At 43.6% G+C, this 56123-nt stretch overlaps 1 protein-coding gene across 1 annotated transcript; it reads left to right on the plus strand.

The window, feature by feature from the left end:
• Positions 1 to 18826: 18826 nt before the first annotated feature.
• On the plus strand, positions 18827 to 29847 carry abhd15a (abhydrolase domain containing 15a). Its single transcript, XM_088907137.1, has 3 exons — positions 18827 to 20075; positions 26727 to 27079; positions 27798 to 29847. The coding sequence occupies exons 1-3, from the start codon at positions 19545 to 19547 to the stop codon at positions 28339 to 28341; spliced, it is 1428 nt and encodes a 475-aa protein (XP_088763263.1). The 5' UTR covers positions 18827 to 19544; the 3' UTR covers positions 28342 to 29847.
• The last annotated feature ends 26276 nt before the right edge of the window (positions 29848 to 56123 follow it).

The following is a 56123-nucleotide window of genomic DNA, read 5'->3' on the forward strand; positions in this document are numbered from 1 at the left end:
ATCTAAAACCGCAGGAAACATTCTTTGCTGCTGAAATATTTCTGTTGTATTTCCTGTTCTTCTGTCTACACCCTGGGCTCTGTGGCATGCCTGTGAGAGGGTCGTAGTCTATTTATATGTTGTCTGCACTGCTTGCCTGCGGTTTGGCTCAGTGCAAGACAAACGCAAGCTCACAGATCCGAGTCATCCTCCTCTCAGCAGAAACCCAACCCAAACCTGGGATTTTGATAAGATGAAAAAGAAAATCAAGAGCTTTTTCTCTCCAGTTTTACATTTTTTGGCGCGAGCATTGTGAGCTGAATGGGTGTTTTTTTTAAATCAGTAGTGTTAGAAACTGAAAAAGTTCTTGGAATGATTTTGGTTCATGACTTTATCGTCACATTTATTAGAATCCTTCAAATAATCACAAAGTCGTCCAAGGGCAATCTGACTGATAGCATTTACAAAAAGAAGCACAAACAGCATGTGCTGTACATAGCAGAGCAGAAATAGAAAGTGTTCCACTGTATAAGGAAAATTATTATCAAAGGAACCTTAAATGAGCTGTTCACTTTCAAACATCAGTTGAAACATGGCTCAGGTGAGAAAAGAACTAGTCAGACTTTCAGGATTGGGTGTCAGTTGAAGTGAGATGACTCGAATCCGAGAGGAAGATTCCTAATCTTGTGTAAAGAGGAATGTTTATAGGAAAGTAGAGGAAATGGTTGGACACTGGATGCAAGTGTAATGCACCCTGCAACTCAGCAGGGGTGAGCCTGGCCTGTACCTGGACGGGAGACGTCCTGAGAAGGTTAAGGTTGTTGCTGGAAGAGGTGTTAGTGGGGCCAGCAGGGGGCGCTCACCCTGCTGTCTGTGTGGGTCCTAATGCCCAGTACAGTGACGGGGACACTATACTGTAAAATGGTGCCATCCTTTGGATGAAAGTATAACCAAGATCCTGACTCTCTGTGGGCATTAAAAAGCCCAGGGCATTTCTACGAAAAGAGTAGGGGTGTTACCCTGGCATCCTGGCCAGATTTCCCCCTGGCCTTTATCAGTCACAGCCTCCTAATAATCTCCATCTCTGAACTGGCTTCATCACTCTGCTCTCCTCCCCACTGAGAGCTGGTGTTTGGGGAGCTTACTAGTGCATCATCCAAGTGGGGCTGCACACTGGTGGTAGTGGAGGGGACCTACCTGTAAAGTGCTTTGAGTGGAGTGTCCAGAAAAGTGCTGTATAAGTGTAAGCAATTATTATTATTAAACATCTGGAAGCTCCATTCACAAATTTTGGTAACAGTGCACAAAAAAACATTCTTCCTCTTTGGCCATCTTTCTATTTCTTTGTCTTATAGACCTGTAGAGTTTTATGCGAGCTTGTTTCAGGGGCTAAAACCCTGGAGTCAAGTGTCAAGTCAGTTAAGCAGAGCTGAAAAGAGACTGATAATAAACCCTTGTCCTCTCTCCTTCAGTCTTGCACTTTTATTCCTGCTGATTACTGGCACCCCATTTCCTTCTGCCTCAGTGAAATCCTAGGAGGCTTCATTAACTGGAAAAGCAGTGTTGCACAACAGCCAGACTCTGGACTGTGAGACTCTTTCCAGTCTCAAAAGGAGCCGTGACAGTCCGACAAACACGAGATTTTATTGCTGTGATAAGTCAAGGTTATTTAATGCATATTTAAGAGACCCAGCAGAGCTCTGTGGAAAAATGGCCTTCTCTTTTCTCTCAAGAAAATGTTATTTACAGTGGCCCGCAGCCAGAAAGGGTGGCCTGGAGCTGTAAGGAAACACTGACCGTTCCATTCGTGAAATCGGTCCAGTCTCTGAGCATATCTGTACTAAAGAGTGATCTCCCTTCGATGCACTTTGTTGATTAGAACTTATATGCGCAGAAGAACCCTGAAAAAGGCTACAGAGAGGGTCTGGACAGCAATATATAGGTAGTGCCCCCTGCCAGCCCACACACACACCTCCCTCAGAGCTGTCAGGAATAAGCCAGCACTGGGTGAGGGACAGTAGTGGGTTTAGTTAGTTCAATGAAACTGTCGCTATAAGGTAGATGCCACTTACTCTCCAGGGTGCAGCCAGCAACGCTAATCCCATTTTGGAGTTTCAGCACTAACCCCAGTTACCTAACCTAGCCATTGTAAATATGTTTCACAAGGACAGCCTGGTCTCAGCACAGGCTTTCACCTTGTATCCCGATCTCTGAGGCTAAGCTAGGCTGGGCCGGGTCAGGGCAGGGTTAGGACTCTCAGGAAAACCAGGTGGCTGCTGTAAATGGTGTTGGCGGGCCAGTGCTTTGTGCTCTTCCATCCCGACCAGCATCTGCAGACCAGCGCCCCAGAATCATGACAGGGACATGGGCCACTGGGCTGTAGAAGGTGCTGTCCTTCAGATGAGAAGTAAACATGATCCAGACTACTGCCGGCTGTTGAGAGGGTCTCTGTGAACTTTGTACACACTTTTTCTGCTGAAGCTGCAGTATTTCATAAGGTGGACATACAGAACTGGTTTGAACTGGATTGGAAGAATGCTGGACATAAGGGCTAATATGTAATTCTATACTGTGTCATATAGGAACACGTTCTATGAAACTAAATAAGTGATTGCGTTAAAAGAAGTTATCTTTGGCAAATAGAGTAGAGGAAGATGTGCTTGATTCTGGAACGCTGCCAATCCGATAAGCATAGGGAAGCATGATAGATAACAGGAAGCACTGTTCAAATTAAATCACTTTGAGAAAAATACACCGAGCATCTCTGTGTGTTTTGCTCCCATACGCATGAAATACAAAACTTCTTTTAACTTCTGAGACAGACTCCTGACTGTGTTTTAAGGGGAACCAGGAAAAATTTCTACAGCATGGTCATTAGAGATCCCATGGTCCTGTTGGCCCTGGCTAGATTCCACCCTAGGCTTTCTGGCATCACTGTTGATATGCACATAATAAGAAAACATTGCCAAGACTGGCATTTGGAGAAGGCTTAAAAAAAGCTTATGTGGGTGTACACTCACAGAGTAAGAATGGATAGGAAAGCAGTGACTAAGTGACTCAGCCTGTCTTCTCTGTAGCTGATGTAGCTGAAGGACAGGCACCTTTTCTCTTTTAGCCTCAGAACACCTGGTTACTTACCCCCCTTCTGCACTCCCCCAGACACACGTGCGCACACCGCATGTCCCCTTCCAATCGATCCTGCTTCTGCCAGCGTGAGTGCGTGCTAATTTCTCCTGAAGAAAACACAGCATCAAAGGCTCTAATGAGAAGCAGAGAGTTTCTTTCTGCCTCCATGCCCTGCTCCCTATTTTCTTTCCAGTGCCTCTATCGATCCCTTCCTGGGGTGCTCTGTGATGCCAGATGGGACCCCGAATTGAGCAGACCGCAGGCCCCCTACACTATGGCCAGGGACCAGGAACCATGCTGTTTCATACTGCAGGAGCAATCTGAAACAGCAGCACAGCATCCTTGGAGTCCAATCCATCCGGTTCTTGTCAGAGTAAGGCTGTGTTAAACTAGTCATTTTATTAAGGGCCAGCATTATCTTAGCAAAAAGGGTCTGAAAATGCTGTTTGGATACCCCCCAGAGAACTGACTGCAACCTCATAGTAAAGTAACTGCTACTGCCTATACTACATTATTCATATAATACTGTATGTGCTGCTAAAGTGTATAAACAATGAAGAGGTATTCATCAAAAGGAACAGGTAAAGCTTCATTGAATGCTGAAAGCTAGAGAAAAGAAACAACGTTTCAGCTGTGGAGCCTTCTTCAGGTGTGAGGGAGAGAGGGAAAGCAAAATGTTTGCTAGATGTTCCTCTGTTGGCTACTTTCTCTCTCGCTCACACCTGAAGAAGGCTCCACAGATGAAACGTTGTGTTTCTTTTCTTTAGCTTTCAGCATTCAATGAAGCTTTATAGCTTGGCAGCCTATGCAAGCTGGCTCATCTCCCTACTTGAATGTCTTCTAATGCTAATATTACAATGCCATCTAACTCAAGAGAGAGAATCTGGCTTTCCCTGTAATGTAGGTAAAGGAAAATCCGTACTGTTTTTTTCTAGGAGTCCCAACTGTGATTTCTGAATAACATTTGGCCCTACAATCAGATGACTCACTCCTTACTCGCTTTGAGTGTCTGCTTCCGCAGGATTGAACGAGTAGTTCTGTCTTCTGTCTTCCTCTGTCCTTTTTCAGCTCTACTCCTTTAACCCCCACCAGCTGACTGCCAGCAGCCATATCACTCTGCAACTCCCAGCTGGCAGCCCACTGTAGCTCAGCAGGAGTGTGCCTGGCCAGTACCTGGAGGGGAGACTCCTGGGAAAGCTAAGGCTGCTGCTGGAAGAGGTGTTAGTGGGGCCAGCAGGGGGCGCTCACCCTGCTGTCTGTGTGGGTCCTAATGCCCAGTACAGTGACGGGGACACTATACCGTAAAACTATACCATATCCACCCTGCAGTTCACAGCTGGCAGCCCACAAAACCAAGGTACTGACTCTCCGTGGTCATTAAACTTCCAAGGGTGTCTCTTGAAAACAGTAGGGGTGTAACCCCTGTGTCCTGGCCAAATTTCCCATTGGCCCTTACCAATCATGGCCTCCTAATAATCCCCCTCTATGAACTGGCTTCATCACTCTGCTCTCCTCCCCACTGATAGCTGGTGTGTTCTGAGCTGTCAGCGTTCTGGCGCACTATGGCTGCCGTCGCATCATCCAGGTGGATGCTGACATTGGTGGTGGTGGAGGGGAGTCCCCATGACCTGTAAAGCGCTTTGAGTGGAGTGTCCAGAAAAGCCCTATATAAATGTAAGCAATTATTAATTATTCCAGAAAAGCACGGATTTCATATAGGTGGTACACAACTGTTGCACCCTGAGCTCGCGCAAACAGGAACAGCGGTCAGACGTCATAGAAGAAGCAGTCAGCTGTGTAACAAATGTTACAATAAAAAATCCAGCTGCAGCCCCTATCAAGCTCAAACTCTCCAACTGCACAATAAGGAAAAGCCTTTCATCAAGTGCGTTTCTGACTGAACAGTACTCTGGCAGGGGCTTTCAATGAGCTACACAAAGGGAACTAAGTATTTTTATTAAAAAATGGTAACGAATATAGGACTCCATTAATACAACTCTGCCACTCTCTCTCAGCGGAGCCTTGACAGCCCTCTGATAAAAGCCCCTATCTGGATGTTGCTTAGTCCATCTCCTGCAATTGATTTTCTTCCTTTTACTGAGCCGCTTTTCTACGAAATGGGGAAAAAAAAGAAGAATTCAATTATAAAAAAACAGCCTGGCCCTGCTCTGTGCTGTGCCATGGAAGTAAAGGGCCTTCATTCAGATGCAAACCGAAAGACAAGAGAGGAGCAAAAACGACACGATTTAAAGAATGGGTCGGCATAGACCGAGCAAACGAGAAAACTCATTCAAAACATGCAGATTAGGAAGGCAGGCTCCAACATTCTAATAAACTTGGCGTTTCTTAGAAAGGATTCAGAGAGTGCACTCTTAGAGAGCTTTCAGTGTTAACAACATTGACATCTTGATAGCTGAAAGAAACCATATGTCTTTAGGGTTCCCTCGTTGAGAGCTGTATTGTCCGTGACAGTGCACCCAGGCTTTTTGAACTGTGTAAGATGTGTCTCAGAGTGGCACTCGCTGTCAGATCACTGAGCAGTTTATCTCTGGAGGAATATTTAAATGATGAAGGCCTGGATTGTCTCAAATCTCCAACCCATGGTTTTGTGCCGGTGTTTGCAGTGGGTGACAGGTGTATGCACTGTATGGAAAAGTTCTATTGTATATAATGCCTTGCTGGCCAGGTCTCGTTGAAAAGCATGCTGTATACGTCCCGTTTTTCAAACAGTGCATAAATTGTTTGCAGAAGAACCTACTTGTGCAGGCCGTTCAATTGCTAAAGAAGGAAAAAGAGCTGGATTTTGTGTTTTCAGCACACAGGCTGACGTGCTTTGCTTATGAGCTCAGCGCACTTTGGCAGAATTCTAGTGGCCTGGGGAATTGCACAGAGTTGTCAGAACACTTAGGGTTTAGTGTTCAGCAGTCTGGGCTGCAAACCATTGCTCTTCTGCTTGTCCCTTGTAGTCAAAGCAATAGACTTCAAAACTTCAAGTTCTCATATCCATCCATCTCTGAAAAGAACAATTTGATCTTTTTCAAGCAAGAAGATGTAAAGAAATAATTTAGTTCTGCTGGTGTCTCTTTTTGTCATATAGCCCATGAAGGAATAAGAAAGGCAAAGGTTCTAGTGGCCCTAAAGACTGGATCTAAATTTTTTCTCTTCCTCCAGACATCAATTCTGGTAGCCTTTTAAATGCAGGCCTTTTCTGTTGACCAATAAGCACTGTGAATAATGTTATTTAATTATTATTCTTATTAGTACTAGTAGTATGTTACAGGATTAGGGTTGTTCAGACACAGAGGTATTTCTAAAGATAAGGAGCCTGTTTTGTGTATCCTTTGTGGATAAGTGCATAACAAATCTGTTTCAGATGAGGATCTCTGCTGGTTCTGCAAGGATCCCAGGGTATCACCGCCAAAAGCCTGGGTAGGCAGCTTGCATTTAATTATAACATTTCCTTTACATTTTTAACATTTAATACTGAAATCCAAAAAAATTGTTCAAATGGATTTGTTCTCCTTTAGCACAAAGAGGTGTACAGGTTTCTGGGCATGCGTGGGTACTCTACGTCATATGGAGATTACAGGTACACTGTACATGAGAGAATTTAAATTCCCAGTCATCTTGCATAAAGGATGTAAATCCTTTCAAGTCGTCTCTCTCACAGTGTGATTACTGTCAGCCCACTGGCTCATAACAAAACGCGAAGGTTCTTCCCTGGGTGTGTCCTTTGAACATGAAAGGCAAGTGAAATAAAAAAGATACTCAAGTTTTCAAACAGAGAATTTCAAACTGACATTTTTAATTGCGGCTTTCTGGTACAGTACTAAATACAGTATACAGTCAGCTCTTCCCACTGCACTGTAGCTCAGCAATTAGATGTGCCCTGGTATCTAAACTGGGAGGAAGGCATGTGTGCTATAAACATCATCATCCTGTACGCAAACAGGAACAGAAAGACCAGCTGGCAGGGCCTGAGATCCTCCGAGGACAGCGCAGGGTATCGTGGGAATGTGGAGATCAGGGTGCTGCCTGCTCTTTCTCTCTACTGACAGTTCTTCTGAAAAAATGATGTGATAGCGCCTGTATTCCCAGAGCTCGGATTGTCCCTCTCCGCTTGTTGACAGCTGCTGAGAGCGTGTGCCCAGTAATTTCCAGGGATGCTGTATATTGGCTCCACTCACCATGGGGAAAACTTCACCTTTCACACTTGACCTTTCACCCTTCACCCCTGGCTTTCACAAAGTTGTTTTCTCTGGTGTTTCACTTTAAATAAAATACTGTTTCACCCGACATAAAAATAATATCCTGGAGTTCAGTCCCCTGTAAGGCACTCTATCTGAGACTTTCTCCTCAGGATCAGGGAGATTTGTTTTGGACACTTTCTTTTTGACATCCTTCTGTATGACAGTGTATTGACGATAAACAATCCTACTAAAGCAAGTTCACACTCAAGACCAGTGGTCATAGGAGGCTCTCTTTGGAGCACATACAAGAACACATCCAGATGCAAGTAAGAAACACAGACCTTTACCTCATGGATTACAAAAGGGAAATGAAATATATCCACAAATATGAAATATACAGCACCTCTACCTAAATGTGATCGGAGTCCCTTCAGTGCATTACAGCCAAAAGGTTTTCATTCCTCGATGAGAAATCTAAGTGGTGAAGATCGTCAGTAATGTTCTGACCTAGGGGCATGAGAGAGGTTGCAAATGAGAGGAAGCCATTTTGTTTGTTTGGTTGCTAGTAGCTGAGGATCTCAACCAGCCATAGCTTTGAAGAAGATGGGGTGCTGACCTTTAAATCTACTCTGTAGTGCAGTGGTGGTCACATGAGCTGACTGCATGATTCCCAAACATTGGAGCTTTGAATGTTGCCAAACATCCATTGGTCTCTAATCAAACAGGGGTCAGATAATCCTGTTCTTTGCAAACCCTACGAACGATCTCTAACAATTCCAAATTCCACCGGTGTCGGAGCAGTTGAGGGGCACTGAAACAATCAATACAGACCTCCAGGATATACCTGATGCTTAAGCATATCTCATGTTTTCAATACGGAGGTGAAACTCACTTGCTTATCTTCTGAAGCTCCTGTTCGTGTGAGAGTTAAAGCCAAATGATGCCAGAAACCAGGTCAGTGTGGGGTTAGTGGGTAATGAAACAGATGGAAATATCTGCAGAAGAAGTGATGTGTAACCCTGTGCTGATATACCTTTAAGGTTGGTGGTATAATATCTATAGAATGTTGGGTTCCATGGCAACTAGCACCTCTTACATCTACTCCTCGTTCCAACCTGGGAGCACAGCAGTTCTGCTAAATGAATATTAAATTGGTCTTGGACATGGTTGCTTTTCACGTTTTAGAAGGAGTCTATCCAATGCTGTATTTATGCTGCAACCGATCCCTTAATCCCCTGTGGAAGTACCTTAATACAGTATGTGTCATTGCTATCCACTGCAAGTAAAGGATAGCAGGTTTGCATAAGGCTGCACTGAGCTGCAACAACTCAACCCTCGTTCCTCTGTAGTGCCATTTTACTGCTTGAACCACAGGTTAGCAGACGTTTGTCTTTGCCTGCTGGGGGATTTCACATGACCCAGTCTTTCTTGCTCTGCCTTGCCGAAAGCTCAGGAGGAAGAAAGCGATTGTGACACTTTAGTTAAAGAATTGAGCCTTGATTATTTCCAATACCATGCCAATGCATATATTGGGAATGAAGCAAATCAGTGAAAAAGCACAACCAAAAAATCGCAGAGAAACGGTGCTGTTAGTTCTGTGCATGGGTCTTTCCCCCCATCATGTATTCCATTACATCCAGACAACCAGTACAGCACCTGAATACTGGGCTAGCCTCCTCCACTTGAGCACCTGCTTCTGTAAAGGGGGAAGCTGTGCAGGCCATTGAAGATACGGCAGGTTCAAATCCAGGCTGCACCGGCCCTGGGGCTCCTGCTCTCTTTGGGCCGCAGAAGAAAAGGGTTGCTGGGTTGGCTGCACTCTCCCGTTAGTGCTGAAGTCAGGGGGAAGCGACGGAACCGGGCTCACGTCTCCAGGAGTCAGAGCAGATCAGCGGAGAGGGGGAGTGCACCTGCGTGGATGGGTTTCAGCAGTGAAGTGATGTCAACAGTGAGTCAGATTAGACACTAACAAGGCAGAGGAGAGGGAAGGAGGGGGAAACTGGACATGCTCAGTTGAAATCAAAAACACGTTCACTCGTACGCACTGACGAGCAGGGAACATTAATAACCCCAGTGCTATTAGAGAGCAATTGCACAGCTCCTTCAGCTGGCTCCCTGATTATTGTTTGGTGCGGAACGAATCCGAAATGGAAGTGGTCTTTAAACAATTGAGGGGGTAGTTTGGTGTAATTAGGCTGCTGCTGTCAGAGGTAATGCAGCCCTCGAAAGGCTCTGTGTGGGGGAGAAAAGAGACTAAAGCCGCCTTCATAATAACTGATAGGGACGTCATTATAAAACAGAAAAGAAGGGAAATGGTGGGAACATTAACTAGTATTGTGTGGATAATCTCACTAAGGTTGAGATGTGGTGTATAGTATAATTTTTTTACTCTGTCCAGTGATTTATTCATGCATTAATCTGTTCGTACCTGGTACAGTAGCTCCTATTTTCAATTCGATTTTTTTAAAAGTGGGTGGTTTTTGTGCATCCCGTCCAGTGTGTACCCCACCATGCGCCCGTTGCTCGCCAGGATAGACTCTCTTGCGACCCTGAATTGAATGAAGCGGTGAGATCATTTGTGATTTGTTATTTAATATAGTCGGTATGACACAGGGTAGGTGATAAGAGATTTCTTTAAAATGTCGTGGTGGCATTAAATGATGCTCTAGAAGCTTTAGAATCTATTTCTGAAGCTGCCTCTAGGAAAGATGGCTTGAATCGTGGGTTGGAGGGTTCCCGATATAATGCACATGACAAATCAACGATAGGCAGCACCGTGTTTTACAGTGCAAGACTGTGCCTTATCGCTGTCTGTCCCAGGTATTCTTTTCAGTAATCTTAGTAACTTTACGGTGGGCTTTTTAAAAAAATACTTTCCTGCCTGTAACAAATCCTATAAGGCTTAAGTGCTTAAGCACTGATAGCAACAAACCACGTTTCTGTTCACGGAAGAAAATGATGGCTGTCTCGGTGACAAATAGTGATAGACTGTAATCTGTTGCATTACAGGTAGAACCCTACTTTATAGGACAAGGAGCTGGAAAGCATGACCCTATTGTTTACTGCTCTGCTAGTCTGCACTGAAATATGACCTGGCTTGGTAGAATGTGCTGTACTCTGCTGCTTCTTGTTTGCACTGCTGCTGTATCCAGTCACATCCCACATTCAACAGAGAGGAGAGGCTATTCGTGCCATCCAATTAATTATACATTTCTCCATCACCTCCAGCTGCCCGATCTCACAGCTGGGCTTCAAAAACACTGGAACAGTGTACACATGTACCTTTTTAGACTGCGCCTGCGTTCACTATAATTCATTGCTGTGTTTGCTATCATTTTTGTACATTATATTGTTTCACTAAGTGTATTCAATTCCTTTTTAATACCATTCTGATTTCTTTGCACTGTTACTATTTTACAATTCAGTAATTGTTTTGAATATAAATCACTTAGGGTAGAGATCAGTAAAACTTGTATCAGTTGCATAACTGTGCCATGTTCCACTGTCTTGTATATACATATGAGCTCAGTGTGTTTTACACATTCAGAGAGATGGAGATCCTTGCCATCAAATGCTGGCGCTGTTATAGATTTGGATCATGTACAGATTTTTTTTATGAAAGCAGTAAGACAGATGTAGAACAGCAGATATTGAAGCTCGGCAAATTTTGGTCTGCTTTTCAGATTTATGCATTAGTAGAGACCAGAGACCTCAGTGAGATTTCCTCCTCAGAGAACTGTATGCAGAATGGAACCGCGGGCTCTGATATATTTATTTCAGATTGACCTTAGGCGATGCATCTTTCTGGCATCTTCTCTGAGTCTCTGGGGTCCTGATAGACTGAGCTCAGCACAGGGCTGCCAAACGCAGCACTATGAGAAGGTTTTCTTATCTCCAGAGCGAAGACGGCGCTTTTCTAAAGCGGAGAACAATTCCTTGCAGAACTAGGTTTTCTGGGTGTGTTTCTTCGACGTGACAAATAGAAACGTTTTCGGCAGACATGCAGGGTGTGTGCCAGCAAGAGGTCCTTTGAAATTATACGAGCAGCAGGATGTGGGTGGAATGTCACATTTCCTATTAAAAAATATCCATTTAAAATTGACTTAACTTAGTGGTAATGAAACAATCTCTACATTGGTTTAAAAATAATGGAATATAAAGCATGAGAAAAGCAACCCAAATTAAGACCCCCGGAATCAGAGTTTTCCTCACAAAAAATGGCTGCTTGACATTTGGCTTTAATTTGGACTTAAATTAGTAATTTTTGTGTAGTTTTTTCTGAGTATTCACTGGATATAATCCCAGGTTTCCATGTTTTTTATTCTGAGAGGGATCTGCTATGACCCAGTTCAGAAGAATGGAACTTCATAAACAATCAGTGATAAGGTAGGACTCTTTTCTGTTAGACAGGTTCTTTGTGCTCTGTACGCACGTGTTAAAAGGAGAACGTGCATCTAGTCCTACTGAACACTGAAATTGCTGACTCTGTATGTGTAAAGGAGGATAAATGATAAATGAGCTGAAATGTCCTTTTCTTCACTTTTGCAAGTAATTTACTGGTGTACTGAAGTGATTAAATCACCCCCTTGTTTAATTGAGGAGTGAGACAGAAGCCAGTTTGCTTTGAAATGACAAATGCCCCTTCAAATATCTCTAAACTGTACTGCTGTTGAATTTACCAGAGACTGTGTGCTTTGGTGTGGCTACACTCACTTTCTGAAGGGTTGAGTGAAAATCAGAGACATGGCATGCCATTCAGCCTATCAGTGCTCACCATTTTCTAATAAATGAAATGATTGCATAAGGTCACTTCTTATACGTATCAGAAAAAGAAACCCCCTACTATTCAAGAGACTTTATCTGTACTTGTTAATTAGAAAGTGACGTCAGTACATTCCTATCTCACTTCCTTCTTAGAGCCTGACAATGGTCTGAAATGGTTCCTGTTGTTCGGATTGGAGATCTCCCCCTATTCACTTATCATCGCGCTCGTGTTGCCTGGGCATATCCTGTGCAAGGAGTCCCAATTGTCAGTAGGACATTGTATTGTGGAGACACCCCGCCTATAAGCTTTGCTATTGGGAATCCACTACGTTCATTTTGGAGAGAAAGGGCCTCCTTTCTGTGTCAAGGTTAGAGCTCTTCAGCGGTCTTTCCTTGAATTTTTTCTTGTTTATTCTCAGCTGTCCAAGGTCCCCTCTGGCAAAGCTGCCTGTCAAGAGCAATTTTTCTGCAGTTCCGGTGCAGGGGAGTGACGCCTTGAACTGGGTGGGAGGAGAAGGAGATGGGAGAACAGCAGGGCTGTTCTGTGCTCCAGCTTTGTCTTTATCCTGCCTGGAATTAACCTTCTCTCCTCCCTACCTCTGGGCTGGGGGAGAGGGGTAGGAGTTTTCAGAATGTTACTGTAATTCTGAAGAAAACAAGACATTTCTTACAGATATGCTGCTCCTTTGCTGAAATATACTGTATATACTGAATCTTGGCAGTGGCCAGGAACGGCCTTTCAGGATTTATGCAGACCACAGTGCATTAGAAATTAGCATTCCCCACATGGGAATTGGCAGAATCCAACTGGAACAGCTGCATTGGGTGCAAAGACCCCCAAATGTGGGATACCCATGCCGGCACCGGCATGCCTTCTGAGCTGTGGCATGCTCTCTTAATCAAGTGGAGCGAGAGTTACTTCTGACAGCAGCCCCTCTGGGCTGAGGCATTGCAACATTTCCACTTTTTCTTGGCTCTGGCCTGTCCTGCGTCCGATTGCTTCCTTTTTTCTACCAATTGTGCTGCTCTGTCTTTGCAAAAAACTGGAGTAAAAAGCTAACTCCACCCCAGGGCCCAGCGCAACAGCACATCAGAAACAAACAAAACAAGAACGTGGCTCTTGTTTAGACATCTATGTAATTTCCACTGTGGGCGTCCACACTGTTTCTCAGTCTTAACTCCACCTTCCCCGAGTGTCCAGCTGTGTCCTCAGCTCCGTGCCTCACTGCTGATCCTGAAGAAGTCCTGTGTGCTGACCGTGTCTGTCTTCAATACCCAAATCAAGTCCCCTTGTTGTTTTCTTGGTAAAAGATGCAGTTCTCTGAGCCTGTAGGTGGACGACATTCCTGTGAGCTCAGGACATAACCTGCTGCCCATCTGTGGCACAGTCCCAGAGAGCAACATTTATTATTTTGTAACGTGGTGCTGGAAAAGGATGACTGTCTTTAACCAGTGTGCGGTTTAGATGCCAAACTCAAGTGGAGTTTGTGTCAGAGAGAGAGAGATTTTTGGATGGAAAAAGAAAGGTAGCAGAACAGCCCATTAGCTCTTTTCTAGTCCCTGACACAGCTCGGGATTTCTCTCTCCAGGCTTGACTACCCATGACCTGGATTCATCTGTCAAAGGTACTTGCTGACGAAAGTAAGCTTCTCCCAAGAGCTCAGACGTTCAGCATTTTTTTTTTCTGTAATGAAAAAAAGATTGAAGTGAACTCCTGAGCATGAACAGAGACGTGTGTTCGGCAGTGCTATGACATCACAGAAAGCTGTCTCGTGACAGACCGGTCAGGTTAGAACCTCTTCAGGTGGCACCGCACGCAGCTCCTAAATTACCTAGGCTGCTCTCCAAAGAGATTTTTTTTCCTCTTTTAGACATGAAAACAGAACTTTATTAACTGACTGTGACCTTCCAAGTGAAGCATAAATCCAACCACACATTTTCTAAATCCCCATTTTATTTGCTATGAAAGTGTTTTTTCTTCCGTCCAGGTATACTTTCACACATGTGTGTTTTATTGTAATTCTCATAAGGCTTTTTAAAATGTACAAACCTGAACTCAACACCCTGACATTTTTCGCTATTTCTATTTGTTCGGCAGTGATTAGTTTCATTCTAGTTTGCAGAGAATGTTTTATGTCTTCTTAGGCACATTGCTCCATTCTATTTTTCAGCAAGTACATGCAAGTTTTTAATCTCTCCCTTGAGTATTTTATTAATCCCACAGTTGAATTCTTGAAAATCAAAGGTATATGCTCCTGTCAGTATTTTTCCACATGGAGGTTTACAGGGATGCCAGTTATAATGGGGTGATCATAAAGGATGTTTGTCGGGATTCATATGAATATAATACCCACTCTGTAACACAGCCAGGATTAATGATCCGTATGTCTTCCCAAGGCAGCATGGTGACTTGGCAGATGGTCCTTCTGCCTCACAGCTCCTGGGTTCTGGGGTGGGAGCCCTCTGTCTGGAGTTTGAGGACTTTGCTTGTCTCCCACCTCCTGGACACATTCTGATTGGGTTAATTGGTGTTTCTTCATTAGCTTTGCATGCTTGTGTGCGTACACTTTAATGGACTAGCACCCCCACCAGAGTGCAGTCCCCACTCTGACTTGTGCCTCCAGAGTGTCTTAACTCGCACTTGGACTGAGTGCCTTTCTCATAACGGATGGATGTCTTAGTCACTTGTTGGTGATTCCTGTTGTACTTCAAATTCCCTTTAGTTACTTTGCCTTCACAGTCTGTTGTGGCTGGACAGTTTATTTAGAACTGTTTACATGAATGCTAATTCAACACTGGGGTCATTTTGGCATATTAACAGCTGTAAGGAGAATTGCTTCATCTCCTGGTTTCTGCCCCAATTTTTAGATCGTCATCCTTCACGGATCACATTTCATCCTACAGATGGATGTGATTATTTTATTATCCCTGTCCCCTTGGTTTCCCTCCAACTCCTGTGAAAAATGTGCCCAGGTTCCTATCTTTAGAATGCATGCATGATGTTTGGCAACCATTCGTGAGGATTTTCTGTAATTACACTATACAGCCTTGTACAGTTGCTACGTAGCATCAAACCACATACATTTAAAACACAGCACAGTAGTTGGTTAGAGTTTGCTTTCCAAAACCTTTGGCATTTGCTTGTTGAGCTCAGCATTTCGGGTTGTTAAAAAATAGCGAAGAGAGAGTTCAGAGATCCTAGTAGCTTTGGTCAGTAATCCTTGTACTTTCCATGTCAAAAAATGAAGTGTGGATAACATTTTCAAGACCACGTTCTGCAAACAAGATCCTGCTGTAGCAAGCACTAGTTCTTCAGATTGAAGAATACACAGAAAGAAAATCCAACGTAGCTGTTTTATTCTTATATTTGTGGCTTATAACCAGATTAACTCTATATTCCTGTAGTTGGAAGGTGATCAAAGCCTGAGGCCAGGTCAAACTCGAACAAACAAGCACATAAATGAATACACACAAGCATCTGGATTCCTCCTTAATGACATACAGTGTGTGCTCTCTCCCAGCAGACCTGTATGTAAAATCTGTACCCCCAGATTAGAGTTCCTGCACTGCTGCCCTGCCTGTTTATTACAAACAGCCTTTACCACAAGCCACTTAAACACACCCTTTCTCAGAGCAGTCTGAACCTCACAGCACTTAACCATAAAGCCCAGACCGGACAGTCTGCAGATGCCTCAGTCTGTTCCTTTCTGCAGCATCCTTATCTTATCTTACTTTCAACCAGGAGTGGTGCAGCAGAATACAAAAATAAAAAAAATGCAAGACTGAAAGACCATCATGCGAGAGTAACTACAGTATGTGTAAACTCTTCCTCTCGGAATAACATTGCAATTATTCTTCTCAAACTGAGTCATTGACTAGTTTCCAGTTCAGTGTGCAAACGGCTTCATTTGCTGGCGGATAGCTCATGCCCAGTGGAATGCATATCGCTGGGCTCTTCGAGTGCGCAGTTCTCCTCTCTTGCCTTCAGGGGTCCTGTAACTGCATGCTCACAGAGGCATGGCAACGTCTTAATCAAAACCAACAGATTTATTCGGGTCTTTCCAGCTCCCTGGTTCTGGTCAGGTCTGTGCTTGCCAGAGATTTGCAGCAGGATTTACAGTACTGGCATGCGAGAGGTTTTTAACCAGTATTTAAGACTGCATTTCCTCTCTTATAATAATAATTATTATTATTATTATTATTATTTGCACCAGGAAGCACAGTGGTAACAATGACATGAAGCAGCGTTTTCCCTATGAGTTTATCTGGAGTTTACTCAAGACAGAGCAGTGCAGAGTGACCACTGGATAATGAAAGCTCTCTTCTCCACTGTCTGCGCTCCAGTGCGAAAAGTGCACCAGGGGCAGGTGTGAAACCGCTGCCACACAGCAAGTGAGAGAAATCCAGCTGCAGCTCAAATTGACCAGGCCCTCCGGCCGAATATGAGCTCTTCTGGCTCTTGGGGCTTGTGGAGACAGGGATGGATCAGCTCGCGTGGATTTACAGGAATCCGAGGACAACAGGGCCGGGGCAAGCATTCATGAGGGAATCGTCACCTTCTACACAAGTCCAGAGAAGTGCTCTGAGCTCTGTATTTCTGCTAAGCTCTGTATTTCACTCACATTACAACAATAAAAAGCCCCTTTTTTGGCTCACAACAAAGCCAAATAACTATGAATAAATAATATTAAGGAGCTTTTGGAGAATAGAGGTTTACCAGTAGAAATGTGGAAGGAGAAGGTCAACTTTGCACTGTCTTCTGGTTTTCCAGACGTCTCTAGAAAGTAATTTTCACTGCACTCAATTCGGGCACAAAGGAAGGCAGAATACAGTGCTGAGTCCAATTCTCCCCAGTCCCTCAGAATAGCAAAGGACAAAAATCTCCTTGTGAAACTGCGTGTTCAAGTGTTATTTGCATATTGTGTGGAATTTGTTTTTTAAATCCGTCGCATCGTCCACTGAAGAGCTCAGAACAAGACTGGAAGGCTTCACTGAGGACAGCCAGAGAGTCCCAGCGTGATTCCTTGTGGTTTGAAAACGGAAGGTTGTTACTGGTAAATTAATCTTGAAATACTTTTTAGATAAAAGCGAAGTAAACCATTGCCTCTACCGCTAATGGCGCCTCGTTACCAATTGTATTTAATTAAGATGAGTAATTTACAATGATGCAGCATGTAGCTGTCCTCACAAACGGGTGTAATTCACTACAACTGGTTTTTACCTTAACATTCTGCGGGGCACATATCATCTTGGAAACTGAACACGTTTGATTTGGGTTAAATGGCTTCAAACTGAATTTTGTGTAGCCAGCGTATTTTGTGATACGTGTTTTCTGTGCACGACGGGCTATACGTTCTCGTACTGTACATCAGTGTACGGGTTTTGTACATAAAAGCAATGCGAACAATAGTCCAGCCCCGTAAGGCATCACATTAACACATTTTGACAACATAATTTGTCAAAATAAAAAAAAACAAAACAATGGTATGAATTTGGAGTAAAAGGCGTGTCTGCTATTTTTAAGCGTTACAAGAATAAAGGTTCGTGCTATTTTTACATCGATTGATCTCTGCATTTTAAATCCCATTGTTTTGTTTTAGAATTGCAGCAGTCAGTTCCTGACTCGTGGTCTGTTGTTTGTCCTATTATTAAGCTATTGTTTATTTGCTAATGTGGGACTCCCTTAACGCCGCACATTATTTGTCACCTGACAAGCACTGACATGTCATTTTTAAACGGTGAAAATACTTATAAATAATAGCTATAATATAGCTAGACTATATAAACCTTAACAAGATTAAGATCAGCGCTAATCCATTTGTCTTCCCTGGTCCCTGTGACTTATTTGTGACGAGAAGAAGATCAACTTGAAGATAAACTTTCATTTACGCAACAGACATTTACAAGACCTTCTTTCTTTTGCTCGATATGTAAATGTCTGCTCCAAGGGAAATAGACAACTATCGACTGGTTAAAAATGAAATTATGTTTTGGTAGACACCTGAATTATGATAATCGATGCAATTCCATTTCAGAAAAACCCTCCATCGTTGTGAGCCAATTCACTTTGCCCTTCACGAACCGTTATGAACCATTCACGCCTAATAAAGCAAGCAGATTGTCGAGCATTTCTTTCTGCGGAGATCAGTTTTCTCCCTTTTGTTGTAGCTGACTTATCAGGTGCCCCGCTTCAAATTGAATTGCACCTGTTTGAACTTCGCATAGAAGCAACACCGCATTTAGATAACTATATATAAAACTGAAAGAAAGGTTAACCATCTGCAAACGCTTTTGCACACCACGATTATGAGATGTTAGAGGAAATCACGGCGGGTTTAGAACACGAGTCATGAGACCCGTACCAGTACTGATCATGAGGAAATACACAGAAATCTATTTTACTCAAGCGGCTTAAATTCTCCGCCTTAAGGACGGACGCTGTGCCTGCTGTTCACCGGAGGTTCAAGTAAACGGAGCGGTTACTGACGCCGAGCGCTCGCAGCATCTTGGTCTGTAAAAGCAAAGTCTGAAGCGAAAGACATGTGTCCCCAACTGGATTCAAACTTGGGAGGATAGCGAGCGCGGCGGAATCACCATCGCCTTTAAAACCTCCCTGTGACAGCAGTTCTGATTGTATCGGTACCTCACGGGGAATTTAAGGCTAGTGGACGCGGAGAAAGGGGTGGTCATGATTTGTCACTCTCCTGTGAGGCAAATTTTCACGCCTTCTTCTCGAAGTTGAGCAATGAAAACTGGCTCCGCGCCTGTGTTTATAGTGCGACGGTAGCGTTCTGGGCAGGCGGAGGAAAGCTGCTCGCACCGAGAGCCGCCCTCGCCGACACGCTCTTATCAATCTTAATATTCTCAGCAATTTGCGCTATTGATACCTGCCAGATGTCAGCCTCCGCCGCCGCGACACCCTATGGGATGCAGAAGCGTAACTCTTGTGCGCGGAGGATGTTGCACGAAGTGGATCCGAGTATCAGTTTGAAGAGGCTGTCGACTTCTCAGACCCTGTCGACATCGTTCAATTAAGCAGAACCCTGTGCACCGCTGTCGGGCTCAAATCCGCTGATGTGCGCTGGAGTGACTATGTACCGACCTCGCTCATGAATGAAGTGGACAAGGAAGGGAGGCAACCGCAGTAAAAAAAAAAAAAAAAATCAGTCTCACGGATGCCTTTTGCTCCGAGTTGAGAAAACCGCTTGGCCATTTCCACCGAGCTCTACTCTGGAGTTAAACTGGAGCTCGGCGAGAAAGTAAAAGCACACCGCGAGTTTCCTTGGCAAAAACTAGATTAATGGCTTTCGTTTGTGTCTGTATAAGCGCTCGGTGAAAGAACCTACAGACGCGGTTGCACTTTTTTTTATTTATTTATTTTTCCTGCGGAAGAAATCTTCTTAGCTGGGCGAACTATTTCGGTGCACACACCGCAAGCGGCGATCGACTTGCTCAGACGCACCCGCTCGCCGTCGTCTCCGTGAGATGCTAGAGTGGTTCGCTGCCGTTTTCGTCTTGATAGCGGTGGCCTTGCTCTGGCCTGCCAAGCGGTACTTTGGATTTGAACCCCGGCCGGGCGTCCTTCTCGGCGGGCTGGGGAGGAAGACGGCGCGGCGCCCGTCCAGAGAGCTGGACAGGTGCGTTTCCGACCCCTGTCCGGCGGCGGGGGCGCCAGCTGGAGAGGAGCCGGTGTCGCTGATATGCAAGCCTTCCGCCCTCGCCAACTACCTCCTCAAGCACTGTGTCACTTTCAGCAATTTCGTGACGGCTCTGACTTGGAGCTGGAGAGCCAGCCCGTTCCTACAGACCGTCTTCAGCGCCTGCTGGCCGCTGGAGAGCTCCGTGCACTTCATGCGAGAGTACTTGCAGCTGAGTGACGACGGGCTGGTGGCGCTGGACTGGGCGGTGGCGGGCTCGGTGCACCACCGACGGCGGAGAACATCCAGCAACTCCACCAGTCCTATCCTCCTGGTCATCCCGAATTCCTTTGGCAAAATCACCAGGAATGTCTTGAAGGTAACTATATGATAATCATGTTCGTGCCGCGTTTCTAGAGCCCACGGCGCATTATCGTGGAAGAATATGCATCTTGGACGAGTTATCCCCTGGATGCGCTCTGCTGGTGATTAGCTGGTTTGAGATTATATGCCAATGGGTTGCCCACATTCTGAAAACAAAACAATGCCGTCCTTTTGGACGACAGGATGGCGAGCAGATGCTGTAGAATGGATTCATCAGGGCGTGTGTGGGAGAGAGCTGGGCAGCCAAAGATTCGCTACATCTCGAGGAAATTTAAGTCGGATACAGCGGTGCTCCTCTAGCGCGATCAGGCTGCGTGTAAAATAAAACGCCACTCTCTTCTGATATTTGCATGCATGTGAAGTAAGGGAATTTCTGCCTTGCTCGTATTTTACCGGCAAGGAACGGACGAAATAAATCGGTTCTCTCTTTATTTTGTAAAGGAGAAAATAGCTTTTACTCCTAGTCTGAAACGCCACCTGCCACGACACGACCTTTATCAGAGAGAGGCAGGGGGGAAAAAATATTTACCCACTTTTGTGTGTGTGTCCATATCCACTGTTTATTCTGTCCAGAAGAAGGCTGTTTTTATCAGCCTGCTGCGATGAAGCATTGTTCGCGGGGGACGTTGCTGAAAGCTTATATTGCACGTTCAGATAAGGTGCAAACATGATTATTTATCATAATATTCAGGACTGGCGGGTCTGGGAAAAGCACATTTACACAGCACTTTTCATCACCCTTAAGCATCTCACGCTGCTGGCTGGGCTGTCAGGCGTTGTCTTAATCACACTAGACTGTTAAACCAGATGCCATTCGTCTGTACCCGGAGCACTTGAACGTGTTTGTTCAGTCTTGTTTGTGGGGTTGTGTTTTTTCTTCAGCGTGTCCGCGTTGATGCTGTGGGTCTGTTCGAAGCGGCTAAGACGCCGTTTGCTGAAACGGATCAGCCGGGTGGGGGGGGGGAGGGGTTGTTGTCATGGTGCATGAGACCTTTGGCCCGATGGGGGTGGGATTCCTCTGGGGAAGGGGGCACGCGCGAGGAGGTGAGGGCATCACTCCCGTCGATGCCAGCCCCTTTGCAGTTGCTCGGGGGGCAGGCGTAGTCCTCATAGGATCTCGGCGAAGAGCGAGCTCCGGCATTTATTTGTCGTCAGGGATGGAACGGTCTGGACCTTTTCGGCTTTGTTAGCGCCGTAGGTGCCATCACCAACACCGATATCTTGCTATGCAACACATACATTTAATTCCTGGCATCCGTCTTTACTTTTGCTTATAATCAGGTGGCGAAATGATAATAACCAGGACCTGTACAAGAACGGGCAGCTCAGAAAACCAAAGCAAAGCCGACGCAAAGACCTTCTTATTTCCCTTGCATTCATACAATAATTCTGACTAGATTTGTTTTTTAAATACAGTGGCAACCAGTTGTTGCATTTATTTATTAGCCCACTAACTAGTAGTGATTATGGTGCTACGTTTCCTAAAGAGTTGGCACGGAAACAGAGCAGAGAGCGCAGCTCTTAATGAGCACTGTCCTAATTGCCCGTTAACTGTTTTCCCCGCTTGTGAAGCGATGGATAGGTGCAATATTGAACAGGACTGCTTTGCAAAACTGCCTGCTGCTTCCTCTCCAGCCAGACGGCAATGGGACAGGTCAGACCAGGGCATCTCTCAGCCAGATTAGAAATAAGTGACACTTCATTTGGGCCTAATTGCAGTGCTCCATTTTAAAGTTATCTATAGCACTGTTTAAAAAAGGGTAATGCTTTGTCATTTAAAAACACTATTTTAACTCAGACTAACAAAGGGAGAACAATCAGCACTGTTGATTGGAATGGTTGTGGCCAAAAAAACACTTTTTTTAGAATGGAAACGTGTCATTGTACCCTGTTTCAAGAGCTTGATGGTGATACAATGGAGAGGATTTGCTTCGATAGGAGAGGTGCTGTGGAGCAGTTCTATAGGATCTGGACTCCCTTTCCTGAATGTTTTGAAAAAGACTGAGTTTTGTTCACATCCCTGATTGTTTTACACACCCACCCATTCTGTGATTACAATAGATTTCAACAGCGAAACTGTATACAAGCACAGGCAAGCTTGAGCTGTTGTTTTTTCTTTTGATCTGACTATACTGTTTTTTGTTTCTTTTTGTTTTTTACTGTAGGTGTTTCTTACTTTGTTTGTCCCATTAAGATTGTCAAATTTCTTAAATACAATACTTAAACACTTTTGTTTATATATGAAAGGGCAATGTTGTGGTGCATTGTGCAATCTAGACACATACCCCAGTGCAAAGTGCACCACAGTGCAAATATCTTAATGCATGAAAGCTGTTATTCCTATGGTAGCTCACTGTAGGTGAACAGGCAACAAACCAAACCAAACCCTATTTCCTGAACCACAGCCAGACAACGTCTTCTGCAAAGTGTTTAGAACTCTATAGTTTCTTCCTTGCATCAGAAAAAATACTGCATCAAAGGGTTGTTCTGTCCAGTAAAATTACATTTGCCCACATAGGGATAGTATTTATCAGTTTGAGATGGCTCATTTAGCCTTCATTCAGATATCCCACTGAATTATTCTTTTCTCTGGAGCCGGTATTGTTTGTAACACAGATAATTAAAACAGAGTAAAAATCGGCTTCTTTGTTCTTTTGCTGGAGCCTTTGTGGTTAGAATTATTTAAATCAGTGAGCCACTCACTGTTTCTCTTTGGAGACTGCACGTGTCTTAATACGTGGTGTTTTGTAGGGAGTCATTTTAATTAAGAGCATAATGCATTGGCTGAAGCAGGACTCGAGAGACCCAGAACCTTCCATAACTCAGATTTCTATTTGAGCCTTTTCATTACTGTCCTATTTGTTGGTGTTCAAGCACAGACTATAAAGCACTTGTTAGCAACTAAGCACTTCAACAGCAATATTTCCTTCTTGATGATGACACACGGCACAAAAGACAGCAGCAGACACTCTTTGCCATTAAGGAAACAGCACTTTGGCATGTATTTTCCTTATCAGGTGGCATAATCATTGAGCGCAATTTGACAAACCTGGTTCAGAGCCGTCTGTACCTACTGATGATGATTTCAAGCAAGTGGGCTTACTCTTCTTTCTTATGTAAGAACAGTTACAAAAGATGAGCCCATCTGGCCTATCTTGTGATTAGTAGCTAATCAATCAAGAATCTCATCCAGCCGTTTCTTGAAAGGATTCTGGGTATCAGCTCAACCAACATGGCATGGCAGCTGGTTCCGTACTCTCATTACCCTTTGGCCAAAGAAGTGCCTTTTGTTCTCAGTTTTAAATGCACTTCCATGTGGTTTCCGCTAGCGCCCTCTTGCACTGTTGAGCCTGAAGAAAGTCTGCTGGGTTGATCTTATCAGTGTTATTGAGGATTCCATATATTGAGATAAGGTGCCGTCATAGACTTCTCTGTTCAGCACTAAAAAGGTTCAGTTCCTTCAGCCTGTCAGTGTAGGACATTGTCTTAAGCCCCAGAATGCATCTGGATGCTCTTTCCTGGATGACTTTCAGAGCAGCAGTATAATTTCTGTGAAATGGTGGCAAAAACTGTATACAATATTGTAAATGAGGCCTCACTAGTGCTTTACATAATTTTAACACAACATTCCTTAATTTAAATTCTCTCCTTTGATCTTTTCTACCATTTTGTTTGCCTTTTTGTTGCTTCCTCTTTTTGTCTGGAAGATGTAGATGATGTCAACACAAACGCCTACTGTAAGTCTTTTTCATATTTAGCCTCTTCAGTCTCAAGTGTTTCCCGTTTTGTATGTATATTTTATGGTTTTGCTGCCTGCCTTTATATCCTACATTTGTTTACATTAACTATCATCAGCCAGATGTTTGCTTAGTCCTGAATAATTACCTAAATCGTTTTTGAATTTAATTTGCTGCTGCTACAGAGTTGGCTAATCCTTCTAATTTGGTATAATTTGAAAACGTGAGTAGTTTACTAACTACACCAGAATCTACCGTGTTGATCTAAATTAGGCAGAACAACAGGAAGTCTTTGTGCAGGGCAGTGAATCTCCTCTGACCAGTGCGATAATGTTGCAAGATTAACAGACCCCTTCGGATTCGAGCTGGCTTCTTCACTGGTTCTTCTCCGTCCTGCCTGCTACCTGACATCTTTATTTAAGCCTGAACTAAAGAACTGGTGCTTCCATTCTTAATAGGAACATGGGAGGAAGATTTTCATTTTTTTTAAAAACTTGTTTTTTTGGAGAGGAGTAGTTCCACAGTGCATGTATAGCACCTTTTGCCTCATGTCTGGGTGGATTCAGCAGAGGAATGGATGAGATCTGTCTTGCTGTCATTTCATATCTTGCTTCACGACCTGCTACATTCATGAGTTTTTCTTCTTCCCTTGTTTCCAAATAGATAGTCTGTTACAGCGGTTTAAAAGTGCAGTGCACAGAGAGGGTATTCATCGGCACAGACCAGGTACGCTGGGAGGTGACAGACTGGAAAGGAGAACAAGAGGGGCAGACCTCGTCTAGTAATGGGGGGGAGTTAAGGTGATAGTGGGGTGTCCTGAATTTATGGCCTGACAGTGGTCTAGTTGGAGGTCTGAGCTGTCATTAGCTCCATACCGCCATTCCAAGCACAGTTAGTCCTATAAACCCCTCTTGCTAGGATAAAAAAGGAAAATATTATGTTACAGTATGTATTTTTTTTTAAAAATCCTACAATATTTTACTGTTTTGCAAATTCTAGAAAGTCTGCCTTCCCCTTGGCTTTTCCGTTCTTGTCCACTTGCTCTGGGAAGGCAATTTTTCGGGCTGCTCAATTATGGCCCATGAGGGAAACCAGATGTCCCAATATTTCATCCGCTGTATGGCCTCTGCATCCAGAGCAGGACAGGAATGGCTTGTGTTGACGTAATGCCTTGCAGTAGGGTGAACAGAAGGAAAGATTGAAAATCCAGGTCATTTTTAATGAACATTATTAGGAGAAACACAGAACCCATTAGAGTTTGCCTTTAGTCTTCAAAGGAAATAATTAAACCACCCCCAGCTCTCCTGATTTCAGAAGTTATATAGTGGCCTGTTAAAGTAACATTGTCTTTTGCTTGTCTTCTGTCTGTTTTGTTGTACCGTAGCTTAGCCTTTCCTAACATGTGATATAATCTAATTAGGCTGTGAGTCAGGCTGCTTCGTACATTTGTAGCATTTAGCAGAACTTTTATGATCGAAGCAACAAATAGCTGGACTTTTCACTAGTTTTCCACCTTACCTAAACTTGTTCTAAATAGTGGACATTATTTTTGCTGTTGATTTAAATGCTTTTTGGTGTAAGAGAACTGCTGATGTGAACTACCTTTCACGTGTTACTCTGGGATATTGCTACAGTTTTGCAGGGGGAAAAGAAAAGGGTTCTGCTTGTCATCTGTGTATTTTGCACTAAGCTCCCCATGATTCATACCAGAAATACATCAGTATGTCTTCTCAGAGGCGATTATGCTGGTTTGCAAATGTGGTGCAGTGTGCCGTGTGTCAGAGTTGATGCATTATTCAGAGACGTATGCTGTGAATTCTTTTCCTCCTGACTGTGCGGTATGAAACCCACAGGCTAGCCTAAGGCTTTTGCATTTATACGCTAGGTGCTCACCTCAGAATGATGTGGCCTGGAATGTACTGTGGTAGCGATATACCTTTTTGTCAGTTTAATACACTGAGAAGTATACTGAAGCCCTGTGCTGCAGTGATGGTTTGCACAGAGCAAGACCTCTAAACAAAATAGAAATGTCATGCCTGATTCAAGAAAGAGCCCAGATCAGCACATTTTCTTGCAGACCTGTGTTTGCATAGATAGATTAGGGATTTGGTATACATCTCGCAACATTTGAATACTCACCCTGTCCCTGGTCCTGTTTATCAGAGTGACAGCCGTCCCCTTTGACAAACACAACCAAGGAAAGATAGTTCAGGTGGCTAAGCCACACCTGAAGAAGGCTCCACGGCCGAAACGTTGTGTTTTCTTTCTTCTTTTTTTCAGCATGGAATAAATCTATTACTTGTTCCAAGGAAAGATAGTGTTGACAGGAATTGCGTGCTCAGGGCTGCAAATCTTCACCAGCAAATATAGAAAATATATAGGAATCTGAATCCAGCCTCTGGTGAAGGTGACAAGGTCAGCAGTGATCATCAGCTGCACCCACTGACCCAGGAACATCACGGCCTCTTTCCCTTTTCTTTATTTTTTTTATTACTACCCATATCTATTTTCCATTTAGAAAACCAAAACCACACTAATTGCATGTCTCATCTTCTTCTCAGACTCTTGTCTACTTTCTGTAAGTCTGAGTGGTGTTCACAGACTGCAGTTTAGATCCTTATTCCATAGATTTGTTTGGTAAGTTTAACTGAGCTAACAAAACAAAAGTCTAACAGAATCCTCCTTCTAAGAAGGAAGTCTGAAATGCCTTTAACATGTAGTAGTCTTCCCCTTATCTCAGCTTTTCATCTAAACATGTGCTGTTGCTGTGGGTGCAAGCCTCACCTTAAACCGAACACTTGAAAACTAGAAAACGGACTCTTTTCTGGAAGAACCTGTGGCGAGTTTGAACCGGGCCGCCCTCTCCTGGGGAATAATGTGCCGGAACGCCTCTGCTCTGTCCCGCGCAGCTCTGCCAGGTGGGCCTGGCCCATGGCTACCTCCCCGTGGTCTTCAGCCGGCGCAGCCAGAACGGGACCCCCCTCAGCACCCCCCGGCTGCAGCAGTTCGGCGACCCCGCCGACCTCCGGGAGGCCGTGCGGTACATCCGGTACCGGCAGCCCGCGGGCCGGCTGTACGCGGTGAGCGAGAGCACGGGCGCGGGCCTGCTGCTGTCCTACCTGGGGGAGTGCGGCTCGTCCAGCTACGTGACCGCCGCCGCCTGCCTGTCGCCCATCTTCCGCTGCCAGAGCTGGTTCGAGAGCGGCCCCCCCTGGCCCTTCCTCTGGGCCCTGCTGCTCTATCAGAAGGTCTGCCTCAGCAGGTGAGGGGCGCCGAGGTGCTGGGAGGATGAGGAGGAGGAGGGCATTTCTCTGATCGCTGTGTGATACTTCACCTTTTAATATTCATAATGTCCATTATCCTGCTAAACGCTACCATTAAAGTTGCATGATGATGATAAAAATAATTTAAAAATTCCTGACACCTAATAATGTGAACTGACATCATAGTATGATGTTAATAATAATCCTTGCCGTGGACACCCAGTCAAGGCACCGAGGAGAACAGAGTGATGAAGCCAGTTCACACCCCTACTCTTTTCGAGAAACACCCTGGGATTTTTAATGACCACGGAGAGTCAGGACCTTGGTTTTACGTCTCATCTGAAGGACAGCGCCTTTTTTACAGTATAGTGTCCCCGTCACTACACTGGGGCATTAAGACTCACACAGACCACAGGGTGAGTGCCCCCTACTGGTCCCACTAACTCCATTTCCAGCAGCAGCCTTAGTTTTTCCCAGGAGGTCTCCCAGCCAGGTACTGACCAGGCTCACAGACCAGTGGGCTGCCAGCTGTGAGTTACAGGGTGATATGGCTGCTATTACAGTACCTATAGAAGATACAAAAAGCCTTTAGATGTGGTCTGTGTGGAAAATGGCTGGATCCATTCTCTCCCCATTATTGCTGCAAAGGAAGGAAACTGCAACTCCAGGAGATTTTCTCTGTTTTCTTTCCGTTCATTTTGTTAAAACCTCCCGCAGGTACAAGACGGCGCTGGGCGACATGGTCCAGATGGACAAGCTCTTCTCCAGCTGCTCCCTGCGGGCCCTGGAGGAGGCGCTGTTCTGCCACCCCGCGCTGACGGGCGGGTGGGAGGCCTACTGGGAGCGGAACGACCCCCTGCGGGACGTGGACGAGGTGGCGATCCCCGTGCTCTGCCTGTGCAGCCGCGACGACCCCGTCCGGGGCGCCCCCGCCGCCACCCTCCCCTTTGAGCTCTTCGAGACCAACCCCCACTTCTTCCTGCTGCTCACGGCGCAGGGCGGGCACTGCGGTTTCTCCACGCCCGGGGAGGAGGGCGCCCTCCAGTGGAGCCACCGGGCGCTGCTGGAGTTCTTCCGTGCCACCACGGACTTCTTCGCGGCCGAGGAGCGGTCCAAGCAGGCGGCCCGCCGCAGGGGGCTGGGGGGCGGCACCAACATCAGGGCCTTCCGCCACCGGAGCGTCAGCACCTGCAAGAGGGTGCCGGCCTGCTCCCATAACATCCATGCCATCTTCAGCTGGCAGAGGTCCTATACCAGATGATGCGCTACTGAGGGCCTCCTTAGAGGGTGGCAGCGGACATTCTAGTCTTGCACGTGGGCAGAGATCCGGAATCGAAAATAGGAATGGGAGACCTGATTCCCAAAGGAATGCGCTGTGGTGCCGGCAAGCACACCTTTCCCAGCCTGCGAATCCGGGGTAGTCACGCTGCCTGTCACTCTCCTGACTGCCTTACCCGCGAATCGATAGGCCAGACCGCCACGTGGCAAATACATCATGAAGCTGAAGCCCAGGGAAACCTCTTTTCTGTTTGTTCGACATTCCTCTGCTGGATATGGCCACATCTATCTTGTCCTAAGAGGGCAGTGAGTTCAGTTCACGTTTACAAAAAATAATCACCATCATAAAGGCGAAGAATGAACGTGGCTTTTATTCTTAAGTTGTTTTGACCTCATTTCAAGGTGTTTCTGTTTCGACACCGTAGCTGAAAATGGGACACTTGTTTTTCACTTTTGGGGTGAGGGGTCCTGCAGCTTGTGCCCCTGCAGATTTTTTTATTTCTGGGCCTGATCCACAGCTCATTTTTCAAAACGGCTGGGACCCGAGACAGTCCTTTCACCCAGGACAATCCAGACACCCTGCCATCCCCCCCCAAAAATAGGGGTCTTAGACACTACTAAGACACTAAAGAACAAGCTGAGATTTGGGCTGCAGTTAGCACACTAGGGAGTACATACTGCTGTTGCTCTCTTGAGCAAGGTACTCACATTCCTCATTGCAGTACAAATGACCACAAATATACTGTAAGTTGCTTTATTGTGGAATGTGGAAGGAAAAAAACATAATTAAGATACAAGACTGAATTACAAAATGCTGGGCGATGATAGACTAAATTAAAAAATAAGTGAATTTATATCCAAATTATGCTGCAGTGATGAATTGGTTACAAGTACAGAATACTTGACAGTGCTCTGACTTTGGAGTTCTCCAGTGCTTGTTTTAATGATTAATTTGAACAGTTTTGTTGAGATAGCTGCTGTGCAGTTAGATACTGTGGCTTACATGGGTGTGGATGGTAGCCTTCAACTACGACAATGTGTACATGAGCCTGGATTTCGCAGTGGCCCGTGATCACTAGGCAGCAAACGTCCACTCTTCTTCTTTGAGAGAGCAGTCACAAAAGCATTGAAGCAATTCAGGAAAAGGAATTTCTTCTTCTTGGAAAAATTCACTTAAAAATGTAATAGTAATTTAGTAATAATTCGAACTATTCCATCTGCTTCAAATAACTGTGATAGGCTCTGCAGTATTAATGAGAGAGCAATGTATATCTTACCACAGTGGAAAGACTCTTGGGAAAATATGTGTAATACTGTTTGGTAGATATGGGTGTAGCCAGCATGTTTTATTTTTAAGTCTTGTTTCTTAACCCAGGTTTGTATGCAAACATGTATTTTTGAAAGAACTGTGTTTGTGAACAGTTTTTCCTCCCTTTGTACTGTTTTGGAGACTTTTGTGTACTTAATAAATGAAACGTATTTTAAAAAAGGCATTTTCGGTAACTGTTTACTAAAACCAGCCTTCACCTTAAGTGCAAAGGAACTAAGCAAACCTTTATTTCCATGGACATACACAATTTAGACATTGTTGTTGTAACTGATTGTTACATTTTTCCGTATTTTTCTATTTATTTTTTATCATGCATATATCTTATGTGTCTGTCTCTCACACTGATGACCTAGCTTCTTCATGTGTCTTTTTAAATTGTGAAATTGGGACAATAAATCTGGGACATAAAGGAAGTAAGTACAGGTTAATCCATCCATTTTCTAACTACTTCATCCAGTTCGGTGTCACGGTGGAGCCAGATAACCTCTGCAAGCAACAGGCGCAAGGCAGGACAGACCCTTGACAGGACACCTGTCCATCGCAGGGCGCACACAGACTCACTCACACCAGGGCCAGTTTTTCCAGAAGCCAGTTAACTTAGCAGTATGTCTCCAGAATGTTAAAGGAAATCAGAGCACGCAGAAGAAACCCATGAAAACCTGGGGGAAGCATGCAAACTCCACACGGACAGCACCGCTGGTCTGGAATTGAACTCGGCCCCTCTACTGTGAGGCAGCAATGCTAACCCCATCTGTACTATTCCCCACTGAAATGTAAAATGATGTGTTAAAATACATTCAGTCTAAGCTGGCGGGTCTTCCTGTGGTGTGAAAGGAAGTACAGGAATTCTCTGTTTTGTGTTTTTAAACCCACTGATCTCACACTACTGACCAGCAGATCTTCTGAAGGTTCTCTTCCACAGCTGCTGTCCACACCGGACCCTTTCTGCTGCAAGATTTCCAAATACACATCCAGCAGGCCCTGTATCCACGAATACTCTGGCCACTTTGGGATCACATAGGGGGCATCCCTTGCCCGGCAATTTCATTTAGTGTGCTCCTTCCAGAAAATGCCAGGACCACGTCAGACCGTGCAGGGTAAAAGACGTCCTGTGCGCAGGACAGTAGAGGCAGAAAACACAATTTGGCTTTTATTATAATGAACACAATTAATAATAGACATAATTACTTAATTGGGTACACCACCAGCCCTCAATGATCCACACTGCTACAGGCCTTGTGGGGCCTGACTTGACAATGATCCAGTGATCTCTCAAAGACATACAGGAAATTCCTCTGGCTAAAACTTCTGCTCAGCTCTCATATGCAGACTGAAATTTCATGTACTGTAGATCATTTAAGTTTTTCTTCTATAGCATAATTCTAGTTTATTACTATAAACAATTGAACTTTCAACTATTTGTTTTGCTTTATGTCAGTTTAAAAAGGACACTGAGCCTATTGGACACATTATCAAAGACACGTACAGTATATGCTGTATATATAAAGGCTTCTTGTCTGTTTACCAATTAATATCTTACGAAATGTGAAAACAACAATGAGAGATATATGATGCCCTCAGATAACTGCTGACCTGTAACTACAGCGGTATATTTTCATATTTATATATGCCTCAGGGTCATTCTGTGTATTTTATTGATCCACTCTTGATTTTTGAAAGCAAACAACTAGCAAACTACAGCTGCTGTAGGAGTTTAATGTTTACCCTGCCTGTGGAATTAGAATTGGAATTAGAATTAGTCTGAGCAGTTAGCCGGCGGCATTAATCCTCTTTAGTATGATTGGGCTTTTTGAAAGGCATTTATTTAATTTAAGCTGTGATGGGTTGTGTTGAATTGGGTCACCCTGATCTGTTTTCCTCTGCCTTAAATAATGTACTTAATAAAGACAGAGAGAGACCACAGTCAAACTGAATGACAATCATGTGGCTTCCTCAGATGCAAATCTTCACAGGGTTCCATGCTGCACTGCATTAGTCCTGAGCCTGGAGCTGTTGACGTCCTTCAGTCTGCATGAAATTCTCCTTGCCTCTATTCCTTGTGCACCCTTGTTGAATTCAGTTGAGATTGAAGTGTGTGCACAGTGAGTCTCCCGGGGGTCAGGACATTCTGCTGCTCTGCGAGGTGACCTCACCAACAGCATGGAAGTGAACCCAGCACTGTGCCATCTAAAAGCTGCAGTGCTCAGATGTCCCTGTCTCTTGCAGTGCTCACACGATTTTTTCTAAGAACTCTATATCCCCTATTCTTGCACCAAAGGGGTTAAGCAACACAGCGAGACTTCACAAACCGCACGTTTGCAGGTGCTCAGAGAGAGAGGAAGTGGCAGCTCACACACATAACCTAGTCTCACAACATCCTTTGCCCTGTTTCTGACACTCTGAGGAGTCCTGTGTTAGTGACAGGGTGTTCTGTGCCTTGAGTAAAGTCCTCTGATCTGCGCTTTCCCCAGTTAACTCACTTTAGATCTCATTTGTTACACACTGACTGGCTGAAGGGACTGAGAAAATCAATTGTTTCAGAATGAGCAACGTAACACAAATGAGAGCTAACAAAGGTGCTAAATGAGCTGATTAATAAGACTTATCAAGAAACTTCTTAATTCAATTAAGTACTGGAATTACACCCTGCAAGATTGGAAGCCTTTACTGCAAACATTTTTTTTATTGTTTAATAACATACAGTACAATACCACAGAGCAGAATGCAGTAGAAACACCTAGTCGTGATACAACAAATGGAAAGTCAAACAGAAAAATCCCAATCCCCATCCCTTCCACCCACCAGAACTCAAATCATACATTATGTTAAATCAGCTGAAACAAGAGACCGGCATAAAAGTAAACAGATAACATAGGAGAAAACAAAGAAGAAACACAAAAGTTAGCTATTGTAAAACAACGTGACTGCAGGCATCCAAGCTTCTGCGTGTTTAATCTTATCTTGCCTCAGGAGCCATGAGGATACTGCTGATTGGGTGAAAGAATTGGGCACCAGTCGTGGCTCGTTATTGAGGTAGACATGACAACAGACAAGCGACCGAGGCTCATTAAAGAGCTGATGCCATCGTTAATACTAAAACTGTGGAAATTAGTGTGAAGATCTAAGTGTTGGAGGGAGACGGTGTACCAAAACAAGGTAATATTGTTTTAGTAACGAGAAAGAAACATTCGCGTTTACTTTTCAGGGTTAAACTACTGGTTTTGTTGTGTACGTCTGTGGTTATATTGCACCACCTAGTGGGATTTTATTATATCTGCCAATAGCTTGTATTTTCTCTAGTGAAGTGTATTACGCGTCAGTCTGCGTATCATGTTTTACTTTAAAAGATATTATTTTGTGGTGTACATTATTTCTATGGCTTATGTCTTCGTAAACACAGTGTCATACTGTCTCCGTTGGTTAAATTATCACTGTGTTGTTGTTGCCATTATCTCGGAGATTTAATCTGCTTTTCCCCGTTTTAAAATTATTACGTCTAAACTGTGCTGCTTTCCAAAAGTATTGCACCACCCGAGAGCGCTACAGTATTCACCTCCTACAGATGTTGTCCCTTTTGTTGAATTAGACATTTAAATGTGAATATTTCGTATAAAATATTCATATAAAGATTTTAAACAAAACTCGAATCTCAGATTTAACACTTTGGTGAGTGAAAGAAATTTCACGTTTGCAAAAACGACAAAAAACCCCAACAATATGCTGATTGTATATTCAAAATGATTGTATATTCTCCCTGAAGAAACTATCAACACAATGCTAACATACTGTAGTGCTAGCTTTGGAAATGCAGAAATTGTTTCCTTGCATGCTGTGTTTTCTTTTTTGTATAATCATAAAACTAAAACTCTGAAATTGAATTACTCGCCACATTTCTGCGGGCACTAGACTGCTCGTGTTTTTCACTTCTAAAATGTATTAACTTACAGTGATTCAAGTTTAGAGCTAAATTCCCTGAATTCTGACGTGGTGTTTTAAAATAGACAGAAACAGCTCCAAATAACTTGATATCCTGACGTATCGGAAATTAGCAGGCCACACGAACTGTGAAACTGTTAAAGGGAACAATTATCGTCTCAGGAGGTCAGGACTGAAACGCAAGCGTGGACATTCTATTTCATTTTGGTCTACAAATTAAAAAAAAAAAGTGCAACCTTTTTAACCACTTTTCATTTTTTTGTGCACAAAGGGTGGGATTTTTCTGGGGGTCTGTTAACAATCATAAATCAACCACCTGTGTGAGCCAACCGCCCACCTGCCAACCGTAAGCCCAGAGCCGGTCCCGGTTGCCATAGAGACTGTCTCAGCTCTCAGTCAGTAGGTGGCAGTGTTAAGGGAGCGTGGGGTTGGTGTTCAGACAAGAGAGAGAAGCAAGAGTGACGCAGCAAATGTTCGTTTTGGCTCGGAAACTAGGACTATATTTAGGGAGGGCCACCGTTTTTAAGGGCGGAACATAGGACTCGACAGCTAAGATTAGCTCGCTTTATAAAGGTTATAATGTTATTTATACAGTGTAATGGCAAAGGAGTCGAGCCGACACCTATAAATGACCAGCCGTGCCTTAACATAGACATTCTAAGATTTAATTTTAATGTTGTGCCTTTGTTTTGGACAAAGTCCGAAAAGAAAACAATGAATTGGTATCATTGTTGGTATATAAAGTATGGTGTGAAAGGCACTGTGCTTCCTTTCATAATGCTGTTCTTGATTGCTGAGTTATTCAGTTCGCCTTGTGCTTTGAACTGGGATAGTTTGAAAACTATCAGAACATTAAACAAAAGATAAAACGTCACGAAATGAGCAATAAAGCAGTTCAATAGAATAACTTGCAAAAAGTTAAGAGCATCTGTTTTCGTTGAGTTAATGGCTGTTGGTTCCAAAACCTAGCTTGCAAAATGTCTGTATTGACAACTGGGATATTATCATTGTTCTTTTCTTTTCAGCTATAACAATAAGTTTGTAAGTGTGGTAGTATCGTTCCATTTATTTTCCTTTGAACAATTTTATCCTGAAACTCATTGACAATCCATCTACATCTACAGTATATTCTAGCCTTTTATCCAATAAAAGGTGGCAGGGAAGAGGGAGCCTATCCTGGCAAGTAAGGTGCACAAAGAAGGATTTAGACATGCACTGTCTGAGCAATTCGCAGGACATCCAGTGTATTGGGCACACATACCCATGTCAAGTGCTATATTAGGGTGCTATGAAAGTATGGACGGGTAGCTGAAAGACTGCCAAGGATTATTGAATGCGTCATGCTGTGCTATATTATGTGTATATAGTTATCATCCATCATATTCCAACTGCTTGTGTTAATATCCTTAAAAGGCAACCCCAAGACCTGGAGGTTGATAATGGTGACACAGCACCTCCCGATTCTCTGAAAAATGGGTTTTAATTTAAGCGCAGGGCACCAGCCATTGTTCCAAAGCCATACCTGGGTTGTTTTTTTTTTTGGTTCATTTCCGTGTATGTAGAAGCACCCACTGCCTTTCATACCCTGCTGTTTGCTTGTTCTTCCATTCAAGTTGGGTGCAGAATGAAGACGAAAGGTCAGTCCACCAACAGGAGGGTATTTTTGGACTGTGGTTAATCACAGCATGTCACCATGTCCAGAGAGACTCATCCTGGTCTCTGTGTCACTGTGTGTGACCTGCAGATGGCAATTGGGGTCTCAGTCCTCAGCTCTTGCACGTCATCAGACAGGTCTGTGCCCTTATATAGAACGCCTTTCAGTTTCAGCCCTGACAGTGTGAGTGCAACATCCTGTATGCACTGCTTAAGTTAAAAAATGCTCTTCAATTCTTATAACTCGGTAGTTCAGGGGGCTTCACAAATGCTTTGACTTCTGTCATCAGTGGTTATGATCATTACAAGCCTTGGGCACCTCTTGTCTCCACAATCTTATTTTAAAACCGCGTCTGTTTTTTTTTTTCCTGGAGTCCCAGGAAAGACTCAAGGTTTGTGCAGATCCTTAGAGCTCGAATGGATTGTTTTTCATGTAGCTGCAGAGGTTCATGTTTGAAACCTGGCATAAATTCCTGGACTTGCATAAGATAGCATGTTTTATTTTCTTTTGGACCGTTGAAGGTTTTGCTCAAAGTTTCTTCACTGAGCGTGCTTGGCCTTTCTTGTTCTATGAAGCAATTCCCTAAATCCTGTGGGATTCTCCTCATGCCCTTTGTTGGCATCACTGGATCCTATCCTATACTGTCTCATAGTGTCACAAGAGAGAAGAGTGGAGACTTGCATTTGTGGTCAGATCCATGTTGCACTGTGTTTCTGTCATTACTGTCAAACTGTCCTTACTGCAAACTACTGCACAATGTCAAACACTGAGGTTGGCTGAAGGGACTGAATCTCTTCAGTCTTGAATGGAAAACTTTACGAGGGGACCTGATACACCTATTCAAAATCCTCAAAGGCCCTGATGAGGTCTACCCAGCAGATTTCTTCAGCCTGAACAGTGAAACATGAGCCCATGGGCTGAGGAAGTCTGGAACAAGCTGCCCAGCCATGTTGTTGAAGCCAATACCTTGGCTTCTTTCAAGAAATGTCTGGACGAGATCCTGGTATAAATGATTTTTTAGATGGGCCGAAAGTTGGAAGTGTGGATGAGGGTGTACCACTGCAGGCAGAGGGTCAGATGTAGATGTTTCTAAAAGATGAGGAGAGGAAAGTTGCTCTATATTACTTTGTGCCTGTTTGGTTTTGTTTAGGAACAAAGATAAAACTAATGACTATGTGTTCACAGTAAAAAAAAAGGATAGCGTGCTTTCAGGACAGGTTCTTTCCAGCTTTACCTTAAGCGTCCCTCCCTTGGTAATTACAGGTAGCCTCCCTTCCTCTCTGTGGGAGGCTGAGCAATACAGCAGGCTGAGCTGAGGAGAAAGATGTTGCAGAGCTAATGCAAACTGACAGGTTGGGCCTGTGAGCCAAGCCTGTACTGAATCAGATTCAGCGAGAAGAGAGATAATTCGAGAACACTTGCAAAAACTCAAGGTCCCAATGGAATCCTAACTTTAATCTGTTTTTTACAGTACAAGCGTTTTGTACCTTTTTTTTCCTAACCTCCCTACTGCCCTTTTTTTACTCTTTGCTTGATCAATAGGGAGAAGAAAGAAAGAAAGTAGCAGTGCAAGGCTGGGTTGCAGGTTACACAATCATTCCTGTACAGGCTGTGTGTGCGAGTGAGCGTGCTGCTATGGAGACTTGCGTTTGGTATTTGCCTGAAGTCTTTTACTGGTTGTGCAATTCCTCTCTTGTGCAATTGTCTCTGACCTCACTGGGCTGTACTGCTGACAGTCAACACCGAGGATGAGCTGTGATCTGGGGCCGAGAGAGCAGGAGGTCTTCCACTGAAAGAATGCAGCGCGCTCTTGCCGTCTTAAAGCAGCCAGTCTGTATTTCCTGTCCAGTATGAAAGGGATCTAGACAGAAATGTACTACTTCCGTCCTATCAGAGAGAACAGTGGACACAGCACTTTTTACAGAGTGCGCTGAGGGAAGAGGCATCAGCCGAGGGGAAACCGCCTGTATTGAAAGGCTTATTGTTAAGGGTGTTTCTTTTTTCTGACAATCTTGTAATTAAAAGGTTAGCGAAACAGGGCCGCTATTAACTTCAATTTCTAAGCCACCTAGGTTCCACCCACCTTCTTAATTCTAGAACAGGCCGAGAGAGGAAAATGACTGGTTCTCACAGACGCTGACCTCTGCCTGCTCACACAATCCCGTTTATCTGTGCTCACACAATCCTGCTTATCTCCCCCCCCCCCCCCCCCCCCCTTATCTGGGCGAGATAAGAATTGCAACATTTAGTGCACTTACAATGCAAAATGCGCAGAAGACAAGGAAAAATGTCATTCTTATATTCAGGCTGGACACTTTGCAGTCTTATGGAGAGAGAAAAGCTAGCTGTAGCAGTGCTACAATTGCAACATGAAGTACTAATATTACTCTTACTAATAATAATCAGCTTTAATTCCTAAAATGCTTTTTGCACTAAACACAAATGCTCGTGCACTTACCCGCTCATAGGGACCTGCTAAAGAATTGAGGAAGTACAGGATATAAACCTTCCCTTAACCTAAAGGATATGAATGATCACTTCGGCTTTAGCCAGACCTCAAAGCTAGTCCTATGTCATTTCTGAAACAATTCACGTACAAAGCTAAAAGATGCTGAAATTCCCAGCTCCCAGTAAGAGGAAACGGTGTGAATCCAGCAGTTCCTGTAGGGTGTCTGTCTCAAACCAGAGGGGAAAATGGATGTATTTGAAAGGCGCGTTCCTCGCCGGGAGATTCATGAAGGTTTCTCCTGACAGGCCACACCCAGCAGGCAGTGGGGCTCTCCGTCTCCTTGGCCAGACACTCTGGGCCTCGAACTGGAGCAGTGGGAGAGGACAGGACGCCCTCGGCAGAGACAGACGTCTGAAGCCCTCCCTGTCTCCGCCGACGCGCCCCAAAATAAAACAAAGATGGTAAGGCTTCAGCTAGTCACACAGGAGGCACGACAAGCCGGAAACTATAGCACTTATCTCCTGACCTCAAAAAAAATGTTTTGTCTCATTATCTGTGTGAGGGCCAGCCACACTGGACGTCACGCCGTCTTGCATTCTGTCTCCAAATGATATGTTTTCTCTTCCTCGGTTTGCGACTCTTTTTCGTTCCGCTCTGATTAGATTACGCAACCCAGGATTGCTGATTAAAATAAAAGGATAAAGTAAAACATGTACAGTACAAAACGGGCCTGAGAGATGTCAACTAAATTTCACTCCACGGCTAGATACTTTGCAGTGTCCTGTGTGTGTGTGTTAAGATGGCTGTGTCGGGGAATAACAAATGAGGCTTACAACATTAAAAGTGGCTTTCGTTATATTTCATTATGCACTGCTTTAAAATGTGTTTTGCAGAGTATATCGGCTGTATAACCATGTTATAGGAAACATGTGAGACCTATATTATCGTATCTATTTGTCGTTTTTATTTTCATGGATTACCTGGGCCGATATTTCTAGGTACTGTACGAATTGTTTGTGTCTGTGCGGGAGGCGCTATCTTCCTCCTGCTCTGACTAGCCGGTCTTGCTGCAGAGGAGGAACAAGGCCTTTGAATAATGGTGTGCTGGCAGTCGTCTGCAGCTCGTGACAGGCTGGCTGGGCGTGAATCACTCGCTCCCTGGGAAATGAAGGTGGGTAAGAGGCTGTTTGTCTCGGATGGCTCCCATAGAAAAATCCACAGCTGCAGACAGGTTCAGACGTAATAGTACTCCGGGCAACAATGATCCCTCTAATTTGTAATGGCCCGTGTGCACAAAAATTTCAAGTTGTGCAAATTGTTTTCAAAAGACTTGTGCGCACTAAATTGAGTGGATGTAAAATTGTGAACCTGAAATTATTTTTTGTTAAGACAGTCATCCGCATAGAAGCAGAGAGATCCAAAAGACTGGGAACAGCGATTCAACGAGCCCAGTCATAGAGCATAGGTTATGATTATCGAGTAGCAATAGTAATGCACACAGCCAAGGTGGGCCTCTCGCAGCCAGTCTCATGTGGTCAATTTAGCATTTTTCAATTTCAATGACGACCGTGTTAATTTCATTATCGTAATATTTTGGGGGGGATTTAATTTTTTGTGCGCAGTTCAATTTCCTATATGCGCTGATTTCAGAACCTGTGTGCGTGGGCATGGAAGGCCAAAGTGGTGATTACAGGACCAGAGAGAAACCAGGAACCTGTGAGGTGCTTTTTCCTTGTGTAGCAGCTTAGTGATGTTGAATACCATAAAATAGTGAAGTGAAAGCTTTGGTTTTTTTTTTCCAACCTGGGAATCATATTCTAAGGACATCCAAATTTGGCAAAGTGTGACAGCAATGTGGCTCGATTATTACAGAGTGGTATATCTTGGAAAATAGACTCATTTTATTTCTGAAACTCCACCTGCATTCCAGCCTTCAGCGCTGTACCTTTAACCAGGCGAAACGCAGTATATTTCTGCAGTCGGTTGGCATCATGCGTGCAAAAGCAGCTATCTGTTACCCTGCAGGATCCCTGGAGATATACCTGAGGTCATTTTGTAGCAGGAGAACCTTCTAGAGGGGAGGGTGTTTGTGGTCAGCAAAACATGAGAAACGGCAAACAAAATCTTTTGCGTCGAATTAAACTTCAGATTGCCTTGAAAACAGCAGCTGGATTTCTGTATCGATGCTGCGTGTTCCAGAGAGGCTGCAGAATAGCCTTTATTCTTTGAAAACAAGTATTCAGTCCCATGGTTAGCACAGTCATGCCGCGTGCCTTATGGTTAAGGTATAGATTTCTGACCGATGCTGCGAGGAGAGCTGGGCTCTCACTGTTGGTTTAATGACAGCCTGCCTGTGAGAAAGGCAGAAAGAGAGATGTTACTCCAGGTCAGTTTGACTCTGTCCCCTCTCCTCCCTGGCTGGCTGGCTGGCGGGCGGGCAGGCAGGCAGGCGGGCACTGTGGGGGCAGGAGTACTAGTTATGTAAAGGGCTGTGTGCTGAAGAGAGCAGGCTGCTATAGATGGAAAGCCAGGTTCTATTTGCGGAGCAGAGTGGGATCAGCTGGAGAGAGCTGAGCACCCCTGTCTGACGTTGGATAGTTGAAGGGGGGAGGGAGAAAGCGGAGAGAGATGGTGGGTTACATTGGGAGGGTGTGTGCATCGGAGACCTGCCTTTTCAAGGGAAACTACTGCAGCAACAGACATAAAAGAGCATGATAAACTTTGTTTTAAAACTGGTTTCATGAAAATATCTTGAAGTGCTGTACAATGCAATCTCAACCCCGTTTAACTAATTGCCACGCTACAGTGCATTCAGTTTTTGACAAGAAAGGTAGGTTTGGTTTGCAATAGCCTGCAATTACCTGCATGATCACGAGTTTGGTCAGTTTTCAGTGCTGACAGCAGCCATTTTAATTAAAGCTAAAACGAGCTGATCGCACTTTATTTCCTTTCCTGATGCTATAAAACAGAACCCTCAACGCAGAAGTAACAATAAAGTAGATAATTTAATTTAATCTTTTTTTTTTTTTGCTCACAACAGCTGTTTTTGACTTTGGAAGACATCCTTCTTCCCAAAGTCCACACTGGTTTGCAAATTCAGGAAATGTTTGATGATGTCATAGAACCACGACCTCTCACTAAACGCACTCGGAGGGTTCCAAGATAATGCCTGTCTGGTTTCAGGACTGTGGCTCTAAATCCTTTTTTTTTCCTTTGCCTTCACTAATCCTTACTAGTGCTAAAAGTCCTGCAGGAATGACAGGGTCTGAGCTTTCCTCCCCAAAGTGGGCCACTGTAGCTAAGTTTGGAAACACGGTATTGGAGAAGTAATTCTTACGGCCCTTCTCAAAAGAAATTGAATGTAAATATTATATTGGAAAGTCCCCCAAGCATAAGTGACTGAGGTTAGTGTGGCTGTTTGTCCTTATTCTCACTTCAGACAGTGAAGAGCTCACACTGCAGAAGAGAAATAATATTCACTCCTAGGCCTGGAGGTTTTAGAGGCTGCTCCTCAGTGCCTAAAGCCCTGGACACACCATGAACAGGAATTAGAATCGGAGGACTCTGATTCTCTCTTGGATTAGGGGGAGATTGTCCCCAATATGGAGTCTTCTGAGCACATTTACGCACTGTTTGGCAATCATCTCCCCACACTGCTCTGTAGAGAAACAGTGGATCTTTACTTCTTTATTAAAATTCCCTCTAGGGACTTTAATCACGGAGGATATTCCATCCATCTATTTTATAAATACTTCTGCCAATTCAAGACTGGGTGGGTAGAGTACACCCTGGACAGGATGCCAGACCATCACAGGGCAGACAGGCACAAACGCAGACACACTTGCAAAAAAGGGACAATTTCCCAGCAGCATGTCTTTGGATTTTGAGAGGAAACCGGAGCACCCAGAGGAAAACCATGCAAACCGGGGGGAGAACATGCAAACTCCACACAGATAGCACCCCAGGTCCGGAACTGTACCCAGGGCCCAATGCTAACCAGTGCACCTGTGTGTCACCCCACAGAGGCTATCATTTAAGAAGAAATATTTTGGACATTTTACTGGTATTAGGGTAATAAGCACAGAATGTCTGATACCTGCTGCTGGCTTGTGCAGAAGAGCCTGCATCTCGTAAGGCTGAACTGGCTGAAACTGCTTTACTTATTTCCTTTGCCTGAGACATTCCCCTCCATCTGCACACCCATTTCAGGCCGCAGTCCGGCCCACCATTCCTGCTGTACTGCCTTGCGAGCCTGAAAACAAGAAGCAGTCACATGCAGCTCTACCGCAGCTAGAGCAGGCCACCATGACCCAGTGAGCACAGCCTGCTGAGAAGGGGAATGTGGGTCAACAAAAACCAGAAGCTCAGTCACATGTCCCAGAGCCTGCAATCACACCTCAAGCCAGTGAGGACGTTGTGTAACATGTTATTGATTTGGGGAACATGAATAAACTTCTGTGAGACAGCTGCTCGCTAATTAATGCTGTAGAGAGTCACTGTGACTCAGGATCTAGGCCTTAAAGGAGCCCCAGAGATGCCAATATCTCTGGATGCCTTTTCTCCTAACTAAGGGAAATGCAATGCGGTAAGATGATTTGTGCAACACATTTAAATAGAAGGGGACTTAAAGGGAATGCCAAGGAGGAAATGTAATTTATATAGCTGGCCTGTGGCCTCAACGCAAGTTTGTCACAATATACAGGACGCTTGCTCTAGCATGGATAAGTATATCTCAGAAAGTGTGCTGTGAGCTGAAGTATATTCTAATAAGTATCAGTGTACTACAGTATGTATTACAGAAAAAAATATACCCACCAACCAGCAAGACTTTATTTTCCTTGACTGGCACATACAACTGGATTTTCTCTCTGGGAGGCTAGGAGTTAAAGGATGTGGAAAAGCCATGAAATACCAGTGGAAAAATGTATTAGGCTAGTCACCAGACCCTGCTGGAGCAGCTTTACTAGTCTATCGCTTTCAAGGTATGCAAATACCATTGAAAGGAAAGGCCTGTCCCCACGAGCCCCTGAAGCCTTGCTCCTGTAATGAGGGAACCGGCCTGGCGGGGCCGAGACCGGAGCGGTCCAGCCTCCCGCTCCTCCACTGCCTGTGCTTCCTTCGCGGGGTACAGGACGTGATTCCTGAGAAGCCCTGTCGGCTCTTGGACACGATGGGACTCTTGTCACTGGTAAAATTTTCGTGCAGCGATGCGCAGCCCGTGGCCAACACTGGAAATCTGCTAGAGATCACTGATGTCTACGGGACCACCCAGCCTGTAGGAGTAAAAACCAACCAAGAATCCCTTGGAACCTGCATGCGTTTTAATTTCCTTACCCAGGCGTGCCATGGGAGTTTGAAGCCTGACCATGGTGCACTTCTGCATGTGCTAGGAGAGAGTGATCCATTACACAAATGAGTCTCATCATATCTAGCAATTAGGCCTTGGCCTTTTGTATGGAAAAGGAGATAAATGCCTTTCAAACAAGTCCCTGTTCCCGGTCCTCGCAACACCCACTCAGCACCATCACCAAACCTGCCGGAGCAAGTCCGCTAGCAGGCACAGGGGCCAGAGTCCAGGGTGATCTGGAATAGTGGCATCTGAAGTAGGGCAAAAGTGGCCATGTGGAAAATTTCTCTTGGGGAGGGAGGAGGGGTGTAAGGCAGCAACGATTTAAAGGGAATCTACAGTTCTGATGTTGTTCCTGTTTTTCAGGAAAAATGAACTGGAAATAACAAAGAACAGGAATCGTGTTTGCATTTTTTTTTCTGCTGTATCCATGCCAACCACACACACACACCATGCAGTAGTCATTATAGTAAGATGTATTAAATGGGGAACTTGGAAGTTGTTGAGGTTTTGTTTTGAGCCCCTGCTTTGCAGGGTCAGTTCAAGTTTTTCATCAGTGCAAAACATCCGTCTGGCTGGCCATGGGGCTCTATGTCAGATTAGCATTTTAACACAAATATAAGAACTACATACCTAATATCACAATTATTCATAACGTATACCTCCTGGACTCCAGAAAGTTGTTTTTTTTTCTCCAGCGAAAGGCTGGGAAACATTTATTCTTAAACTTCATTAAATCGAAACCTGTGGGCTGGAGGGAATTTTTTAGGGTGTATGTTTCACAAATTATCTCATGTACCTGCAGGCTTTTTTTCTGCTCTCATTAACCTACTCGGAGGCACCGCTCAAGAAGGGATGAGCCGTGGGCTCGGAGGGCGTTCACCGTGCACTGCGCTACCGAAAGCGTTTCATCTCAGCTGGCAAGGATGAAAAAGGACACTTAAATTCGGAATATGATGATGCTTTCTGAATATTTATACACTGGAAACGGCAAATGATTCGTTTTAGCGTAAATGCTAAATGTGATCAAGTATATAGTATCTGAACTAACGCCCCCGTTAGTGTCAGACCGAGGTAGGGGCTCAGCACAGCAGCGCATTTAAAATAAATCGACTGCGCTGCTAAAAAGTGAGCTCTGTGACTCCGTCCATGCAGGTTTTAGGGCGCTGTGAGCGCTAGATCTGGCTCTTTAAAAGCAGATACGCTTTCCCGTTCTCCTTATTTAGCGAGACGTGCGTTGGCTCTCTGTTACATCATTTCCACCGCGTGTGTGCGAAGGGTGGAGTTCTGGAGGAGGAGGAGGAGGGGGGAGTCACATGGCTGGGTTAGGGAAACAGCTGTTTTGGCCCAGGAGGTCAGTCAGTTCGGGCGATCAGCTGACGTGAGTAATTGAAGGCGGAAATGCGGCTTTGATGATGTTGTAATTTCTTAAAGTTACTGAGGGCGTACAATGAAAAGCATTCTGAAAAGCTACGTGCTGCATTCAGATCCCTGCTCGGTATTGTTAAGGCATGCGGTGACGCCTGGAATTCACGAACGTTTTGCTTGTTTGAACTTGCAATGGTAATATTACTGTCATTTTCATGCTAGAGGCAAGAACTCAGGATTTGGAGACCCTCTCAAAAGCGAACACCCATTAAAGGCCAGGAAATCCGAAAAACAGTTTCAAAAGTATTTTTGCCTGCTTTTCTCCAGTCGGTGTAAGGTATTTGCTGGATATTTCAGTATCCAGCTTTCTGTGTGTATAGTTCAGCACAGAGAGGACATTCTTATCCATAGGAGCAGAAATTATTTTTTGCCCCTCATAAACTGAAGAGTTCTTGTTAATCTCATACAATTTGCTGGAATAATCGGAGTAAAATATGTTGCTCAAGGTTACAATGTCTGACTGAGGTTTGAGCCCATGACCAAGTGGTGTGCAATCAGAAGCCCTAATCAGGACTTCACACTGCCACCTGCAACTGAACCACTTAATCTCATGACCTCCAGGACACCTTTGTAATCTGAACATTCTGTTGTTTTCCTCATAGATTACAGTTGCTGCCATATTTCATTTTGAGATACAATCATCCATCTATCCATATGGATTCTGTCCTGAGATCCTTCGACAGCAAGTAGGTGTTCAAAATTGAATTGTTCTGTGGTGAGAATATCCCCTTCAGTGACCTTAAATGCCCTCAAAAGCGCTAATCAAATTTCAAGCTGAAACGTAATACGCACAGAACAAAACCTGCAAAGATGAGGGGCTGGTTATTTCTGATTCTGTTGATTTTCATGATACACCACGCTGCAAGTAGCAGGAGCAAGGAACCTTGTCCTCTATTTCATGTCCATATTTAAACTCCTCTGAACAAAGAGGCCTTTCTTCTGTCTGAACAAAAGTGGCTAGTCTCGCTCTTTGAAGACTTTGGAAAATAAGGTGATATGTGGAGTTCTAAATGATGGGAGGGGTCATTCCTGACGTCTTTTCAGGGAAACTATAAATAACACAAGTTTCGCAGTTGTCTTTCGTATCCCTTTTTGTCCCTGTCTCCACCTTGGTCACTCCTGGCTCTGCAGGGCTGTCCCGACCTCCTCATCCTCTGGGCAGGGGGCTGGACATCAGCCAAAGCAGGTGAAGTCAAATCCCACTCCACCCGAACAAGAACCATTCTCGAGTGCCGTCTCTCGTGAGCTTGTCATATCGCCGAGGGGTGGTCCTCTGATGACCAAGGCCCCCTGTGTGATCCCACAACAGTTTTCAGGCCCGTGTTTGTGTTGCTGGAAGTTTCCACAACCTTTCCTTTTTTGGGGGGGGGGGGTATTTTTGCAGAGTTTTGAAAGAGTTTTACTGCAGTGAACGGTGGTGGTGACAATGCCTTGCTTATGTTCTGAGCTCCAACTTTGAGACATTGCTGAAAGCCAGCCACCCTGACTTCACCTTCAGCAGCCATCTCTGATTCTCAAACCCCAAGTGCAGTAAGTGTTTTCTGTAATAGTGTGAGTGGATTCCAGAAAGAACACAATATCTGCCACATCAGAAAGCTATGCGATGACTCAGGGATGCCTGAAATGCCACAGTAACATATGTTTTGTTCTTCCTATATAGTTATCTCTAATGTTCTCCTAGGAGAGCTCAGCCATGTGATTATTGGTATTATAACTGAGTAACAGACAATACTGTAAGATAATAGGTACGTCAGCCTCTAACATTACACAGTGCAGGGTGTGTCTTCAGATTTGTGTGCCCACATTTAGCTGCCATACAGTAGATGAAATATGATCATTTTAGTTCTGTTGTCTAAACAAAGGGAATCTTTTCTTCATCTGTGACCCATGTGAAGGCTCTGCTTCCCTGCCCTCATCCTTAAGCAGTCTTGTTTTGCATATTGGAAATGTCCCATCCACTTTGCAGAAGGTTAAAATGACTTTTCTGTTAGAGACAAGGATAGATTTCTAAGAGGATACTGATCAATGCTCCTGGGTTAGGAGCATGAACCTGAATGTGTTTTGGCTGCAGTCTCGTCTAATCCAGAGCTATGTTGGACTACATGGGGTTGTCCAGGTTTAGCTTGGATGCCAAACACCGTGGACACGCCTGTCATGCCTGATTTTCACCAGACAGTCACGTTAGGTGGGCACAGCTCTGCCATCACGAAATGTGCTCGAAATGTCTCATGAGCATTGTTCTCATGTCTGTGAACAAAAACAGATCTCAATCCATTAATTATGATTATTAATAATATTCATTTTATTGAGTATATATGTATTCCATAGTGATGATATTAGTCGGTTTTCACATTGCTTAATTTAATTGTTCAATGCCATTTGTGGGCAGTGTGAATTGATATGGAAACAATTGCATATTTTTAAGGTAATAATCATTTTCTTTGTTTCTCATTGTGCATGAAAACAGCTGTAGGTCATATAATTAAATTGAACTGAATTGTAGGAGCTTGACGGACACATACCTACATATTTATTTAGAGTGGTGATATAACTGAGCTCAATTGGTTTAGCAAGTCGAGACGATTCTAATTTCTTGGGAGTGTGGAGATGCTAATAGACAGTGTGGGCACTGGTCTTTTCTCTCAGATAAGGATATCTTATACCTCTAGGGATGGTGCCAGTGCCAGGAATGCTTAGTCATGGTGCTTTCTTAGTGGTCAAAGGTAACGGATTGCTCTGAAGATAAAACTGTATCACTCAAAATGATCTGCATCTGGTGTGCCTTGTGGGCTCATGATTTGAGCAAGGCTGAGGGAGGAAAACAGATGGGCTTGTCTTTTTAATATTCACTGCTCTGCTATCCTGAGCTCCTAGCCCTTTAAATTTCACTGTAGTGTCATCTGGCATGGATTTGGCTTTGCTGAGTCATTGGGTTCAGTCTGGTTTTGTAACCTCCGCCCAGCGTGAGCTCTCATTGGCAGGATAATACTCGCAGCTGCACTTGTGATTGGCTGCCGGCGCAACACATCAGCTCCTTACTGGCAATGATTCTTCTCTTAAAGCCACAGCCACTCTATCCTGTCCGGGAATACACAACTCGAGTAAATGGTCTCTCTGGACTTGATGGGTATTTCAGTCATATCCTGAACTGAAACTGGAAAAAAGGAAGGAAAGAAGAGTGATCAGATGAAAGATTAAATTGTTAAAACTGTTCTGAGGAACTGTTTGTCCCAGCGTCCTTATTTTTTTTTCGTCCTTCTGCCTGTTGCTATGGGGATAATCTACTCGCCAAATGAATCTGCCACCTACTTGAAAAGTTAGAACATAATGGAATCACATATACTACCAACAAGAAAGCATAGAGTATATGTGCATGTTAAAAGCTGATGTTGAATTTCAGGAGTCTGTGTTCTGAGCATGATAAGAACAGACATGTTGCATGTAAATGTTCAATAATCAGAAGACATGCTCACAGACACAGGCCTCTCCTTCTGTAATTACAGTATATTGAATGTTAATTACCAGCCCACCTGCTGGGAATTTTAACGATCTTGCTTTATTTAAGAAGCTTAGTTTACAAAAGTACTTTTCCATTTTTTAATTCACAACATAGCACTATCTACTGTAGATATAGATTTTGATTAAGACTGCCAACTTGCCCTGTGCATTTTCTAGATTGATCCCCCTTTTGAATTCTGTGTGTTTTTAAAACTGCAAGACAGTCACTGGATTAATATAGTGTTGAGCAAGCACTTGATGTCCATGGAGGTGTCATTAAGCAAACCTAAATTACTTAAATATTATTTAAATGTCCAATGTTGAAAGCTGTAATTTTGTATTCTAAGCATGATTTTACACAGCTCTTAAATGTGGCTAAATGTATTATTTTCCTGTTCCCGTTGCGTGCAAAGTTTTTTTTGCAAGACTTGTGCATTGTGCTTTTTAAAGAAGTGATTTTTTTTTTAAAAAGGGTTAGATCTTTTACCCAGGGAGTCCAGCTCTTGCTCGGAAGGATGCAAAGTCTTTTTCAATTTGAATCGGATATTTCAGAGGAAATTTAGCACAGCTGGAATGTCATTACCTCTGCTGAACTTCCATCCAGGCAGTAACTTCCCTTGCAGAGCAATTCTTGATTCATAAAAACCACTTAGGTTCTTGGACTAATGTTTCTGCTGAGAGACCAGTGCCTCTGTCTGCTAACCTGGATATATTTGCATTGAGCTCCAGAGAGAAGCCTGTTTGCTATTTTAGTTTCAAGTACAGTACTTTTGAAAAGTGCTGGGTAGATAACACTGGACAATGAAATCTGCAATATATCGTTAAAACAAATATTCCACTATTCTCTTTAGCCTTTTTCCTTTTCATGCTGCAGATGATAAGACAGATCCTTTTCGTCTTTCCTTGCTCTTTCCCCTTAAAACTGAACTCCGGAGCTAAGACCAACAGTAGAACTGATTCTGTACTGTGTAGAAAGGACAGCCTCAGCAAATGTGTTTCAGTTTTTAACCAGAGCCAATCTTCAGTCCAGGCCTCCAGAACTGAAGTCATTAATGTGACTTCCCTCTGTCTTCAATTACAGCCCTGCACTTCTAGGAATAAATACCATCACTGACAATACACCCATTTTTAATTAAAGGAGGAGACAACATTGCTTATATGGGATATTGACTCCTCAAAGTCTCTTAGCTGTAAGATGATGCTGGGAAAGTATAATTAGCAGATTTAATGAGTTTGCTAATGGACTGTAAATCAGAACACTGCAACAATAAGGTTTCGGAATGCAGGTTGCAGTCCAATTAGATACCGAGCCTTACATGTAGTAATCGGGCAGAAATGTTCCTTAAGAATACAGTAAATCCAAGAAAGTTCCATTCCAATAGAGCCACTGGGTCTACTGCTAGAGTAAGGAATTATTCCTTGAGCTATCAGCCTGGAAAAACATTCCTTAGTTACTTTGCAATGCAAAAGATAAAAACAGCAGCCCAATAGAAACCTTCTCTTTGTGCAGAAATAGCTTTGGTTTCCTCACTGTTTAATGTTTTTATATATGGGGGTATAGAATATTTTCCTATAGGAAGGCATTTCTCTTGCCTCCCTTAAGAAATCTGCAGATAGCATTTTAGGCAGTTGTACTACAATTTCATAGTGAAATATTGCAAAATGCTAGATTTCTCTCCCTCTAAAGCCTCCTGGTACTTCTCCCTCTTCATTAAAAAGGAATGAGTCAGAAAAACACTCTTTTTGTGTTCTTCCCTCACATTTGGTTTGGCAGCAGGCTGGTGGTGATGCTCAATTATGCATCAGACAGCCAGCATTTGTTAGCGTTAAGAGAGACACTGATTTAAGCTGATGAAACTAGAATTTTGAGAAAAGATCATTTCTGTGTCCTCCATGACTTTGAAAATTCATCTGATCTGCTATGACTAGTCGTTCTATAAGAATGTGCAAATATTAAATCCAGTTATTGTGCTCTTAAGAAGAAAATAAAAATGCTTGAACCGTTGCCAAAGAAAGATTGGAATTGATGTAAGGAAAAACAGAAAATGGTAGGAGTTTGCAGTAGATATCACAGAATAAATTTTGGTATGACAGTTATTCCATTTTTCTTGGACTTTTATTGGCATTTAGTTGCCACACCATAGTCCTTATTATCATTACTCTAATGCCTCTTAAAACAGAGAATCAGTAAGCACCTAGACAGTGCATCTTCATAATTACGACACTTTTGTTGCATCTGTTGCTTTTTAGCTAAAATCACAGGGACCTTGCACAAAAACTGACGCAACATTTTATCACTCCAACTTCTGTATTGTATGCATGTTCGTTAGTTTAAGAATTGACTGTGGATTCAATTATTACAAAAGAACTGGTTGTGTAACCCTCTCCCCCATCACTGTATGGTTCCCTAAAAGAAATCTGTGTCTTCCATTGAAAACCGACAGTGTAGTTCCTCCACAGCGGATATAAAATTATCTGACTCTCCTATTTTAAAAATAAATCACTATTTTGCTTAATTTCTTAATACATAAACTTCTTTATTTACTTAATTTGGGTTTTCTTTGATACTTCTGTTTGCAATAACAAACTGAAAAATAATTTTACGGTGATATTTTATTATTCTTTACTCTGACAGCATCCTCTTTGCTAAGCGAAGATTCTCTGAACTTCAAGAAAAGCACCAGAAACTCTGTCTGCCCAGATTGGGTTCCTATGTAAATGTTTAGGCTTTGTCTTGCAGTCATTCCAAAATATATTCTTCATTGGAAACCTTAGGAATGATCACAAATACACAACAGGCTGTCTCCTTCAGGGGTGATTTATTTAGTCAAATCATTTTTTTCACAGGACGTACATATACCACCGCCCCCCAGAAAAGTTCATTTAGATGTTTCTGTGTTTCTTTTGTGCAGTAAGTTATTTATGTTTTTCCGTTATCCTAAACTGCTATCTTATTTCAACCTAAATGTGTATGAGCGGAAACTGAGGAAGAATAAAGATAGGAGCTTGGGGTACCTGTCATTGAAGAGCACAAATCAGATCCATTCTGTCTCAAGATCCTAGCTGGATACTTGAAACAGGTCAGACAACATCCACATATCTTAAAAACTTTCAATTTGGAATTTAGAACAACTGTGTATATAGGATCTGTATTTACAAAAAAACATTGCAAACTAATTGCATAGAACACTCTTTTTGGTAAACAGCTTTTCCACAAAAAAAATATTCATAACATATGTAGCTCTCAGGCTTTAAATAAAGCAGTCATCTGAGAACACAATTTTCCATCTTTTAATGTTTTCATATGGTTTCTAAGCAGGGTTTCTAAGCCATTTGATCTCATGAAAACAAAGTAAATTCCATGCTGGTTATAATCTGGGTCTAGAAATGTTTATATCAGTGCAGACAGGTGTTTTCAAGTGGAATGCAGGAGAAAGCTTTAGGATTTTAAAAGAAGCTCAGCAAGGGAAAAAAGGCATGAAAAATGTTAACAGGGCCCAATGGAAAGCTGCAAATAAAATATTAATAAGCATATATGAGGCGTCCATTTTCTTTTCAAAACACACAACAAATCATTACCTTTGCGTGTGTGCATTTCTTCAAGTGTTCTCAAGGGGCTCATCCACGTAGACTGTCCACAGCTAAATCTGATGTCTTTTGTATAGTGTGCCTTAGAGACATGTTGCATCTTAGCAAAACTCTGAAAATAGAAGTATGTTGTAATTGTGACGAATTCAAGGTTTAAATGCACTGTAGTGGCAGGAAAAAAAAGCCGAAATAAACAGCAGCATATTCTGGGAAACTTATGCAGCACACTGTTACCTATATCTCTACAGCACGTACTGTAGAGGGATTGTTTTTGGAAGGGGGTTCAAGTTTCTTCTGCAGGTACACTTTATAATTTGCACAGTAATGCCGAGTGCTCACTATGGGGACATCTCGCGGCTAATCGCAAAATCTGGTGGAACCTGATGGGTGCAGAGTTGTGACACAAGCCATGGGAACAACACTGAACACTATTACAGGAACCTGGTTATGTGGCACACCTCCTGAAATTCAAATCAGTCATCAACAATGGAAGGCTTCTGCATAGCTCGAGCCGTTTCTGAGCAAAACCTTTCCACCGAACCAGCATTATTTATATATGAAACGGAAGACGGCAGCTGTGCTGCTGTTATGTGGCTTCAGTGTGTTGCTGTTTTTGGCTAGATCATTCTGCCGTTACGCACACTCAAAGTACCGCTTTTTACCGAGCGGTTCACGAGGGATTTACAGCCGAAGACGGCGTGACGGCAGAATCGGTTATTGAATTTTGTGAAAACTGTGGTTTAGCCCCCTTGGCTGAGGGACTACCTCCCAGGTATAGGACAGGGGAGACCAGGACCCCCAGGCTTGGTGAAAAGGCGAACAAGGGGTAGCTGCTCAGGAGGAGATGGGGATGTAAAAACAAGTGAGGAAGAGGAGGGGGTGACGTGTGGTCTACTGTATCTGGGAAACTGAGGCAGTTGTGAGTTGCGGCAGGTGATCTTAATTAGTTTGGCTGCCTTCATCCCTCCCAAACTTCCGTTGTTGTTGTTGTTGTTGTTGTTGTTGTTGTTGTTGTTGTTGTTGTTGTTGTTTTTACCTTCCTTTGTTTCTGTTAACAGGATACACAGCACTAGTACCTGACTAGAGAAAACAAAGTTCATTGTGAATGAGGAATTTCTTACACACTGCGGTTCCATACCTCAGGGGTTCCCTGTCCTGGTCCCGGAGGAGCACACAGCTGCTGGCATTCCCAGCCCACCTCTCAGTTACTGAACCCTTCACTGGCTTAATAATTTAATTCTTTCGAACTGTCTGGCTATTTTTAACTTTTAAACCTGTTGGAGGCCGCCTTTTAACTATTGCCTTTCATGAGAAAAATACAATCTAAACCTTACGAGGAGAAAGCATCTAGCAAATATTGCAATCAAGCAACTTGTTAGGTAATTTAAGGCTTCAATTAAGTAAGTAATTGGGCTGGAATGAAAGCCAGCTTTCTGTGACTCATGTGTTATTTTTTTAGCGAGTGGCTTCTAACATCTAAGTCATCCCACAGAAGTAAGAACACACTTCTCCTTTCCTGGCTGTTTCTCCGTTAATGCATAATCTGTGCTCCGAGGAAAACTGATTCTAAGTCCCATGATACGGGAAATGCATGTGAATTATGTGGTGTTTTATTTCAATTGTATAATTGTCATCCTTTGTTTTGGTTTTTGTTGGGTTTATTATAATAGAATTATAAATCATAAAAAGATCTCTGTATAAATGACAGTCACTCAGGTTAATTAACAGGTTGTTAACCTTCATTTGCTAGTGATGAAGATGCTACCAGACATCCCAGTGTGTCTCATACAGTGGAATTTGAGGGTCGCCTCGATGGGCCAGTACCATAGCTGAAGTTGCCGTTAGGCAGTGGCCCCTACTTGAATTACTTCTTAGAGGAGAGGAGAGGTCATTTGCTTTCTCAACCTCTCAAGCCTGTTGTGTGGATTTTCCAACTACACTGTAAATGCTGGTGTCATGATTTGGATTACACCATGAAGGTTACTTGAGATGTCTGTGATGATAAGAGTAATGAGCAAAAAAGGCTAACCCTCTTCCGCTTGAAACGCGTTCTTGTGTGGCAAAATGGTCCGCACTCTTAACAGAAGGCTCCTGAATTATGATGATCTATAATCAGGCAATTTATAAGCAAGTTTACATCGCTGTTTCATACAGTTCAGAATGCAGATCACCACCTTTCTTCATATCGGTGGCAATGCATTATGTTATTGATGTAATAAGGAATCGTTTTAAACAGTGTTGAGCAACGATGGACCCTGCTCTACAACACGGAAAGGGTTTGCCAACGTTTCTATGAAGGATACAATTACTTTTATAATAACAATGATAAACTGATTAGATTTTTTTCCTTTTCTTGAAACTATGTTTTTGTTTTTTCGTTTCGGTTTAAAGCATTTTTAAATGTCACACTGTTCGGTTTAAAAATAACTGATGCCATTCGTACTGTATCTCTTCAAAACGCGGTACTGGGAGTTTCCGTCGCTAACAATGCGTGTATGTAATTACTTCACGTAGCCTAACATCTTTATATAAAGACCCACTCAGCTAAGTTTTATTATGCACATTTCCAGGTCAACGAATTTAAAATGAAACGGGATTCTCGATCCATCTATTCGCGTTTTTGTTAACTGTCCTTCCTTTTCAAGTTTCACTTCCTTTTCAAAAATTGCCAACTCACATGAAAAGTGGGCTGATTGCAGGGAATTGTAGTCCAAGAGCGGGTTTTGCGTAAAAAAGGTTGATTACACAAAACTACAAAACCCACTCCCTCGTGCACGTACGTAGCTACACACGAGTACTTTTGATTGGACAACGGCATCATTTACGGAGGCAATCGTCTGTTAAAGAGGAGGGGCTCCCTCTTTTCTTTGCTTTCTGATTGGTTAAGTATAAAGCGTCATTTTCCGAGAGTTTATTCTAATTGGCCCACGGGGTGCAGCTCCGTTCTATCATTAGTGGCTCGAGACTAGCCGAAAACCACCATTGGTTTCGCCGCCTGTCACTCACTGTGTTTCGGGAGGCGGGCGTCATAGCTGTGCTTTGACGTTAGAGTTTGATTGGCCAGCTGTTGCTGATCGCGTCATTGTGCTGCCAGCTGATCGGACTGAGAAGCCGGTTTGAAGGGAGTTGGGCTGTAGACACGGGAGGTGGCGATCTGAGTAGGACTTAAAGAATGAAAAGTGGGATTGGAGCTGGGTCTCTCTGAATCGAAATAGTGGGATTACAATTAGGGCGCAAACGAAAGAGAAAAAAACGACAATATATATATATATCCATAAAAGTTTTCTTTCTTGGCGAAAGAGTCTGCAGTCGAGGCTGTTACGTCTGAACTGTCCGAGTTGACTGAGGGTTGAGGTGGGGCTGCCATTAGACAACACGGGCTTTGATTGATCGTGTTCCGCCGTTCACTAGTGAATCAGCCTTTTTTTTTTTTACCAAATCTGGAACAAAGGCTTTTTGAGAGAAAATGTCCGGTTTGATGTTATATTTGATGATCGCGATCTATAGAAGCAGAAGCCTTCGTCAAAGATTTGATGACACAACACCGAGTGGTGTTGCAAAGTTAGTTTGCAAGTGAATTTTTCGCCTAAAAGCAGGGCTTTTTTTTTTCTTCCAAGTGGTCAGGCTTGTTCACATTGAGTTTTACGAGATCAGTTCGATATAAGGTGCAAGGGAGGTCTTACCGATTTAAAAATATAAAAAAAAGTTCGATTTATGTAAGTAATGGAAATTTAAAATATAATGGGTACCTATATTTCGCGTTGGTCGTTTCGTATGGGGTAATGTTTTAGAAAGACCCTCTTTCTCTCCTGGAGAAATGTCCGTGACTCACGATACAGGATGTCTGGATGATGGAGCCGATCTCCAACCCTTTAATAAAAAGAGAGGGAGAGAGAAACGCCAACTCTGGGTTGCGGAGCGACAAATATTTATTGGGACTTCAATGGAAAAGTAAGTATCAAAAAACAAAGTTAAGATAAAAAATATATTAAAATGTGATTTTGGCAAGATTACACTCCCCTTTTTTCGCACAGGGAAAAAAAAATGTTGAAATAGTTAACTTGGCAGGGAGGGTATTTAAAGAAGTCGCTAGTTGTGAAAAGGAAACATTTTTTTTTTCTCTTCGTGTCAAGGTCTTGCGGTGCTGTTTTATCGCTGAGGGCTGAAGCCTCTTCCCTCTGTCCTGTCGCTTCTACGCAGGGATCGACTTCATGTGTGAATTTTGCTTCACTTTGAGGTCTGAAAGTCCGACCGGGAAACACCCTGTTCTTGTCGGACTTCACGCAGGCTGAAGTATGCGAAAGTCACGAAGGATTTGAAAGAGCAGTATGGCCACACACACACACACACACATCAATCAATCAATCAATCTGGACGTCTAACCGTTATGTCTTTCATGTAGGTACGAGGCGGGTTAATGAGTCTAATCCAGAAAGTTCTGGAACGATATGTGATCTAGAAATGTTGACTGCAGTCATTGACACTCATTGCACAGTTCAGGAAGGCAAGTTAGAAAAATGTTATTTATGCGGCCT

This window comes from Atractosteus spatula, chromosome 27 (assembly GCF_055471065.1).
Source record: "Atractosteus spatula isolate fAtrSpa1 chromosome 27, fAtrSpa1.hap1, whole genome shotgun sequence".
In the NCBI taxonomy this organism is placed as follows: Eukaryota; Metazoa; Chordata; class Actinopteri; order Semionotiformes; family Lepisosteidae; genus Atractosteus; species Atractosteus spatula.

What these genes read in the sequence shown, in the direction of transcription:
- abhd15a (XM_088907137.1), top strand. Translation starts at nt 19,545, where the DNA reads ATGCTAGAGTGGTTCGCTGCCGTTTTCGTCTTGATAGCGGTGGCCTTG. An exon ending in TCACCAGGAATGTCTTGAAG is followed by an intron (nt 20,076 to 26,726) that starts GTAACTATATGA and finishes TGTCCCGCGCAG; the next exon opens with CTCTGCCAGGTGGGCCTGGC. An exon ending in CAGAAGGTCTGCCTCAGCAG is followed by an intron (nt 27,080 to 27,797) that starts GTGAGGGGCGCC and finishes AACCTCCCGCAG; the next exon opens with GTACAAGACGGCGCTGGGCG.